At 39.2% G+C, this 72,089-nt stretch overlaps 3 pseudogenes; all 3 read right to left on the bottom strand.

Annotated features, from left to right (window-relative positions):
• Nucleotides 1-18,074: 18,074 nt before the first annotated feature.
• On the bottom strand, nt 18,075-36,699 carry LOC149179391 (uncharacterized; annotated as a pseudogene).
• A 1,339-nt stretch (nt 36,700-38,038) lies between these two features.
• Nucleotides 38,039-41,057, bottom strand: LOC149179390 (NF-X1-type zinc finger protein NFXL1 pseudogene; annotated as a pseudogene).
• A 189-nt stretch (nt 41,058-41,246) lies between these two features.
• On the bottom strand, nt 41,247-58,866 carry LOC149179389 (putative galactinol--sucrose galactosyltransferase 1; annotated as a pseudogene).
• Nucleotides 58,867-72,089: the final 13,223 nt, after the last annotated feature.

Genomic DNA, 72,089 nt, shown 5'->3' with positions numbered 1-72,089 from the left:
AAGTAGCGTAGCTACCATCATGCTGTTGCAGACCCTGTGACACTTCCCCGCTTTGCACAGTCCTGAAGTTGCGCAGCTCCCCAACTCGGGAAATGTAGTTTATAGTCATGCGCCTCTTTTCAGCTGCTTGGAGCGCTAATACTGTGCTTCTATCGCATAGTCAGATGGCCGAGCCACTTGTGTATGGCTTCAATCGACTGCCATTCACCTTTCCTGGGAAGGGATCTCCATTCAACTTAACCTACTGGATCGTGCCACCATCGATACTCTCCTTAATAACATAGGGCCCTAACTAGTGCATCCTGAATTTTCTGAGGAATTTATCAAACTTACTATCATACAACAGCACCAAGTCATTCACCTTAAAGGTGTGCAACTTAATATGTCGGTCGTGCCACACTTTTTCACGTTGCTTTTGGACCTTTTGATGAAATCCAGCCAAAAATCTCTCTTCTTCAAGCTCATCCAATTGCGTGAGCCTCTCTTCTAGGGTTCCGTGATATATCATACATGTGAGCACCGCTATGCACAGACTAGGCATAATGTACTCCATGGGCATCATCACTTCAACACCATAGACAAGCCTAAAAGGGGTTTGTCCCATCAACTTCTTGCATGTCGTTCAATAAGCCCATAGTACTGCAGGTATGCGTAGGTCCCAATCACTTCGCTAAGCATTGCAAACTTGGTCAGCGCATTTTCAAGCACTTTGTTGAACGCCTCCACTGTCCCATTAGCTTGTGGGTGATAAGGTGTGCTCTTCTGGTGATATACCTGGAATTCTTTTGTTAGCGCGCTGATTGTTTCATTTAGAAAGTGCGTACCCCGATCACTCATAAAAATCTTTGGACATCCAAATCATGTCAATACATGCTCAAATAGGAACTTTGCAGCCATCACGCCCGTGCAATCCTTCACAGGCTGCGCCTCTGCCCATCGTGTCAAATACTCCATCACGGTGATGATATACCTTGCCCCTGTCTTCCCTTATGGCTAGATGGGTCCTACAAAATATATTTCCCACTTCTCGAAAGGCTGCAATGTCATTTGCGGATTCAAAGGCATTTCATCCCTCTGCGATGGCCTGCCTATTCGCTGACATACATCACACACCTTACAATATGCTTTTGAATCCTGATGAAGGGTTGGCCACTGCAACCCTGCGCGTAGAATCTTTTGCGCGGTTTCTCTCCTTGCATAATGCCCTCCCGTGGTGCCCCCATTAGCATCTGCGAGGATGATGCTTGTCTCAAACTCTAGTACATATCTTCGCAATATCTCATAAGTCCCCATCTTGTATAGATGCCAAATAATGACAGAGAAATCTGTCGCGTACGCCACTAATTCCTTCTTTTGCTAGACAATGTAACCCTCTAGTGCAGTTCCCATTGATAGGAAGTGTATGATGTCCTCAAAATGTCCACCTGTGATGTGCATAGCAAAGAGCTTCACATTAGGTAATCCTTCCTCCAAATTAGTGGGTTCCTCCCCTGTCTCGATGCGTGACAAGTGGTCAGGTCCCGCGTTCAATCGTCCAGGCTTCACAACAACTTCAAAATCATACTCTTGGAATAATAAGATCCATCTGCAGATTCCCCCCCCCCAACACAAGCTTATTGACCAGGTATTTCAGTGTGGAGTGATCCGTATACATTCTAAAATGGCCTCCTAGCAAGTAGTGTTGTTACTTCTAGAGCGCATACACCATAGCTAGCCCTTCATGTTCAGTGGTAGAATAGTTCTTCTTTGCTTTGAATAATTTGCGGCTTGCAAATGCAATAGGATGGTCCAAGCCTTTGCCTCCATCCTGTGTTAGCACTATCCCCAGCGCTACACATGACGCGCCAACATGTACATGGAACTCTTTCTTCTAGTCCAGGAAGATTAGAATCGGCGTGGTAACCATCTTTTTTTTCAATACAACCAAGATTTTCTCGCAGTCATCATTCCAGCAGAACATGACATCCTTCTTTAACAATTTTTCCATTGGCGTGGTGATCTGGGCATAGCCTTTGATAAACTTTCTGTAATATCCCGTATGTCCCAAAGTAGCGCACAACCATTTCACACTCCTCGGTGCTTCCAAGTTCAGTATCACTATGATCTTCGCGGGGTCTACCATCAATCCTTGTCTGCAAACCACATACCCCAATATGTTCCCAAAAGGAACGCAAAAAAAACACTTCTTGAGATTGAGCATGTTCTGGTATCTTTGATAGGTATCCAACATCAGGCACAAGCTTGCTACGTGGCGCTTAACCAGCCCAAATATATTCCAGTCATCAAAGTATACCTCCAGGGACTTATGAATAAATTCATTAAATTCCGCAACAACCACGCGTGAAAAGATTACAGGTGCATTATTCAATCCAAATGGCATTACGATGTATTGAAAACAACCCCACTCAGTCGCAAAGGTTGTTTTGCTCCTATCCTCCGGAGCGATTTTGATTTGGTGGTACCTAGAGAACCTAGCAGTGAAGGAATATGCTTCCTAGCCACCTACATTGTCCAACACTTCATTCATGAATGCAGTTGCGAAAGGATCATGCACACAAGCATCATTCAGTTTTATGAGATCCACACATATCCTTATCTCATCCTTCTACGTCTTCTCTTGCACCACCATTGGGATTACCCAATCGGATTCTTCCACAGGCTTAATGATGCCTGCTGCTAGCATCTTGTCTAGCTCTAAGTGGACCTTTTCCTTGTATTTTGGATTGAGGCAGTAAGGCCTCTACTTAACTGGCTTTGTGTCAGGCTTTAACATGATCTTCATCACTCCAAGATCTCCGATTATTCCTTTCAGATCTGTAAACTTGGTCAGGAATAATTCCTGATATTCGCAGAGTAATTCAGCGACCTTATCCACTGTCGCGTCGTCCTAGTAGTCTCCAATCTTCGCGAATTTGGGTTCTACCTCTGTACCAATGTTCACTTGTCTTTTTTTCACCATCATGGTTATATCAGGGTTCTCAACCTGTAGTCCTTGAACCTCGTGGTGGCCTTCTGTTTCTGTAATTTTAATCTTCCGCTGATCCTCATCCTCATCTTTAGCAGTTACATTATAACATTCTAGCGTGTGACTCAGCTGAGTAGCCCATTCAGGATGAATTAGGTCTAAAGGATCTTGTGGTATCCTAAAGATGGTTGCTTTCACCTCTTGTAGCGCCTCATCAATACTGTCAAACCCGTCCTCAAAGCTGAATGTCATCATGAATCCTTTGCGTAGGATATCCCAGTCACTTGTCCCATGGCAGAGCTTTGTTTTTATATACCAATTCATTGGGATAACATCCAGGCGATGACAAAACAGGTGCACCCACTCAGGTTGGGACTTTTATCCATAAGCCTATGTCCATTTGGCCAGATGCGCATGCGGATCATTCTTCCCATTATACTTGTCTTTCAGTCACATCTTAGGTGTCCCAAATTGTGTTCTCATCATCCTCCTACATTTGTGCCAATCATCAAAGCTTCCCTTGTGCATACCCCACCATCTTGCAGGCGTAGCATGTAGTGCCCAGTCCAGGGCCTGGAAGCACTGCTTTTTTGGTACCTCTCTTTCGAATGTATCCAAAAAGATATCTACCTCATTCATTCCATCATAAGGAGGCAGAGTTCTTACCTCTGACGACACACATCATAGCGACCGGGTCATCATGTTGCAATTCAACATAGTTACTTCATGCAATCGATTTTGCTAGCGTTCTATTTCTTCGTCGGAGTCTGAAGTGCAGGAACTCTCGAGATCCCATGTAATCCATCCATCCGCAGTGGGATTCACCCATTCTTGGTCTTGCGTTGTTATCTTATAGATACAGTATAGATCATCATCACTTTCATAATCACGGACTGGTTCTGTATAGCGTAATCCTTCAACAGGATCCAGGGGTATTTTTACGCGCAGTGATTTCTTCTCAAAGATCATCTTTCACTTCTTCAGATTGATTACCCAATTTATATCAGTCAATTATCAGGAGCACAGGGTAGGTATTTCTATCATCCATTATCTCTATTACTTCAAAATACGCCAGTGCGCTCGCTCCCTCAATGTCCATGGTCACCCCCTGCAGCCACCCCATGGGGATGATTTTTTGTTGATTCACCATCCTTAGCTGAATCAGAGACCATTGCAGCACAGGTCTCCCCATTCGCTCCCAAGTGTGCTTTGGTAGGACATTCGCATCTGACCCCAAATCCAGAATGACTTGATCCATTTCGTATTCTCCAATCTACATGGTGAGTCACATTTGACACATCGTCCTTGTCTTATTCTTACCTATCTTTCGGATTACGCGCGGTTCACCTGGCATGGTCCCAACACATGTATTAATGAGTTCTTGTAAGCCTTTCACAGGCTTACTATCATGTAGTAACTTCATATAGGTTTCCAGGAAAGTTGTGAGCATAGAAGGGTCCATCTCCGGCTCGGGCTTATCCTTGCTTCCTGAGGTGGAGGCCTCAATGAAGCTCTTCATAGCTTCCACGAAGGTTTCACGAGCATGCTCCAAATCAAACTCAACCTCATTTGTCAGGGCTTTGTGAACCGATGTACTGCCTTCGGGCTATTTTCCCTTGTCATCCCCTGTCGTGATCCCACTCCTGAGCACTATATTTACATTCAAATCTTCCTCACGCGGCTTAGACCTCATCATCTGAAGTTTCTAAGTCAGTGGAGGTGGTAGTGCCCCTTTGTCTCATATCCTAGCTATCAATGTAGGATAGTGTTTTGTTTCATGATTAAACAGTGTGCAATACTTGCATGACAGATGCGTTGGATTAGTGAAATCGCGGGCATAGTGTCTTGGTTCCCCACAATTGTAGAAAATCAACTGTCCGCGACCCCTACTAGGTCCTCCTCTGCCTTGGCCTCGTCCGTGCCCCTGAAATCCTATCCATGCCATTCTTGTATTTTGGTCGAGGGGCCGTGTTTTGGACTGAACCCCATAGGCAGGAGTTCTATCCATCATCAATTCATAGCTCCTGCAAGTACGCTCATCATGTCTTGCCAACCTACAAAATTTGCAGAATAGTTATTGCGGTGCTTGTACATACTTCTGTAGCAAGTGACAGTTATCCGTGGCATGTTTTCCAGCTACTTGACAGATAGCACACCATAATGCATGCCCTGCGCTAGGTTCTGCTTGAGGTTCTGGCCTTAAAGGCATCGGCCCTCCCCCTGTAAGGTAATTTGAAAAGACCAGGCAATGGTCTTTGTCATGACCTTGACTCTTGCATTTCAAGCACCATACTTCCTCGCGTACCTTTGGTCGAACTGCCCTATCCTACTTCAGACTTTACATCTCAAGGCACAAATTCTGCAGCTCTGCGTGGATTTGCTAAACTCCTAGATTAGGATCTTGCATCAGAGTCTCATGTAGTCTCATGGCAATCTCCAAGGCCTCTTCTTGAGTATTATCTTCTGCTTCGACAACACGCTCCTTAAGTGGGGTAGTAGCGAAGCCACAAACCACTCACAATGCTATCTATCTGTCAAATTCATATTGGCTTCATGTATTTGAAACTTCAATCTTTGATCCAATTCCCAAGGTGTCTCGCTTGGTTGCATCACGATCTCTTTGAATCCCACAATTGACTATGCCTCAAATTTAGGCCTGCTAAATTCGCTATTTAGTGCTGCCTAGATGTCTGCTACTCCAACATTTTGGTTATCGTTAGAGTACTTAATATACCAGGTTAGCACACAATCTTGCAGAGCACTAACCAGTGTCGCCTTCTTTATGTGGTCATCTGTAACACCTTGAGCTTCCCATACAACCCTCACAACGAACCAGAATTGGTCTAGGTCCTCATTTCCCAAGCCTTTGAACAAAGGAAACTTCACTATATTTGCCATACTGAACCGCGGTGGAGGTGGTACAGGTGAAGTTGGAGGTGATGGCGGTGAAGTCAGAGGTGGTGTGGGTAGAGGTGGTATTCATGGGAATCCTTGTCTTATTAACTAAATAGTGCTTCACGGAGAAACCTTTGCTATTGCTTCTTCATCCCTTCGTGGAGGTGAAATCAAGGGGCTATACTCTGGACCCTTATTTCCTTCGTTTCTATAAATTTTTTTGCTTCGCGTAGTCCCGAACATCAAGGTAGCTGCATAACCCATTTTTCACACAACAACATTTTAATCCAAGTATTCAAAGATTTTATGTACTTACCTCACGGTCCTTTGAAAAAGTGTCACTTTGCCTCGCTATAGCTAACTGAGGTGTCGACCGCGAATTTAGTAACAAATCCTCCTATGATGTGATCGAGCCAATGATCGATAGCGCGCGCGATCTTATCCTCCGATGCTTCCAACCTTCGCACTAGCTCTGGGGTCCACACAATAGGACCATCAAGTTTCCACCTTCCTTGGCTATCTGCTAGCTTCGCGATCCACTCATATAGCTCAAATGGAAAGGAGGCGAAAAACATTTCGTGGATCCCCGTATACAGGTACCTGTCTAGCCATTGTTCTTTGGTTAGTCGTGGATTTCTGTTTTCTTGTGCCATGAACTCATGGATCCTTCTGTCCAACTAGCCTTCGATTTATTTCTTAGTTCAATTCCAGTCATATGACATCACACATCTATTAAGTAGATTCTGGTCTCGACAATGAAACCATTTGTTGGCTTAAGGGGGCCTAACCCAGGTTCAACGTTAGTTAGCCAAACAAATTCCTACGCTACTGGCCCTTTTGGCATTAGCCCGCGGAGCGCAGACTGAAGTCTCACTTGAAGCAGTATGGGGGGATGCTAGAACCAAGTTTCCACACCCTTGAGATGGTTGTGATGTAGGTTTATTCTGGCTATACCTACCTTCGCGCAGATGGCTTCGCACTCTAGTCCACCCTTCAGTACCTTTGCGAAAGGGTACAATTGACTTTCGCGCAACCCTGACCTATGGATCAGGGACTTCCACGCTGCTAGGGCAACAAACCTCAATATTTCCCAAACTAGGCTAAGTGTCTTACTTATCTTATTTAATTGATCTTATTTAGCTTCGTGTAAACATATGTTTTTACTTGCATTCACTTAACCAACACATTCACATATATTTGTGCATAATATAAGAATTATAAGTGAAATTCATACCCAACATAACCAGATGCATAAATAGGAAATAAAGATGTAGAAATTGTAGAATACTTCTCTTTATTGATAATTCCGAATGATTACAGACTCGATCTGCCTTCCACACTCAACTGCAGGGGTTCGCGCACTCTGTTGTGGACTTCTACCCTAGACCTCTAAGCACTCAGCTGCAGAGCCTCTTCCTATGCTATGACCCAAGACTTAGACTTCTTGCTCTAATCTATGAATTTCTTCCTCCTTATTGCTATCGAACTACTTAGAGCTTAGCTCTATTTATATAATCTGATGGTCTGTGGACCATGGGTAGATCTTTTATAGCCGAAATTACATTTCCAAAATAAGGGCGGACAACCCTATGACTCTTTGACATCTACGCGCTCCGCGACCACAAAATGTAGAGTCTTTGCACTTGGATTACAAAATTTGGCCAAAATATGGGCTTTTAGCCCTAAAACTATCCTTGGGGGATCGTACACCCAAAAGTGCCACAAAATAATCATCATGATGCTTAAAAGAAAAATATTCCCTTGCACATTTGATTCTATAAAATATTCCCTTGGACCATTTCTAATGTTTGGACCATATGTTAAGGATTGAGAATTAAAAAAACTTTTCATATATTAAAAATATGATCATCATGATGTGAGGAAAATATACTTGCCGCATAATCATTTAATTTTATGCCACCTCATCACACCGTTTGGAGTTTTGGTCCATTTCTTGGGGTGCTAACTTTGACTGGGTCTATCTCATAAACCATGAGGGCCCACGAAATGATCCACATACCACCAGAATCAACAAGCTAGGGAGAATCCATTTGAAAATATTTTTATTACAAACTTAATGATCTGCAGCTTCAAAAGTCCAATCAAAGGTGAGGTGTCTCTATTGTTCAAGGAACTCAAACCCTAGAACTAGGGTTCCAACCAATAGCTAGGGTTTCATCTTCCACCTGTAATATCAACAACATTTAGGACCCATGAACATAAACCTACATCCTTATTATCTTCATAAGGATTCCAAACCCTAGGGTTAGGGTTTCATATTGAAAATTAGGGTTCTTGCTTCAACTAGGGTTTCTACAACACCATCATATGAATTTGTTGTTACAACTAATTTGACATCAATGACGTCATACACACCTACTTCTACTCCTGCTTTGACATCAATGAAAACATACTCAACAGTGGTTGTGTGTGTTTGGATGTTATGCAGAGAACAAATGCATGTGAAAAATTTGTGCGGAATGAGGAGAGTTCCAAGGGATATTTTATTCGTAATTCATTTTGATATTAGAATATTTTTTTTTTCTCGATTAAGACTAAATCTATTAAGAAAAAATATTGTACAAGAGGGTACATCCCAGAGATGCAAGAAACCGGCAACCGGAAATGATAGACCTATCAACCTCGGTTCCGGAGAAGGAGTTAAGCATGCAAGGAGCTACAACATGACACTAGAAGCTGAAAGAAACAAAGTAAACTACCCTGAGAGGGTAGAGTCTTCAACACGAAGCTTTTTCCCTTTTCGTTTTTTGACTACAACCCAACCATTTTGTGGTGGTTGAGCGATTACAACTTGAAGATTGGGATCCTCCACCAGGGATCTCTCCTTGGGGAAGCCCTCCTTTTCTGAATCCGAGGAGGAGGACACATGGATACGTTTCTGAGCAATGGCTGAGTCAGAGGAAGGCGCTAGACCACCGGTGGAGGGGGCCATGGAATGAGGGGCCTGTTTCAATTCTTCATCGCTGTCTTCATCTTCAGAGCTGGAGGAACCTGGATCCACCATTGGAGGAGGAGAGCAGGGGGTCCAACGCTTGGACTTGGGCTTGGAGGCCTTGGCCTTGTTCTTTTTTGCCTGGCGAGATGGGCATGTATTCTGCAAGTGCCCAGATTGGTGGCAATGGCGGCACCGAAAAGCAGTATTCTCGTAGTCCAGAGTCTGGGTCCAGACAAAGTCGTTTATCTTAAGGTTGATTTGTTCTGGAAGGCCTTTGCTCAGGTCTAACTCCACACATATTCTTGCATATGAGTAGAGACCTTTAGCTTCCCGCCATAAATCTCCACAGAGAAAGCTGCCTAAGGTGTCTCCTATAACTCTGAAGACACGAGTGCTCCACAGGTGGGCAGGAAAATTTGGAAGCCTGATCCATACCGGAGTCTTGGTAATGACTGCAGTGGCTGGATCGAAGTCTGGGAACCAAGGAGTCAAAAATAGCCCTGCATTTCTCATGAACCAAGGGCCCTCCTCTAAGGCCTTTTCATAGTGCTTGCTGTTATCAAATAGAACAATGAAATAGCCTTTCGAACAGAAAAAGATCTTACAGTGATGAGTCCAGTTTGCATGTATCCATGCGTAGAGATCCTGAGAACGCGGCCACAATCCGTTGAATCTGCAGATGATGGCTCTTTCAGCAAAATCTTGATGTTGAGAGGCTAGATCTTCATGGATGAATTCAACAAAGGGAACTTCTTCGATCTTGTCCACCAAGAAGACCTTAGATTTAGGGGCTTCTGGAGGTTTGAGGATATCAGAGTGGACTGCATCTTTGTATGAGAAAGGCTTGGTAGAGGAAGATTGCCCCGTTGCACCCCCCCTTAAACGGAGGGTCGCCGCCACCAAGCTATTCCTAGAAATGTTGTAAGCAGAGAGAGGAAGAGGGTCTTCAAGTTGTTTACCTTGAGAGAGAAGACGTAGAAGGCTTGACGGAATCCCCAATCTGCATTCTAGTTTCAGTTTGAGTTCCTGCACCAGATCTGAAGGGCTGACCCATTGCATGATGGTTCTGCCTGAAGGCTGAGAGATTAGAATCTGAAAGGAGTCAGATACAGACCTTGATCCCATGCCAAGATGATTACAAATCTCTGGATCTGGCCATAGCATGGCCTGTTCTGCCTGCTGGATGACCGGATCTGGCCTGTCGTTGTTAGATCTGAGGCTACGAATGCCTTTCGGAGAGCAGTTGTTCACCCTAGATCCATATGGGGACCATGCGAGTGCTGAGGTCAACTGCTCTGGTTCGTGGCAAGAGCATACATTTATCTGAGCGGCCGAGACCCTAATGGCAGGTGCATGTTTTCCGTTAAGGCAAGGGGACTTCGAGCTGTAATTTCTGCGGCCTTCCTGAACACTGGGCAGCTTTGCATGAAGGGCGACTGAGATAACCTGCGTGGCCGTGGGATGAGATCGAAGCCCCCGTTTGCGTCCAAAATGAGCATCTGCGGCCTGATAGGTTAGCTCTTTGACCGATCTGCTGCAACAGAAGAGAACATGGACGGTTTTGGCGCTGGACGCCCTCTGATCGAACCCTGACCCCGTCGTCGCTGCTTCTTTCTCTAGCAAGCAATCATCAAGTGACGAGCCATGGGTTTCTGTGCAAAGTTCTGTCCGTCTGATCTGAAATGGTTCTTCCTCCTCAACGACAGGGAGCCAATGCAAAACAGAGGCCAAGGGCACTGAGTCGGCGGCGGCTGATGGGTTCAGCTTCAAGAGCTGCGGTCCCTGTGTAGAACTCACATCCGCGTCTGCGACAGGGTCGAACATGGGCCAGGCGGCGGCCGAAACAGGGGAGGCAGCAGAGGAGCTGTTAGGGTTCATCGTCGGCCCCTTTTAGTTGTCAAAAGGTAGTGGGCTTGGCCCGGTTTAGACTAACTACTCGCACGACGAGCAACGACCTTGCTCGGGATCGAACACAAGACCGATCCGTCATGACGAGGCCGACTTTACCACTACGCCGCCTCCACGACCTTATTTTGATATTAGAATATTGTGCACAAAAGAAATTCTTATTTTATTATTAATAGATTCTGCAGAGTGCGAAGGTTCATGCAATATAAAAATTCTTTAGTGCAAAGTGCACAAATCTGCACAATGAAAGCTTGAAATCTTCCTCGACACAATGGACTTCCTCCACACTTCCGCATGTGTGCCTAATTTCAACAAGATAACCATAAACAAAGTTTGTGCCCAATGATCCGAACATTGATGTGGTTACAATTTCTTTGCATTCTAGAACAATTCAACCTTTACTCAATTGACTAGTGATATTTGGGAATACGAAAATTTGTGTTATTTATAACTAAAATAATGCGAACAACAAATATGTATTATTCAATACTAAAACATTAGCATCAAAATAATTATTTATAATTAAAACATTACCAATAATGTCGTATAGGTGCACCACTTGTCTCAGTCTTATTGCAAAAATGAGGGTCCTTTGCATAGATGGGGGTGCTCTGACATTGACACTAAGCGTTTAGTGTGGAATGCAAAGATCCGCACCATGAAAGCTTGAAAGCTTCCCCCACACAATGGACTTTCTCCACAACTCCACACATATGCCTAATTTTAAAAAAAAATCCTTAAACAAAGTTGGTCAAAGATGCGAAAGTTGATGTACTTGATAAGCAAGCGACAATAATCCAAAGTTCTCTTCCAACAAAAGCAAATACAAAGACACACATTATGTGTGGCTAAAATATTTGCAATAATATCTATAAGTCCAATGCTTGCTTCATTGTTTATTGTGAACAACAAATATGCATTATTTAATACTAAAATATTAGCAATAAAATCCTTTAGTGGGAAGTGCGGAGATCAACACAAAGAAATCTTTCTTAACACAATAGAATTCCTTCGCATTTACGCACATGTGCCTAATTTGAAACATATTCAGAAATACAAAGATATGAATCATTTACAATTAAAATATTATGAATAATATAATCATAAAGTATGCATTATTTAATACTAAAATATTACTTACAATTATATAGTATACCCATCAATTATAGAGAAACACATCATGTGGGAGAGAGATTGTTGATGGCATAAGTGCGGATATCTGCACAATGAAAGCTTCCTCTGTATAATGGACTTCCTATGCACTTCTGCACATGTGCCTAATTTGAAACATAAGCGAAAATAAAAAGATATGAATTATTTACAATTAAAATAAAATCAATAATATAAGCATAAACAATCTTATTGCAAACGACAAATATGGATTTAATTTTAATATTAACTATTAGTAAAAATCCATACAATAAACCTTGTTTTCACTTCCACACATGGGCTAATTTTAGGAACATAACCATAAACAAAGATTTTGATCAATGAAACGTAGTTTTGTACAAAATTTTCTTCACACTTCGCACAACTTTTATTCATTTGACTACTAATATCTATAAAATACCAACATCCACGAAGGGATCTTCGAGAAAAAAGAAATACAAAGATACACATTATTTACAACTAAAATATTACCAATAATATTAGCAATAGAAGCCTTTAGTGCGATGTGCAGAGGGAACTTTAATTAGTTTCAAATTAATATTATTATGTTTCATTGCGCGGAGCTTTTAGTGTGCACATGACAGGGTATATACGGGAGAACATTGGTGTATAGATAGCTTTACTCGATAAGAACAAAATTATTTAAAATATTTCCTTGTGTGGAGGAAAAAGTATGTGCGGGAGAGAAAATGTGTAGAGCTCTGATTCTATAGAGCTATGAATCTTTGCATAAGAGCTTTTGGGGGGGGGGGGGGGGGGGGGGATTTTTACCAATAATATCATATACATCAACTACTTACTAAAATATTAACAATATTTTATGTCAATCTTCCTTCTGCACAATGTCAGAAGCATTTGTAAATGAAACAAGTTAACATTATATGCCACAAAATAAAAAAGAAAAAGAAGGAATATTAGTACTGATAGTGCATTATGTTATGCATACGCAATGGCTGTGCAAAGAACAAATGCATGTGCGGAATGCGGTATGTACGGAATTTGTGTGAAATGAGGGAACTGCGCAGGGATCATTTAATTGTAATGTGTGCTAAATAGATGACTAAAAGGCATTATTGAGTATGGAAGTAGCTATCTACGAAAGTTCCCAGAGATTTCATTATGCGGAAAGAATTGGGACTCCTTTGCATAGATGGGAGTGCTAAATAAATTGTGTTGTGTGGTAGAGTCAATTCATTGCGAATAGAAAATATGGATTATGTTTTAATACTAAAATATTAACAATGAAAGCCTTCAATGCAGAGTGTGGAGATCCATACACTGAAGGCTTGAAATCCTCCTTTGCACAATGAATCAATTAAATAGAAATAGTATGCATTATTTACAATTAAAATATTATCAATAATATAAGCATAGACAATGTTATTGTGAACAACAAATATGGATTATGTTTTGATACTAAAATATTAGCAATGAAATCCTTTAGTGCAGAGTGCAGAAATCTGCACAGTGAAAGCTTCCTTCACACAATGAACCTTCTCCACACTTTTGCGCATCCCATAAACAAAGCTTCTGCTCAATGAAATGCAATTTTGTACATAATAAATTAAATAATATAAGCATAAAAAATGTTATTGTGAACAAAAGATATGGATTATGTTTTAATACTAAAGTATTAGCAATGAAAGCCTTTAGTTGAGAGTGCAAGGAACCTCACAATGAAAACTTGAAATATTCTTCCACACAATGAACTTTCCTCACACTTTTGCACATCTCATAAACAAAGATTTTGCTCAATGAAATGTGGATTTGGCTATGGATATCTATAAAACATTAAGATATATAAAGGGATCTTCAAGCAAGAGGGAATAAATAAATATGCACTATTTATAACTAAAATATTACCAATAATATTAGCAATAAAAACATTTAGTGCAAAGTGAAAATATCTGCACAAAGAGCACTTCCATACAAGAGCTTAAACAAAGAGAAAGTCAAAATATTTGAAAATATGAACATAAACATTGTTTACAATTAGAATATTACCAATAATCCTGTATACGCCAACCATTTACTAAAATATTAACAATAAAATCCTTTAACGCAAACATCTTTATCAATTAATAACAACTTCTAATGTCAATGATTGACTAAAAGGCATTGTTGAATATAGAAGTAGCTGTAACATACCCTACCCCTCATTTTTTGTTAGAGGAATGGGGTAAAGCATATATATATATATATATATATATATATATATATATATATATATATATACTCTGTTGAATCTTACTCTACTTGGGCTTCCCAACTCATCATAAGAGCCTCACAACTAGAGCTTCTACTCTGCATGCATATATAGGTATCAGGCTGGTGCGGAGAGTGAAGGTTGTTACATTAGGCCAGGGTTGGTAATATATATATATATATATATATATTACCAACCCTGGCGTAATATAACAACCTTCGCTCTCCGCACCAGCCTGATACCTTTAATAATAACACCCTTATGCCCCCTGGGTGGGTGCTACTAGTCACACCACCCTGCTTACCTTCTACTGACATTTCCCAAAGTGCGGACATTAGTAACCACCAAGGTCTCTATACCAGGCTTTCGTGGATAGTGGAGCCCTCTACCATCTCATCATTGGCCTAAAGCCCACCTGCCAACTATCACCGTTACTTGATCATGTCATCTCGATCATGTTATCTTGACACCTTAGTCTACTACACCTTTTGATATGTATAGGGTCAATCCGCTGGGATGACTTGGCAAGTGGGACCTCCTCTCCACCAATCAAGTTCACACTAAGTGACGTGGATGGCTCACCAAGGAAAATTTTAAGAACCTCCATAAATTTATATGTATAATAAAGAGGTGAATCCCCATAATACATAGGAAAAATGGAAGGCAATTTTATTAATGATATAATATGTATATATACTTTTTTTGGCAAATATTTCACCAGATTATATGATCTTGTAAAATAATGGCAAATCAATAGTACAAAATGGCGAATCACGAAGAAATCCAAGGGTTGCCATAGTTGCTTGGCACCAAGAGGGTATTCAAGAAGAAACTATAAAATAACTTGACTACATTGTTGGAGAATCATAAGAGCTTAACTAGTTACCATCAAACATGCCACTCTAGTGACTAAATCATACAGATCTAGAACCAACAGTTTCCACCTAACAATTTCTTTCAAAAGTGATAGTGCAATGATAGTTGAGATACTCTCTAAATTTATAAAGAGTGGACGTTGGAGAAGCATCTTTAATGGATCATTTGAGATGGTTGTATTTGCATGTCTCAAAAGCATAACAAGTAAATCAATAGAAGACTGCATTAAGGCACTGTCACTCTTTCCTGATGTTAGGACCATTTAAAATCTAAGGAGGTAATATTGCTACTGTGAATATCAATAGATGGAAGGGGAAGTCTCAATAGTCAAACCAAACATTTCACAAAATGTGATATAACTCCTTCATACTTAGATTTGAGACAATTCCCTAATAGTTGTATAAAAGGGTCTAACATCACTATTAAATATTAATCACTCTTAGCTACTTTTATTTTTTTCATATGGTTCTCAAGAAGTCTCAGTGCAAACACTAAAATTAGATACCTATTGGGTGTATCTAGCTTATAATCAGTAGGTCCCTTCATTGAATTTTTATATGAGTCCAATGATCTTGAAGATGTTAGGCTAGGTTTAATAAACAAAGTAGTCTTCCTACCCATATTTTCTTCCTCCATACCATCCTCAATCAATCCATATACAAAAAAATATAAATTTGTCTAACTTAATGATGCATTAGCCTGGAGATTGGTTGCTAAATAGTGTAAGATGGACTCAATCTTAACTTTTTTCTTTTGGTGTAAGTGTTCTATGAAGGTTGCATCTAATTGACGTAGGGTTACCCCTGCTTTACCCACAGTATGCATGTCAAATGCATAAATCCTGTCTGTCCTAGGAATTTTAACTCTCTAAGGAGTCAAATATTCAATCTTTAAGGTTTAAGTCCCCTTTCTTAAACTCTGCGGAATTATTTATAGACTACCAAAGTCTAACCTTTAATCCATCCCTTTCCCTTTCTATCGAAATTCATTATCCTTTATAAACCTTCGTTAACCTTATTATCGGGACTCATTCACCCTTCTAAACCTTCATTTCCCTTAGCCGCATATGTAACTCTTCCCACTCTTTAACATTGGTTATATATGATTAACTCATAAAACCTTCTTATCGTGCCTTATTTCTATTATAATGATTTATAATAGAAATACACTAATAAACATACATAACATACCTTTTCCACACTTTTGAAAGCCTTTGCACAGTTCTTGAGATTGCCTTTATTGTTATTGCAATATCGGGTTCTTCGCGGTCACACTACACACTCTAACTTCTGCCTCCAATATGCGATCATATTCTGGATTTCAAACACTATATAACTGCACCTATACCCTTATCGGTTCCACCTTCATCACATGTCGCATTCATTCTCCGATCCAACTCCATATAACATTTGTGATGTGAATTAATCGCCACTGTTGATCTTCCACCATCAGATCAATGGCTGATGTCTTCTTTGAACAAACACAACTTGCTCGATAGTCCTCCATCGTTGATCTGAAATTAGTGGATCCGACAATCCACAACGATTTCAAGTGAAACACAAGCACGAAGAATACTCGCCCGATTAGCGTTTTCTCTCTCCACTCTCATGCTATGTGTCAACCGATAAATGGAATCGAGTGACTCCCCTCTAATAGCACCTACCACTTTTCTGTCTACCGGAAAACCTGCTTTCACTTATAAATCCACCTTCATTCTTACTAACACTCGAGCTTGTTGGTAGCCGATGACAGTAGATCTTCCACCATCGATGGCTACGACGGCTCCTCCATATTCCTCTTCCACCAGTACTTAAGTTAATCTCCACCATTCATTTCTTGACTCAATCCTACATGACTTAGTCTTGGCTGCTCAATTCCTTCGACATCGTCCGTTGATCTCCAAGATCCAACTGTTCACGTACATCGACGACTCGTGTCTTCGTTCATCCCTCTACTTTGACTTTACTTCATTTCTTCAATGTTTTTACTGTGGGTTTTGGGATTTCTTCAAAGTTTTGTTCTTCTGGTCTTCTGCTGCTCAACTCACTCCTGAGCTTAACCTTTCTGAGTTCTCACATCGTTGTCTCTCCAGGGCTGTACTTTGATCCTTCAATTGGATTCAACAATCCATTATGATTCCTCTAAATCATTCTCCTCCTCTGTGTAGTTCTACAGAACTCTGCCTGCAACCCCTGTTACAGAATACACAACTTACACGTAATTCAATCATTCAGTATTAATTTCACACATTTATACAGTTCTGGAATAGACTTCTGTATATATAAATATGAACAATTGATTACATATCAAGACTCTCTGTCTCTTAGGCCTGATCTTCAATATCAGTGGCCTTTGCTTTACAGTCTACCCATAGGCTTATAGTCACACCCTAGCTAGCACTATCTAACCAGTTAACTATCTACCATCTAACCTATCCAACCTCTGTCTATGCCTTTTTGGCTTGCATTTATACAAAAGGATTCTAAAACCAATTTCTGGTTTAGATCCATAAGATCCTCAACAAAATCCTAAAATCTCTTCCTCATCCCCAAGGATTCTCTCAAATCCACAAAATCATGAACTAACTCCTAATATGAGTTTTACAATCATTTCTCAAATCCCTCAGTTCTCTCAACTATCCTAAATCTCTCATATTCTCCTATATTCGAGAATATTTACAAATATGCCTCATTATATTCAATTAAATCCTATTCTAGCTTCTCTCATTAAAATTACTCAAAACTCTTAATAATTACATTAATTCAATACTTAGGAAACCATCTTCCCTGAAACACAAGACCCCTTATGTCTACTAGAATACAATGATAATGTTGAGCTGAATGCTCCTGCATCAGACTCCCCATGTAAGAAAAAATTATGACCACCTGGTCATAAGTCTGGATAATTGATTCCTTCTGGATCCTAGACTTTATTTTGTAATCTATCTTTGCTTGTCAATTGTTCTATTGTTGTTGCCGTTTGCTGCCGTTCTCTAGGTCTCCATACCTTATGCTGTAATGCTCCACTTGCCATGCTCTCATGGTCTACTGCTATCTTCGTTTGTTGTCACTCCTCTCCTTTCTTGCTGTTATCTTCTTCTAAGACACTTTCATCATTAACCTTCTTATCAGTTCAATCTCCCTGTCCAGTATATCGTCTGTCTGCTGATTGTCTTCAACTCTTGATTGCTGAACTCTCATTCTTGCTTGTTCTTCACTTATTCTGATTACCTCCCTTTCATCCTTACCCTCTTGTTCAATATTGTCTTGCATTTTTTCAGCTGCTGCCATATTATCATTCAAGACAATTTTCTGCTTCTGTTTCCCGTACCTGTCAACTTCTCCTTGACTATCATTTATGACAATTTCTTTGTCATCCTTCATCAACAATGTATCTTGAACATTTATCCTCTACTCTTCCAACTTCCTCCTTTGTAAGTCTAATTCTCTATATAACTCAATGATTTTACTTGGAGTAAACTTTGGAAATTTTACAAAATCTCCCATTTCTTCATTTGCTATTGACCCATCATCACATGGTCCTTCTTCCTCTACTAAATATTTCTTAACATCCTTCAGTAGATGTTCTTCCTCTTCTTCTTTCATTTGGTTGTCCACCTGTGCCAAATATGTTCTAGTTTATGCAACAAAATCTTCATTCATAAGACAATCATCAAAATAAAAAATATAAGGCCTTTGTACCTTTTCTTCTTCTTCTGGCAACCTTTCAGTATGTCGCTTTGATCTCTCCTTTAACTCATCTATCAGCACATCAGTATGCTGATTCAAACTCAAAGAACTCTTGAGACTGTCAGCAAGTCTCTCTCCAACACCATCTATTTTGATGATGCCTCTTTGCACTTGTTCACTGTAGTGAACTATTTCTTTTCCAGTCTCCTTGTCATATTCTGCTTCAAAACTTTCATTTTTTGGAAGGTATATTTTCATGTTTTTGATAGATTTAAAAGACTACCTATTTTCTTCCAAACCTGCAACTGTACACAAATTATCAGTTTTAAAATCACAAGACCTTACGGTCTCATTTTATGCTTCAATCATCAAGTCTTCTGGCTGCTCTAAATCATTCATATGATTCAACTCCTCTGGCTCTTCATCACTTTCAAAAAGTAATGGTCCACGTTCTGGTTCACATATCAAAACTTCAACATCTTCTTCAGCATCTTCCTTTTGTTGTAGCTCAACTCTTTCAAGTTTCTCTGTCTCCAATTTGGCATCTAAAATCTGTTCAAGTTCCCTCAGCTCCTTTATTAACTGCATATTCACCTGCTGATTCCTCTTCTCTTGTAGCCTCTGCCACTTCACTTTCTTTCTCATGATGTAACCATATTTCTGGTCCACTTCATTTCCCTGCAACATCTCCATTAACACTTCAAGATGAACTGATATCTCAACCATTTCTCTATCATATTCTTGATCACTCATTCTCATGCCATTTGTCTTGGCACCCTTATCCTTTTTTCCTCTACCGTGATCTCTTTCAGAACCTCTATTATGACTGTCACTAGTCATCATCCTCTCTATCTCTATGAGTTCCTTTCACTCACTCACTATGAGTTGCACTAAAGCCTCTACAACAACAAGTCTGCCTTACTGCCACTCACCTCACTAAGCTCTCCTCTGCACTTGGTCTTTTGGCAAGCAATTGGTTCTCTATCTCTAGAACCTCCTTTGAGAACTTCTCTTTGCTCCTTTTAGGCTTCAACTCATCTGTATCTTCTAAGAACATAATTGTCCTCTTTATCCAATCCCTGTTGGAATTCCTCAAGGTTCTGCCACATTCTGCTTTCACTTAGAAACTCTTACCAGCTTCTTTTATCTCTTAGCAATTCTACCCACATCCTCTGTGGAATTGCCTTTGGGAGTTGCAATAATACTTTTGCATCAATACAAAGACCGCAACTCTCCAATCTTCAAATCAAATTAAAATAGACCATATCATCTTACCTTCAAGATCTCTGTCTGATCTTGCCCCCACATTCACCTGCACTTTGAATGGACTGTTCTTTTCACTAGCTTTCAGCTATCTTCAAACTCTGCTACTTCAAAAACTTACAAACATCCCTCTTACAGTTTAACTACTGTAATCCTGCTCTAAAATTTCACTCATTCAATATCTGCTAATCATTAGACAAATTTGCATACCTTCACCTACCTTCAGGATCCCACCATTTCTACAAATTTGTTTCAGCAGATCTTCATGCTTCCACTGCGCAAACATTCAGCTACTGTCAATCAGATTTAGAATCTGGTTCTTTCTTTCAATCTTCTGGCTTTATCTTGGCAAAGCTTAACTGTCAGCAACAATTTCTCCTTCGCTGAGTTTTCTTCCACTTAGAATTCCTTACTAGTTTCTTTCATTATTGCTTCTTAAGGCTTGATCTTCTTTTGCTGAGATACTTCATTAGCTGCAACTATCAATCTTCAATCTATTTCTTTATCCAACAAAACTCAAATCAGAGTTAAATAAAACAATACCTGCATGATTTCACAAGCAGTCTCCATCCACTATTCAGATTCGAATGAATCTCCATTCTCCAAAACATCACTGTGGATTCTTTATGTTTCTGCAATCTCTTCTTAATTCTTACTCACCTGCCTCTAAGAACTTAATTGTTCTTCTCCAATTTCAATTTCAAACATTTCACCATTCCAACTATACAGATTCATTGGCTATAAATCACTTACTCTACTTTTCTCAAAATCTGAACATTCTATCAAAATGCAGAAATTACAAGATTAGTATTCCTCTTACCAATCTCCTAGCTTTACTCTGGTTGCTTAACTATCAGATTAGAATCTGATCTCCCTTGCCTGCATACACATCTTTCCAAATATCTCTGTTCTAAATTCTTTCAAAGAAACTTTCACACATAATTTCTTTGTTCAGCTCTGATACCAAATGACGCAGGGTTACCCCTGCTTTACCCACAGTATGCATGTCAAATGCATAAATCCTATCTGTCCCAGGAATTTTAACTCTCTAAGGAGTCAAATCTTCAATCTTTAAGGTTTAAGGCCCCTTTCTTAAACTCTGCGGAATTATTTATAGACTAACAAAGTCTAACCTTTAATCCATCCCTTTCCTTTTCTATCAGAATTCATTCTCCTTTATAAACCTTCGTTAACCTTATTATCGGGACTCATTCACCCTTCTAAACCTTCATTTCCCTTAGCCGCATATGTAACTCTTCCCACTCTTTAACATTGGTTATATATGATTAACTCATAAAACCTTCTTATCGTGCCTTATTTCTATTATAATGCTTTATAATAGAAATACACTAATAAACATATGTAACATACCTTTTCCACACTTTTCAAAGCCTCTGCACAGTTCTCGAGATTACCTTTATTGCTATCACAATATCGGGTTCTCCATGGTCACACTACACACTCTACCTTCCGCCTCCGATATGCGATCATATTCCGGATTTCAAACACTATATAACCGCGCCTATACCCTTATCGGTTCCACCTTCATCGCATGTCGCATTCATTCTCCGATCCAACTCCATATAACATTTGCGATGCGAATTAATCTCCACCGTTGATCTTCCACCATCAGATCAACGGCTGATGTCTTCTCCGAACAAACACAACTTGCTCGATAGTCCTCCGTCGTTGATCTGCAATTAGTGGATCCAACAGTCCATAGTGATTTCGGGTGAGACACAAGCATGAAGAATACCCGCCCGATAAGCGGTTTTCTCTCTCCACTCTCGTGCTATGTGTCAATCGATAAATGGAATCGGGTGACTCCCCTCTAATACCACTTACCACTTTTCTGTCTGCCCGAAAACCCGCTTTCACTTATAAATCTGCCTTCCTTCTTGCTAACGCCCGAGCTTGTTGGCGGCCAATGACCATAGATCTTCTACCATTGATGGCTGCGATGGCTCCTCCAGATTCCTCTTCCGCCAGTACTTAAGTTAATCTCCACCGTTCATTTCTTGACTCAATCCTACGTGACTTAATCTTGGCCGCTCAATTCCTTCGACCTCGTCTGTTGATCTCCAAGATCCAACGGTTCATGTACATCGACGACTCGTGTCTTCGTTCGTCCCTTTACTTTGACTTTACTTCATTTCTTCAGTGTTTTTCCTGTGGGTTTTGGGTTTTCTTCAAAGTTTCGTCCTTCCGCTCTTCCACTGCTCAACTCACTCCTGAGCTTAACCTTTGCGAGTTCTCACATCGTTGTCTCTCCAGAGCTGTACTCTGATCCTTCAATTGGATTCAATGATCCATTATGATTCCTCTGAATCATTCTCCTCCTCTGTGTAGTTCTACAGAACTCTGCCTGCAACCCCTGTTATAGAATACACAACTTACACGTAATTCAATCATTCAGTATTAATTTCACACATTTATACAGTTCTGGAATAGACTTCTGTATATATAAATATGAACAATTGATTACATATCGAGACTCTCTATCTCTTAGGCCTGATCTTCAATATCAGTGGCCTCTGCTTTACAGTCTGCCCGTAGGCTTACAGTCACACCCTAGCTAGCACTATCTAACCAGTTAACTATCTACCATCTAACCTATCCAACCTCTGTCTATGCCTTTTTGGCTTGCATTTATACAAAAGGATTCTAAAACCAATTTCTGGTTTAGATCCATAAGATCCTCAACAAAATCCTAAAATCTCTTCCTCATCCCCAAGGGTTCTCTCAAATCCACAAAATCATGAACTAAATTGTAATCTAAGTTGTACAATCATTTCTCAAATCCCTCAGTTCTCTCAACTATCCTAAATCTCTCATATTCTCCTATATTCGAGAATATTTACAAATATGCCTCACTATATTCAATTAAATCCTATTCTAGCTTCTCTCATTAAAATTACTCAAAACTCTTAATAATTACATTAATTCAATACTTAGGAAACCAGCTTCCCTGAAACACAAGACCCCCTATGTCTACTAGAATATAATGATAATGTTGAGTTGAATGCTCCTTCATCACTAACATTTACCAACAATGTACTAGCATGCATAGAGAAATTAATACTCTGAGGAATTAACTGCAAACTTTCAAAAGATTTGGTACTCCTTGTCTCCTTCACTTTGAAGGAAATTTTTTCAACTTCCTTTTCTTTGGCGACTTCTCCCATGATATCATTTTCTGCAACTTCTAGAAGTTGTTGCACACAATAATCAATATTTCCAATGTCTAGGGAAGATGAAACTTTCGATAAGACAAGGGGACAAAAAAATTAATATGTATATATACATATTAATTATATATAATGTATACCTTAGTAAAATTCAAAGTCATTTTCACTAGGTTTGTCATTGCCAATATCAATCCTATTAGTGCCTAAATCTACCTCAGGCTGAGAAAGGTAGGATCTAGGACAACATCAAACCACACTTAACCTGGTAGCTAGCCCTACCAGGTCGGGAGAGGGCTCTCTCCTTGTCACTCTCAGCAAAATATGATCAATGAGGGCTTGAGATGACTGATATGAATACTGATCTTAGTCTAGGTATGTATGCAAAAGAGTTTGATTGAGTTTAAAGATGTTTTGTTGGCTCAAATGGAAAGGCAGATCTGGGTTTGGGGAATGAAGTTGAGTTTTGTAGAGATCTCTATGGGGCAAGGTAGGCAACTGATTTGGCACTTTAAAATGAATGAAATGGAAAGACTTAGACAGGTGATGAGTTGAAGAGGGCAAGAAAACCTCAGGGATCCTCTTCAAACAGTTGAAAACATTAATAACTAAACAAACCCTAGGTAGAGCACTGCAATTTCAATGGATTCTATCGTTATTCTTGTTTGCTTTAGTTAAGAAGAAGCAAGAGAGATAATGGCATACAAAAAACACATATAAACTTACAATTTACTGAAGGAAACACAATACCAAAGCAAGATGCCACATGAATCCCATAAAGTGCTGCAAACCCTGGTCTATTCCTTGGCCAAAACTGCTGAGATGAGTATACAATGAAGCTCCAAGCTTTCTCAAAAGTCCAACCATGCTAATGACTGAAAAAACATAAGATATAGGAAAAAAAAACTCATCCTAGACTCTAGGGGTAGAGCTCATGACTTTAGGAGCTGTTCCAACAAATTCTAAACTGAGAACTGAAAAGTAGGCAGTGGAACAACATGCCTCTAAAAACTAGGGAACTAATTCATTTAGCTGCAAACTACCTTTTCATGGATGAATCTACCTCTATGAGTAAAAATTCAACATAATTGCATCAAGATCCATCAAATTACATTAAGTTACATCATTATTTTGACATTAAGAAGGATAAAAGTCAAACTGTCAAGAAACTAGGCAAAAAACAGAGTATTTTGGTCAAACTGAGCAAAATTTCTCCAATGTGTCGTGCTGATTTCCCTATACATAGTTCCTTTTTGAAGCTACTTTTGGAGGCCTTCCCGGTGTCCAAATTTGCTCCAAGTGGGTTTGTTGGAAATATCTACCTATCTAATTTCTAGCACAAGTGTAATTTTTTAATTTGGCCCATTTGCCCCACCAAAACTGAGTTCTCCCAAGACTGCTTCCCGTGTGTCAAAAAAGGGGCAGAAAGGTCATTTTTAGGGTGTTTTTGACCTTTTTGGGGGCTCAAAACCTATCAAAATTTCTTGTCCATTGGTGATTAGGCATATTTTTTCATGAAAAATCCAAAAATTCTGAATTTTAATCAAAAGGAGTCCCCCATCAAAAGCGAGCACCAGGTGGCGTAGCGCATTGGGCAGAAAAACATGTGTTAAAAATTTCTATGCGTAGTGCCTTTTTGTAGAACCATTTTGAGGGCCTTCCTAGTGTCCAAATTGGGTGCTAAATATCTTGTTGGAATTATTATTGAGTCTAATTTCCAAACCAACTTGAATTTTTCAATTTGGAGTTCATTTGCTCTGTCAAAAGTCAAATCTCCCAAGACTGGTCAAAATGTGAAAAATGAGGCTGCCTCAAGGCAGAGTGCTGAGGCATTCAACGTTTGAAAGTCTTCCTCAACTCCAAATTGAGGTCATGATAGATCATTGTAAATATCTTTGTGTCTAGTTATCATTTGACTCATTAAGAAAGTCATTTGGCCAACCAAGCTAGGGGAAAGCTTGACTTTCCCAAGGTCACTTCAGAGGTGCATCAATTCTCCTGAGGCAACTGTATTTTTGATATTTCTCTAAAAAAATGACACTTGTGTAAAAAGTGAAGGAATTTTTTCTTCCTTGACCTATTTGGACAAAAACCTCTCTCATTTTTTCCAAATTCAACTTTCCTAGCTCAGAAACATCATTTGAGTAAAACCTACCCTGATGTGTGGAACAGGGGATTTGTTGAAATGAAGGGAAATGAAGGAGATAAGGGGCTTCTAAATTCTTGAGGAAATTTTGGGAAGTATGGAGGGATGTTAGGAAATATAGGAAAGTGGAATTTCAAAGATTGAGTGAGGGGAAGGGGTCCAAAAGGGAAAAACACAGGCCTGGCCTAGAAAATTGCCAAATTGTAGCAAGAAACTAGGGTTTGTGGGAAAATGAGGAATTTAAGGGATATCAGTGATGGGAAGTGTTTAATAAGGTACATTAAGGATAGGGTAAGGTGTATGAACATCAGGATACAAGTTTTGCTGATGATTTGACCATCCAAGAGAAATTACCTTCAAAACCCTAGGAGAGGGAAACGAACCTTACCTAGACACAACTGAAGCATGAACAAGGTGTAAAATGACCCATAGGAACCTAACATGATGATGAAAACCGTATGACTAATGGTACACTCAGCTGGATGGTGACATGAAGCTCTTGGGAAGAATCACTGATAGTTTCATCATCCCTCTCATAGGAAGGATCAGACTCCATGTTTGCCAATGTTTGAGTTTTCTTAGATGAGTATGAAGAGATTTATGGTGTCTTTAGATTTTTGCTGCCAAGGATAAGAATGTATGAGGGACTGTGGAGGGAATGTGTATGAGGGGTTTTGGGAATGTTGCTGACAAGTTTTTTTTTGGGGAATAGGGGGTTTAGGGAATAGTATTTAGGCTCTTGGGACAACAATTAGGGTTTGGGGGCTTTTAACTAGGGTTTGGGATAGTGGGAGTTAGGGGTGAATGATTTTAGGAATATAGGAATTAGGGAATGAGTAGATGAAACTGAAAAATAAATGGAGGAGTCAAAGAGTAAGGGAGTGATGAAATAGACTTGGTAGCAAAAACATAAATACAAACCCTAGGCAATTGTTTTAGAGCAAAATTGCAAAGAGGTAGGGTTTGAGATTTTACACACTAAACCACCATAAATTCTAAGAAAAACTCTTTCACTAGCAAGGGAAGAACTCTATACTTACTTGCACACCATAGGATTGAGCAATTTTGGAAATTTGAGGGAGTTTTATGGTGAAATCGGGCTTGTAGCTCTATGCGTCGCGACCTTTATATGTGCCGTGCCAGTGTATTTTTTACACTGTGGACAGTGGCCCAATGCGCTGTGCCTCTCACCCAATGTACCGCGCCCACGAACTTGCACAGTTTTGCTGCAATTTTTCTCCCTTTGTTTAACATGGCCTTCTCTTACTCAATCTTTCTTCTTTGAATGCAAATGAGATTTTTGAATCATGAAAAATGATTTATATACAAGAGCTTTTGATTTTTCATTCATAAAACCCACTTTTGTAATGTTTGCATTATGACTTACTTTTTCAACTCTGTTTTTTGGGTAGTTTACTTTATTTGTGCCTTTGATGAATTGAATGACTTGATTTTTTGTTTGCCTTGCAGGGGATGGAGCAGCTGAAGTTTGGCAAGGTGACTAGGGTTGCCACTGAAGTTTTTTACATATGAGAGAACTAAAATTACACCAATTTATACAATAAAAACCTAAATACTCTGTTTTTCCTCAAAACAGGGTTTTGAGGAAAAATACATTTCTGAACAAGTGATTATGAAATTTATTGGTACTGGAACTTTATTCAACCTCCTCATGCGCCTGCTGATCGTTATTGAACATTTTGAAGACTTTTTGACAAAACCCTAGACCTAATGGGACTGAAAACTCTAAAAATGACTTTTGCAGATTTAAAGACAAAAAATGATTGCAGATGATCTAGATGAGCAAAAATAGGCCAATAGGTAAGGGACATGAGGGAAAATGTACAATGAGCCACTACCGTCAGATGATCCATGATCCTAATGGAATGCATCTGACTGAGCGAGACACCTAATATGCAATGCAACAAGAGAATTTGATTACTGACGGAGGGATGAAGATACCGACACTAACATTGGCTCTAATGGGGATGGTAGCTCCTGGGAGGTGCCAAGAATTGCAGATCTTTGGGAGAGCAGACAAGTGCCTTCATCCATTGGGCAATGGAGTCAATAACTTCAAAACACCCAAAAACCAATTACTATGAAACTTTGACTCAAGACTCATAGTTGAACTGACTTAATTTAAAACTGAAACAAGACTCTCAAAAGCTGAAACTGGACACTCAGCTGAAACTATATTTAAACTGACTGAAACAAAAAATGACTCAAGACTGACTTAACTAAAACAAGTACTTACAAAGCTTTTAAATGGCAGCAGACCATCAAGATTTGAGGGCTTCAAATCATGATGACAACCACCTATCTACTGATGAAATATGTACAATCATGTGAAGTGGGACTTCCAATGTAACCAATCCAGTAGATGGCTACATATTGAAATTCTGCTCTCACTTTCCCCGAGCAGGCAGAATGATGTACATGTAGGAAACTCACAATAAGAATTGAAACCAAGGCTTATGCTAACGAACCAGGCAACATTCATTTTCTCTAGTGCTTGCAAAAGAATGTCGAAAGGATCTTGAAAATCTTGAAGCACTAGCTTGTCTTGAGATCCAACAACAAAAATACAAGTACTCCCTTCATTCTGATCTGAAAGAACAACTGGTTGCCGAGTGATAGGAAGGCATAGAGAGGTATAAGCTTCTACCATCTGAGTGTTAGCTGTAAATTCCTTGACCATGAGAAATTCTGGCATATTGTCTCTCTCAGCTCATATTCCTCAACTTCATGGTCTAGGTCATTCTTAAACATAAAACATTCTTCAAGATTATCAAACATGATAGCCTTATCATCTTCATGAAAGAAAATATTATCTGTTTGCTAATCTATAAAGCTAATTACAAGACTGTCATCATTTTCAAAAGAGGAAGAAGTTTCACCAACACTTTCTTGACCATGTGCGCACTGCAAATCTGCATTAGCTTGGGCTGTAACATGACCTTTCAGGAGTTGATCTATCTCATCTTCAGACAAAGGAGAAAATTCTTTTTGTTTTCTTTTGCTCGAACACTGATTGTCTTCATGAAATAACATTTTAAAACATGAAAAACCTAAATGACAGTCCTTAATTCCCTGATCTTCTGAAATTTGAAAACATTGTTGATCATCTTCATATGACATGGAAATCAAATTATCATTTACCACTGAGTTATCGAAAGAAGATTTTTCACTTGAACAAAAATCTCATCTTGTTTTTCATAAAATGACTAGATTACCTCCTCATGAAGGCTTGGGTCAGTACCGTTGTCTTCTTCATTCCAGATGATCTCAACAACAGAGCTCTCCTTCATGGGATTCAGAACAAGGTTGTCTTCATCATCAAGATATGAATCTATATCTGAAATAACTGACTTGACTTTATCACATTCTGAAATTGAAACTTGAATTCCCTTCATACTGTCTTCTTCTATGGACAGATCTGAAATAAAACTTTCTGTTTCATCATTTTCCACTGTGCTAAGATCTTGATCCTGCTACAAAGTTTCGTGAGCATCTTGATAATTATCCTCTTTATGTTGCTGAAATGGATTTTCATACAGGGCTTCCATGATCTCATCATCCATGAAGTCATCATCTTCATAAACTTTCTCAAGATTTTCAATAAAACTATAAACATGTTTGCAGCAGTTCTGAACTAAATTTAATGATGGATAAGATCCTTTATATCTTTCAAAGAACATGGTATGAAAATCCTTTAAACAGTAAATACAAGCAGGTGGCAAACTTTCATACCAAGATCAGGCTTCACCTTCCAGAGTGGCCATGAATATCTTCATCAAGCAGTCTTCAGGAAAATCAACCTTCAACTTGCGAATATGTATGTGAAATCTAACCAGATGTAAAGTAGCATCCTTCCTATCATCATCTTTAAACGTAGGCAAATTCCTTTGCCAATCTACCTTAGGAATTTTATTTGGAAAACTTGGAATGTGATCTCGGCTCATGGGAGCACACCTTCGATCTAGCGAAACCATTTTTATAACAATGAATTCACCAGGCTACTGGTTCTTGAAGAGTAGAGTTGCCATAAAAAGTCTGAACCTTGGGATTTTTGACACTGGAGTTTCCAGGTGAATGATTTCAGCCTTCTGATGTCTGATCGTTGGCCACCATCAACAATCAGATCTAAACTTGATTACATTTTACTAAGTAAACTAGATGTTCAGTTCATAAACTAGACCAGAGATTGACTGAAGCAACATTCATCTACTTTTGCTAATGCAAAGCAAGAGCATTTCAAGGGCTACCTGGCTAACTTCAGGCTCTGTCTGTAGTCTACAAAGAAAAAAAATGATAATAAACTTTCTTCCCCAGTATGGTCGCCACTCTGTTAGTACTTAAATCTACCTAAGGCTAAGAAAGGTAGGATCTAGGACAACATCAAACCATGCTTAACCTGGTAGCTAGCCCTACTAGGTCGGGAGAGGGCTCTCTCCTTGTCACTCTCAGTAAAATATGATCAATGAAGGCTTGAGATAACTTATATGAATATTGATCTTAGGCTAGGTATGTGTGCAAAAGAGTTTGATTGAATTTAAAGATGTTTTTTTGGCTCAAATGGAAAGGCAGATCTGGGTCTGGGGAATGAGGTTGAGTTTTGCAGAGATCTCTATGGGGAAAGGTAGGCAACTGATTGGCACTTCAAAATGAATGAAATGGAGAGATTTAGATAGGTGAGGAGTTGAAGAGGGAAAGAAAACCTCAAGGATCCTCTTCAAGCAGCTAAAAACACCAATAACTAAACAAACCCTAGGTAGAGCACTGCAATTTCAATGGATTCTACCTTTATTCTTGTTTTCTTTAGTTACGAAGAAGCAAGAGAGATAATGGCATACATAAAACACATATAAACTTACAATTTACTGAAGGAAACACAATACCAAAGCAAGATGCCACATGAATCCCATAAAGTGCTGCAAATCCTGGTCTATTCCTTAGCCAAAACTGTTGAGATGAGTATACAATGAAGCTCCAAGCTTTTTCAAAAGTCCAACCATGCTAATGACTGAAAAAACATAAGATATAGGAAAAAAAAAATCATCCTAGCCTCTAGGGGTCGAGCTCATGAGTTTAGGATCTGTTCCAACAAATTCTAAACTGAGAACTAAAAAGTAGGCAGTGGAACAACATGCCTCTAAAAGCTAGGGAACTGATTCATTCAGTTGCAAACTACCTTTTCATGGATGAATCTACCTCTATGAGTAAAAATTCAACATAATTACATCAAGATACATCAAAATACATTAATTTACATCATGAGTTTGACATTAAGAAGGATAAAAGTCAAACTGTCAAGAAATTAGGCGAAAAATAGAGTATTTTGGTCAAACTGAGCAAAATTTTTTCAATGCGCCACGTTGATTTCCCTATGCGTAGTGCCTTTTTGTAGCTGCTTTTGGAGGCCTTTCCGATGCCCAAATTTTCTCCAAGTGGGATTTTTGGAAAGGTCTACCTATCTACTTCCAGAAAAAGTGGAATTTTTTAATTTGGCCTCCATTTGCCCCACCAAAACTGATTTCTCCCAAGACTGCTTCCTGTGTGTCAAAAAAGGGGCAGAAAGGTCATTTTTAGGGTGTTTTTTTGACCTTTTTGGCGGCTCAAAACCTATCAAAATTTCTTGGCCATTGGTGAGAATGCATATTTTTTCATGAAAAATCCAAAAATTCTGAGTTTTCATCAAAAGGAGTCCCCCATCAAAAGCGAGCGCTAGGTGGTGCAGCGCATTGGGTAAAAAACATGTGTTAAAAATTTCTATGCGTAGCGCATTTTTGAAGAACCATTTCAAGGGCCTTCTTGGTGTCCAAATTGGGTGAAAAATAGCTCGTTGGAAATATTATTGAGTCTAATTTAGAACCCAACTTGAATTTTTCAATTTGGAGTTAATTTGCCCTGTCAAAAGTCAAATATCCCAAGACTAGTCAAAATGTGAAAAATGAGGTTGCCTCAAGGCAGAGTGCTGTTGCAGTCAACTTTTGAAAGTCTTCCTCAACTCAAAATTGAGTTCATAATAGCTCATTGGAAATCTTGTTGTGTCTAGGTATCATTTGACTCATCAAGAAAATCATGTGGCCAACCAGTCTAAGAGAAAACTTGATTTTCCCAAGGTCACTTCAGAGGTGCATAAATTCTCCCGAGGCAACTGTATTTTTGACATTTCTCTAAAACCATGAAACCTGTGTAAAAAGTGAAGGAGGTTTTTCTTCCTTGTCCTATTGTGGAAAAATAAATCTCTGATTTTTTCCAAATTCATCTTTCCTTGCTAAGAAACATCATCTGATTAAAACCTACCCCGATGTGTGGAACAGGGGATTTGTTGAAATGAAGGGAAATGAAGGAGATAAGGAGCTTCTAAATTCTTGAGGAAATTTTGGGAAGTAGGGAGGGATGTTAGGAAATAGGGGAAAGTGCAATTTCAGATATTGAGTGAGGGGAAGGGGTTCAAAAGGGAAAAACACAGGTCTAGCCTAGAAAATTGCCAAATTGTAGCAAGAAACTAGGGTTTGTGGGAAAATGAGGAATTTAAGGGATATCAGTGATGGGAAGTGTTTAATAAGGTACATTAAGGATAGAGGAAGGTGTATGAACATCAGGATACAATTTTTGTTGATGATTTGACCATCCAAGAGAAATTAACTTCAAAACCCTAGGAGAGGGAAACAAACCTTACCTAGGCACAGCTCAAGCATGAACAAGGTGTAAAATGACCCATAGGAACCTGACATGATGATGACAACCCTCTAAATGATGGTACACTCAGCTAAATGGTGACATGAAGCTCTTGGGAATAATCACTGACAGTTTCATCATCCCTCTCATAGGAAGGATTAGACTCCATGTTTGCCAATGTTTGAGTTTTCTTAGATGAATATGAAGAGATTTATGGTGTCTTTAGATTTTTGTTGCCAAGGATAAGAATGTATGAGGGACTGTGGAGGGAATGTGTATGAGGGGTTTTGGGAATGTTTCTAACAAGTTTTTTTTTGGGGAATAGGGGGTTTAGGGAATAGTATTTAGGCTCTTGGGACATCAATTAGGGTTTGGGGACTTTTAAATAGGGTTTGGGATAGTGGGAGTTAGGGGTGAATGATTTTAGGAATATAGGAATTAGGAAATGAGTAGATGAAACTGAAAAACAAATGGAGAAGTCAAAGAGTAAGGGAGTGATGAAATAGACTTGGTAGCAAAAACATAAATACAAACCCTAGGCAATTGTTTTAGAGTAAAATTGCAAAGAGGTAGGGTTTGAGATTTTACACACTAAACCACCACAAATTCTAAGAAAAACTCTTTCACTAGCAAGGGAAGAACTCTAGACTTACTTGCACACCATAGGATTGAGCAATTTTGGAAATTTGAGGGAGTTTTATGGTGAAATCAGGCTTGCAACTCTATGCATTGCACCACAAACCCAACGCATCGCGCCCTTTATATGCACCATGCCAGTGTATTTTTTACACTGTGGAGGGTGGCCCAATGCACTGTGCCTTCTCTATGCGCCATGCCCACGAACTTGCACAATTTTGCTGCAATTTTTCTCCCTTTGTTCAACACAGCCTTCTCTTGCTCAATCTTTCTTCTTTGAATGCAAATGAGCTTTTTGAATCATGAAAACTGATTTATATACAAGAGCTTTTGATTTTTCATTCATAAAACCCACTTTTGTAATGTTTGCATTGTGACTTACTTTTTCAACTCTGTTTTTTGGGCAGTTTACTTTATTTGTGCCTTTGATGAACTGAACGACTTGAATTTTTATTTGCCTTGCAAGGGATGGAGCAGCTGAAGTTTGGCAAGGTGACCAGGGTTTCCACTGAAGTTTTTTACATATGAGAGAACTGAAATTACACCAATTTATACAATAAAAACCTAAATACTCTGTTTTTCCTCAAAACAGGGTTTTGAGGAAAAATACATTTCTGAACAAGTGATTATGAAATTTATTGGTACTAGAAGTTTATTCAACCTCCTCATGTGCCTGCTGATCGTTATTGAACATTTTGAAGACTTTTTGACGAAACCCTAGACCTAATGGGACTGAAAACTCTAAAAATGACTTTTGCAGATTTAAAGACAAAAAATGATTGCAGATGATCTAGAGGAGTGGAAATAGGCCAATAGGTAAAGGACATGAGGGAAAATGTACAATGAGCCACTATCGTTAGATGATCCATGATCCTAATGGAATGCAGCTAACTGAGCGAGACACCTAATATGCAATGCAACAAGAGAATTTGATCACTGATGGAGGGATGAAGATACCGACACTAACAAATCCAAGGAAAAAAAATTGTCATTAATTTAGTATAGCAAAAGTATGCCCAAAAGGCTTTGGATTGACGGTGAATAGATGCATTGTTAAGACACTCAGTCACCAATTCAAATCCCCAAATTATGTACATTCCAACCAATTAAATGTTTAAAATATCATAGTTTAAGTATTCAATTTTTTCTACTTTTGTTATGTTAGAGATTCCTTTTTATAGGTTTCAAAGAGTTTTATATTGAATAACAAACTTAATTTTTAATTAAAAAATTGAAATACCTTTCCCTTTATAAGATTGATAAGCTTCCACTAAAATCAAATCAACTATGACATCAAACTATATTTATATTTAAATAACTAAGTAATCTGTTGAACAAAGTTCCAATACTTGTCATTTTCAATGAATCAATATCTTAACTATGTTTTTTAATCAGCGCTTTCACTAACATCAAATCAGCTATCACAACAAAACTATTATCCATCAACTATAACAAACAAACCATACTTTGTATCAATAAAGTAAGTTGCTAAGCAGAGTTTAATAATATTTTTCCATTTCAAAGAAACTATGGTGTGCCTTCAAAAAGAGTCAATGTCTTAGTTATATTTTTATATAGTGAAGATTATTTGTATTGGGAGAAACTAGGTAACGTATAGTTTTAGCTAGGGTAAGGAGATCTCCATTAAAAAAAAAAAAAAAAAGTTTTAGAAGGAAATCTTTGTTACTTAAAAAATTTAAACTGCAAATTTCAACATATAAAATATTAATATTTTAAAATGCTTTAAGGATTTATATTAAAAATTAGATAGAAAACTATGTTCCAGGAATAAAGGTTGCTTCAAAGTTATATTCAAGAGAGAAGAGATTGACAGTTACTGAGACTATAGATTTAGTCAAGTGTGTGAAAGGACTGAAAAAAGAAAATGTTGCATGTATTTAGATTTTGATGCCTGCGTCCTAAGCAAATTGAACAATGAATTCTAGGTCATACCAAGTAGGTTATTATCTTGTAGTTTTCATAATTCTATCATCTTAATTGTTATATTTTCATATAATTATTCACTAAGTGTTGCACTCAGAGACACTTCATCAATGTCAGGGTTCTCTTTATAAAATCTCTTTGAGTTTCATGTGATTGTTGTCTGAATATATAATCTTCAAATATTTGTAGTACCAATTAAGCATGGAAAACCCAGATATATAGGTATAATGGTCAAAGTACAGGATGTATTAAAATATATAGGTAGCTAAGTAGCTTCCAAAACATTATCTGACCACATATCTCAAATAGATGGGTGTGCTTGATACCAACCTAGATATACTATGTGCTTGATACCAGCTTAGATATCCCATACCATACAAGAGGTCAATATATATAGATAGATTAGTTATGGGATAAGATCGAAATCTACAAAAATAACATGACAAACAACTGCTTTGAGTGTGAGATGCATTGATATCTAGCTCTCTTCCCTGCCGAGAAACTGATCCCTCCCCTTTCCTGTTCAAATCCAATCCTTCTGCCACCTTCCGACAATTGCCCAACATGGAATGTGGATGGTATAGTCCTGGTTCATGACCAGCCTGGATTAAAGAAAGGCCATTAGACTATACAATCATGGCATCCTCTCATCCACTAATGCTCTAGCTGCAGCAGGCCTTTCAACAGTAGTGGGCTTTATGAGCTATTCCACTTCTTCTTGTTCTTCTTCTGTTTTATAGGCAGAGGCATAAATGCCCAATTCTCGCAGCTTGGTAGGGGAATTCTCTCCATTGCTCTCATGGAAAAATTTTCTCCACCTTTTCTTCTCAATTGGACTCTCAGATTCGTTCAGACTCTGCTCCATGTTGTGGCCTGCAAACTAATTTTGAGAGAAACGATCTCTAAGGTGGGGCTTGACCTCTAGGTCCCCATGATCTTGTCTATGAATGTACATCAATGGAGTCACTTTCACTGGAGAGTAATTTGGCTTCACGCTGTTTGTAGGAAGCCTGGAGAATTTTTTTTCAAGATTGGCTCTTGTGGCTTCAAGGCATGTTGATGTCGATGCTTCTGATGCTAATGTCATCTGTGATTTCTCTAATATGGACTGCAAATATTTACCCCACACCTCTATTCTTAACTGTAAGCGCCTTTGAACCTACATTGACATTTACAAGAGATAGATTCCATTCAGTCATCAGGTAACTGAAATAGGGGAGAGATATTATGTTCGTCGATTTGCATAATTTCAGAAAAAATTGTCATACCTCTAGCTAGTCATGGAGTCTTCTCTGAACTTCTATCTGAGCTCTCAGAGCATTAGCAATCTGCATTGCTCTATAAACATAATGATAATCAGAAAATCAGTTCAAAACCAAAGGGCTTATTTGAGTTTCTAGCCCATTTTTCTTCTGCAGATTTCTTATTACTTACTCCTTATGATTTGGTGCGATGCTGCTATCCTGAGCCATCCTGCTTAGGCAGTGTCCACCATCAGAACTTCCTCCTGAAAAAATTGTAATAATAAGCATAACTCTCTTAGAATGGGAAGGGTGGGGGTGGAGTTGAGGGTGGGAGAAGGGTGGAGGTGGGGTTAAGGGTGGAAGGTGTCATCTTAGGTAGGGTCATGGTGCCACTATAGGGAATGGTTTGTAGAACTGGGCTTCTCCATTCCCTGGTGGGGTGGAAGCATTCTCTACTAGGCCCTGATCCATGAAGGTTTTTAGATGCTTCACCAAGGACCAAGGAGGACCCAGGGAAAGGAAGTGAGGTTACTAACCACTAAAGTGAGACAGATAGCTTCAGACAAGTCCTTACAAAGGTCCCAGGGAGCTTGTAGAAATGCAAGGTAATATAATTTTCTATGTAGAGGTACTTCAAAAGGTTATTTTTTGAGCTGAAAATATCAACCATTCCTATTATTATTGGAGGGTGAAAGGTGAGGGTAGGAGGTAAAATTATTTAATTTGAGGATGGGGATGGGATGAAGCTCTCTTATTTGAGCAAATGGATAGGTGAAGTTGTGTAACTTGCAACAATGATATATGGAAGCATCCTGTGACTACCAAAAAAAATTTCAATGTTTTTTAAATTCCAATTTAGAAATCTACTAACCACCATTGCTTCTGTCAACGCTGACTTCTCTGTGGCGCTACTTCCCAAGCCTGTATTTTTGCAACAATCAATCAACACATGAGACAGTGTCAGGTTGCTGAAATAGGTTGGCCATTTTTAGTGTTTGAAATGTTATTATACCAGTGAAGCAAGATTCCCAAATAATTCTCAGGACCTGTGAAGAAATATTGCCCATATAATTCTCACGAATTAATCTTTCCATTGCAACACCCAAGAGTGAAACAATCACTTGAAAAAATTTACAACAGGAACCTCAATTTAGAATTCAAAGCTCCTCATTTAGAATTCCAAGCTTCTCAAGGTTCAAGAGCTTCTGGAGGCAACTTGATATTAGACTTAGTTTCCCAATGTTCCTTGTGCAGTCCTGTAACAACATTATTTTCCTAGAATCTTTACCATTAATACATGGACATCAACAATATCACAAATTATAGTAGGAAACAGTTGGAGATTAGAGTTCCTTCCCAAGGCTAGATGAAAAATCATGTCAAAATTCAAGCACATCCATGGCTTTGAAGCCTGTTTGAAAGTTCCTAGTATATAACCAAAAACATAATTGTAATGTTAAACTTTAGGACTAATACTGGAAATGGTTACCCTATTAACTTGAATTTTAATAAATTCAATACTAAAATGGTAAAACTATTAGTGTATCTTATTGACAGTAAATTTTATCACAAAATAAAGGTTTATTTTACTTGAGAAAGCATAATATATTGCAGTTAAGCATGAAAAAATATTTGTATCCATAATTTAAATCAAGGGAATCAACTCTGAAAAACCAATACATTTATCATAATAGGAATCCATGTGTACAAGTGTACTTTCCACAATTATTGTGAAATCGATGTAAACCAAGAAAAGAAGACTCAATGGACCAAACTGTGTTCTGCTTCCGAAATTGTTGACCCATCTCAAAAGAATGGTGAGTAAGAATGTATCCCATTACTACATCTTAATTTAAAATTCTAAAACTTGCTAGCTAGGCTTGAAACATTTGAACTATAGATCTTGTACCAGAACCAAAGGGAGACAAAAAATTTTGCGTCTCCTCGCAAGCTATATAACCAAAGAAAAACGGTAAACCAAATAGCCTAATCAAAAGCTTTCTCCCAATCATCCACTTCACTGGAAGAGTACTTATTTTGATTCTCTTGAGAGGATGAAACTTCAGTGGAACCCATAGATGTTAGAGGCTTGGAAGATGGTTGGGCTACATTAGTTGACCAAGTCTCTCCTACATTATATTTCTCAAGAGCTCCATATGGATTTATTCTTGTTAAAATAGGATTTCTCTGGAATTTCCATACTGGCCTCAATACTTCAACACTTGACCAATCCTCCCCCATGAATCCTCCATCCACACACTTTATTGCTCATTTTTTATTTTTTTTCCATGCATTAGCCTTTTCTGATGTCCCATCTTTTGTTGCCCAGGCATTGTGGTTGGTTAATCCACCATTATGAGGGACTACAATAGCACCTCGATATACAGAAGCATGATCCACACGTCTAAGAGCAGTTGCAACCCTCACATGATCTGTAAATATGGCTAATGCATTCTTGTCATTTAGCCATACAAGTTCACACTCACCTCCAAATCTCAAAATCAGGGAACTCACTTCTGTTCTCTTGGTAAATCAAACAACGCAAGGATGAGCCTGGGATCCATATCTACAACTGAATTGAAATGTGGAGCTTGCACCGACCCTATGGTAGGAAGTGACCCTTTGGGCATTATGCTACGTATGGGGATCTTGACTTATGTGTAGTCTGTATGACCAGAAAACATTTTGGTTCCCATCCAGCTGAATATATGGAGAGGTTCCATATTTCTGCAAGATGTCTCAACATATCCCTTTTTTCCTTTAGCATAGGACCAAAAACATGCACACGAATGCTGCTTGAGCGGGCTTTTGTTTTCCCCAAAACCAAGTATCTAAACCTTTCCTCAACAGCTAAAACCCATTGTGGTTCTCTCTTGATCAACTCAGCCAGAAGTTCTGAAATTTGTTCATTCACCCCTAGCAGATCAACTATTGTGCAAATGCCAAAAGCATCTTCCAAAATCTTCTTCTCCAAATTTAGACATTCTTCATCACATGCAAGCTTTCTCTGGCCCAGAGGCACTCTATTTGATTTTCACTGCACTGGCTGAAGAGGAGCAGGAAATTGTGAAGAATAAAGGCTTTAAAGACAGGATCAGCTCTCGTATTATTGCCTCCAGCATCACATGGGACCTTTTCAGTCAATCGACCACATGAACAAGTAATAGTCACTAGCAATTCACATCTAGTATGAGGGCATGGAAGAGGTGTGTGACATGAAGCAATACAAGTATGTCTACAATCTCTCCGAGGAGCTCCAAAAGGTTCCCACATGAGATTCTACTTACTGATGATGAATTTTCCTTGGAAACTGAGTCACATGGAGGTAGATGGCATGTACAAGTACACACATGCATTCCACATTGTCGTGGTTTCCCACGTAGCTTGTTGCATCTAATGTCCTGAGAAACACATGGCACATTTTTTAGAGCTACATGATCCCCTACACATTCTTTTGCAACAAGAATAGTACAAGGAGGGAAATCCCTGATATGGAAATCATGAGTTGTAGGATGACCACATGTCTAAGGAATGGAGCAGGGATATGAGCATGAAGGAATGGGTGTTCCACAAGGGACTGGAGGAGAAATTGAGGTCTTCCCACATGCATAAGAAATATCAGTAAAAATAGTTTCAAGGCAGGGTGGATAGTGGCCACTATGGAAAAGTTCTTGGCAAAAATGCTACCCACATTGCAACTTTTTCCCATAGGGAATTTGACATAAATGTGGATCCCAATCACCTAAATGATTAATTGAACCCCCTTGATTTCCAAGAGGGAAGCCTCTTTCATTGCATCTATGTCTACCACAATTTTTCTTTTGTTCACAATGCTCTTCACATGTGAATTCATCATTCTCCTCGACGGATACCATGGTCTTCCAACAAGGGACCGTCTTAGATGATGATCCACATCAACATTTTTTATTAATAGAAACCAAACAAGGAGGACATTTATACACAAATGTTTTCCACATGGAAGAAGCTTCTCACATACCTCTGAGCAGGTTGGTACGCTATCCATACAACTCTTCCTCTGATTTTGCAGCTGAGTTTTACCACAGGGGCAAGATTTGACCTTCCTAGGTGATAGTTCACACTCTCCACATTCTCCAGGATGACATATCTTGTTGCACTTATGATTCTGAGAGGAAAGGATTTTCATGCACGGGTTCTTACATGCAAATACACCAATTTTCCAGTCTATTTCCCCTTGGATCTCCATATCGCCACAAAGTATCATCTCCTCCTTTCCCCACAAAAGCATGAAGCTTTTATTAGAACCTTGCAAGGATCACATGGGCCTTCATGGCAGACATTGTCACAATAATGGTGTCCACATTTGAGAGGCTTTTTGCAGCATTGTCCACATGATTCAATTGATTTATGATCAAAACATCTCCTTGTAATTGTTGTTTTACCACACGGGAAACGTTAGGGGGAGCCATTACTGAGCAAGGTGGGAAAGTCCCTGGATGACATTGTAGAGTACATTTATGTGAGAAACTGGGAGTTTTCTTTTCCTTTTCAAGTGGCTTCCCACATGGTCCTCCACATGAATGTGGAGTGAGATAATATTCTACTTCTGGCTCTTGCACCTTCCAAAAAAAACAATAGTAATGAAGATGATCTGGGAGTGAAAGCTGCACAAACTGATAACCAGGGCATCTCCAGTTGGAACCCTGACTCTACCTAGTAGACAAATCTACAGAGGATGGAGCTCTTGCCCATTTCCTTACACAATGCAGGTGAAAAATGGCATAACAACTACCACAAGACCAAATTGTCACTGATCGTCCAACTATTTCATATCATATCATGCAGTCAACCTTTAATATATCCTTTATTAAGCTTCTCTTCAATTTTCTACACTAGCTTTGGTACACTGGATCTATCCAAATTTGTCTTCTCCCTACTATCCTACTTTGTCGATAGACTCGTAGCTCAAAGGAGGATGAAGAAGATTCTTCCTCCAATCTTGGTTGTTTTTCACCATCTTCCTATTCCTGAAACCCTTCATTTCTCATCTCTGCTGACCTGTAGATTGTGTGAGTTGATTTTTGTCAATGGAGGGGTTCATAGGGTCCTCATTTGTATAATTTTGTCCATGGATGGATACCCCATTTTGCCTGTCATTATCACAATCGCCGATACTCTCAACATTCTCTTTCCCAAGAATGCCCTGGTTTGCATTATGTACAAAGGTTTGATTGCAGAGTCCATCGAAGACAACAAGTGTAGCAAATAATAGCTTCTTTGTGGCTATACCCAATGAATTTGCGACCATGGAAATCACTCGTAGAGTGTGGAGTTTCGAAAATGGAGTTGGTGGAAATCATAGGTGTAATGATAGATATCACGAGAATAAAGATAGAGTTATTAGATAGGTGTCACAAGTCAGTAAAAATGGTAGACAAAATTGTGAGGTTAACTGATTTAAAAGAAAGGCCTATCGGCCTAAATATATAATAATCAGCTACTGCTCATAGACTTGAAGCTCGGAAAATAAACTTGGAAGTACATACATTAGATATATTATAAGGGGCATTGCATGGAACATATCCCAATCAGGCTGCATAAAATTTTGCAAGAAAATGTTGTTGTAGGCTACAAAAGCAATATGAATGGTATGTGATGTAGGATCCCTTGGCCAGAAATCATCAGAGGCTCTTATAACAATAGTCTGTTTGGAACTGTATAAACAATTAAATACAAATTTGTTACTGTTATGGTCAAGGGAGAGAAAAGATTGGTCAGATTGTTTGTTTACTACAAGAAAGCATACACAATTCTATGGCACTGACCTATAAAGACCATCAAGATTATGACTCATACAAGAAATTATCCCATTATCAGGGAAATTTCGAGCAATAGAAGCCTCCATTTCTTGCTGATACTGGCTGTCCAATTTAACACGACCACCATGGCCTACACCTAATGTCTTGATAATATTCTGGACGTCCACTTTGACACCATTAATGCCAACACTTGCTAGATACAAGTGGACATTGTCATAAAATTGAAACACAATTTTGGGATGGACTAAGCCCAATCCATTTAATTTTATGCATTCTAATGCCTCATCTGGTTGGTGAAGAAGAATCCCATGAGGCTAAATAGGGAACGACAATTTTGAATTATAATGCTCCATTCCAGAAACATCAGGCTTCACTCCTCCCCAGTAACCAGTGATAGCATGCCAAAAATAAATTTACCTGGAATAATACAAATTTAAGATAAATTAAGAACAAAGTAGTCTACATATACAAATTATAGTTTAAATATATCGACTAGTCACTAAACAAAGAATGTAGCTTATGAATTCATGAGGCAAGTGCTAGAATGAAGGGTTTGGAGCATATACATAAATAAGGAGTATAATTGAGTAATTCCTAATGGAAAGCTAAGGTAGCTTACCTTAAATTGTGGGTCTTCTTTGCTTCTATAACAATGTATCTAAGGCCCAAAGTAGGATCCTCTTGTCTTTGACCAGTCTTTCCATCTTTTAGAAACTTATAATTCTCTTTTACATGTGTCAGCTGATTTGCAAAATTGAATTATGAGCCCATAGAATGTTTAGAGTTCCACTAGAAAATTGAGCATCAAAATGAAATTATCTTCAGATTATAAGAACTTTGAGAATAAAAAGGAAATTATCTTCATATTGCAAGAAGATTCAGGATCAAAAGGAAATTATCTTCAGATTTCAAAGAGAGATGAATTATTGTCTTCAAATGTCATATTTGAAGAAAAAAGAAGGTCAAGCCTACTTTGTTGTATTTCCAACTGGAGGAGGCTTTGCATTAGAGTCCATTTCAACAGATTTCCAGCCATCATCAAGAAGTAGAAACTTTGGAGGGGTGCCCCCTTTCTCTAGATTGTTAAAGAAATACAAAAAAATCACAAACATTTGGAATTGGACCCTTAGGATAAGGTCACAGTGTAACTACATCTCGACAAGAGTTGATATACGATTACAGAACATAAAAGGGGGGCGGGAAAAATAATATAACTTTCTAAACCTTGTTTTACACCCTCAGCTGTGACATCTGTGGAAAATGTGTCCCATGTACACCACCCAAACCAATTGAGTATATCAGGTAACTGCAAGAGAAATATTCAAATCATAAGACTACAGAGAACCAACGAGAACTTATAATGACTTAGTAAAACAATACATGGATATGTGTCATTCTCAATTAAAAGTCAAGGCGAGCTAAACGTTTTAGCACACAGAACAAATTCAGACACCATTGGAAAGAACCAAGCTTCAATTCCATGAGAAATTACCGTCTTTCTTTCACGATGGGAAAAGGTTTAAGAGTGCCTCTCAACAGCCCTGCGCTATCAATAATTGATGTTAATCATATAACATTGATTCTTAAATATGAGAAGTTCCAAAAGAGAGAAAGTTAAATAAGAAAGTTTTAGAATGCCTCTCAACAACCCTGCGTTATCAATAATTGATGCTAATCATAAAAAATTGATACTAAAATCTGAAAAGTTCCAAAAGAGATGAAATTAAATAAGAAAGTTGAAACATGGAAACATTCTCACTCTATTGCACTAGTAATCACTTCATATGGATCCGTTCCAACACCAACAAAAATTGAATAAACTCCTTGAGTTGTCTCAACAGCAGGATCTCCTGGAATGCCAAATACGAAATAAATTCAAGAGAAAATTAGAATGTGTATTTTACTCCAGGGAATTGAAAATTGGGTCATATTAAGAATTTTATTTTATACCATTCATAATCCTTGCAATTCTTACCGCTTTCCAGACATATTTCAAGCTCATTGTTTTCATTTCCTTGCAAAACTGCTTTGAAATATCCTTCCAACAGTGGCAAGAAAACAATATAGATTTTTGGCTCTCCAATGCCATCGCCCACACCAGTGCTCAAAGGTGAACCTTCACTACCCTCAACTAGAAAAAATTGAGTCTCAAATCAAACATCTCTCCCATAGGAGCCCATCCTTTGTGTCATACACCAGAGCTTGAAGTGGAACAAAGACATAAAACGAAGGCCTTTGCAAAAATACATATAAAATCATCCATCATAACCCATAGAAAAGAATTGTGATCAGGATAACCAAAAAAGTCCCCAAAAAGTGCACTTCTTGCACTATCAGAATGCATTGTAAATGTCTTGCACATTGAAGTTGACATTTTCTAAATACAAGACACTGAAGAAAACATCCAAATTGAAGACAAAATATATCCTAATACAGTAGTCTCCTACATGATATTTTATTGCATTATTAAGCATGTAATCTTCAGTATGTCCTTCAAAAAAACATATCAAAAGTTCAAAACCAAAAAACAAGAGATCCAAATATCATTCTGGTGTTTATTATCATACATGAACATGTAGTTTCTTCAGATATTAATGAAACTCATTCTTGACCAAATCATGTTGCAACTAAAAAAACATAAAACGATAGATTCCAATACCTAGCATTCTACTACTTTGGGTTTTACATAAGTAGATCATGTAAACTATCAGACTATTGAAAAAAATAACAGTCAAAATGACCTTCAAATTAGGCTTCTGAATACAAGATCAAGTTCCCAAAAAAAAAAAGTGTAAAACACAAAAGAAAATTGAGGTAGGCTTCTAAATACAAGATCAAATTCTCCCAAAACAAAGGTGTAAAACACAAAAGAAAATGCAGCTATGCTTCTGAATACAAGATCATGTTCCCCCAAAAAGTTGTAAAACACAAAAGCAAATGCAGCTATGGTTCTGAATACAAGATCATGTTCCCCCAAAAAGGTGTAAAACACAAAAGAAAATGCAGCATTCTGTTGCTTAAGATGTACAGAACCAAAATACATTTTGTTGTAACAGAAAGACTAGTAAAATGTATCAGATCATTACCCCAGAGAAAGCCACATCAAAAAAGTTAACATAACAAACAACCTTCAAATTAAGCTTGATTTCAAACCCCTAATCTTCAGAAACAACAATTTTCCATGAACAATTTCATTGCAAGGAACAATTTCATTTCTGAGATAAGTGAGGGCATGCCAGGGAGATGAGGTCAGTCCAAATAGGCATCTAGCTGCCTGTGACCAGGTGGAATGTGTGTTCTAAAGATGCAGAAAATGATGTAGGTTGCAATAAGGAATATCATCAGAATCTGGGAAATCTCAGATAGTACGTGGGAAAGAACAAAAGCCAGAAATGTGTCGGGCATATTAGAAGTCACTATAGGTGGAGAAAGTTACCCCATACCCCGATATGCCACAGTAACCCAAAACTATGGTAAGGGAACAAATAAAAAATGGGAAGTATCTAAGGACTACATTGCGAGCAGCGCAAAAAAAAAAAAAAAAAAAAAAAAACTACCAAACAGATATATAATACTCCTCAAACCCAACCAAATATCCATGTAGCATTACCAAAATAGTGCAAACCGGATCTACTTACCTTTGAGAAAAAACGCTACTCCACCACCATCAAAATCCCACACAGTCACACCAATATCCAAGAAGATCTTCCATTAGAATGCCCTCTCCACCGCAACAGCTTCCAGAATGCCCAGGAAGGCCTTAAAACTAGTGGCTCAAACTTGGAGTTCTGTATAGTCTCAATAGTTACAAGCTCTGTAACACCAAACTCCAGCACCCCATCTGTGAAGGGAAGGCACACCACTGTGTGGCATTAACACAAAGTTCACGAGAAGTCAATGTCTACTGAGACTGGTTTCATGCCTCCCCTGTTACACCGTTTATCTCTGGATTTAGCTCCTTCATCCAGCCCACCATGTGGTCGAAGGATCGATTCTCCTGGACGAGCACCACTATTGTTTTTATAGGTTCGGGTATTTCCATCTTCAATCCTATAGTTGCAATGTACAATAACGCATGTAAACTTAGGGCTTTACCCTTAGGATACTCTTTTAAGGGTCGTGTTATGCACAAATCAGTGGATGGGAATGTAAGGAAGCCTACCCCACCTGCAGTGCCATTGCCATTTATGCTTTGTCATTCTATGATAATATCAAAAGGATGATCAATACCACTATGTAATGAAGCCCATAGTGCAAGCAACATCCATCATAAGTCTGAAGGCACTGTGGCAGTTGCATTCCATTTTTCGACCTGCACGAATGGAAATTGTATAACTTATATAGGAGAATCCCCCAAATTCAACTATGCCCTCAATTTTCAATTTGCAAACCAGGAAATTGGGGGTGATTACAACAATATCCAACCTTCAACCCATGAAATTGTCAAATTCAACTCTGCCCTCAATTTTCGATTTGAAAACTAGGAAATCAGGGGCGATCACAACTAGATCCAACCTTCAACCCAAGAAATCGGGTGTTTGCAAGCAAATGCAACCTCCCAAATCAGGCGAATCAGGCTTTGCATTGTTTATTGCCTTTTATTTTTTGGGCTAAAATGTAATAAATATTTATTTTTTAAATAAATTTTCGGCTAACTATAGAAAATGGGTATAATATAAAAATTTCGCCCCTCCAAAATATAAAACCCCTTAAATTTCGCCTTTGGGCTAAGATTCGCTCCTAAAATTTTCTATGCCCTTTTCTATTTTTCATCATCTTGAGTCTTAATCAAGTGATTCCCTCACCCCTTTTCATATGATCTCAAGTGATAGTGAGCCCTTTCCTCCTTCGGAATATAGTGTTGAGGAAGAGCCCATCATTGATTATACTTTACCTCCTTGGACACATCCTCAAGGTTTTGATCACTCCATGAGCTCCCCTCTCTAACATAACCATCACCTTGAGAAACCTATTTGTTTCACTCCTTTCCCTCACCCTTCGTTCCCCTCTCATCACAACCTTGTGGCATCTACAAATCATAATATTGTAAATAATGATTGTGATAAGGAGTTCTTCAGAGTAATATTCCATTCCACCATTGTGTACTTAGATGGAAATCCACACACTTCTATATTGACCTATTATCCTTCTCCTAGGGTTTCCTTTTACCTCAAATGGAGATCACATTTTCCCACCTCCCACGAAGTATAAATGACCATGAAGCTACTTCCATTAAGCCCTAATGCCCAATGAAGTTGTATTTTAGGCCTCCTTGACAAGTGGAAATCAATCCAAAATCTAAACCTTCCATGACTCCATCTCTCCCAAAGGAAAAATAATTGGTCCTCCTTTGGTGATTACTTTAAAGCTTATTTATTTCACCTTCCCCTCTTTTTCTAGGCCTATCCTACATAGGTCACCTAGGGCATAAATTATCTCACAATCTATCCATCCAAATACTTCTATTTTTGGTCCACAGCTGCATTAGTGTGTCATCAAGAAGCCCTCCAAATTTCATGATATTTCGACAATGAGATATTGAAATATCGCAAGCCCTAGCTCGAAGACCAATTATTTCCCTTGGTTTCCATTAGGCTAGAAACCTCATTGGGATCCTTGCATTTCCTTTCATTGAAAATTAATTCCTTGATCAGTTTCCCCTCCATAATTAGGTCAATTATATCATAGTATGCTAAATATTATCCTCTTGACCTAACCTCGGGTCCACTTGGTCCCGTGTGGGCCCATGCACTATCAAGGTGAATTCTTCAAAGATCATCTGAAACCCAAGTTTCCACGAGAATTCTATGGCTTAGGGATATCTTTTATAAGACACATACTCAAAACCTAACCCTTGAAATTCTCCTCAAGCCCTTCCTAGAGATCTTTCCATATTGTCTTCCAAGACAAGCAAGCCATAATCTTGAGCCTCTCTTATAGTGAATAGGCTTCTAGGATCACCCTTCATCCTATATTTGATCTATTCAACTTTGTGATCCTTATCATACCAAGTCTCCTCCCATTGGTGAAAGTCGGTAAAGAGTAGGGAGATTTAGTTGAGGTGATAGTGTACTATTGCTCCATTGTTTCCCTTGACCTAACAATTGTCCCTTTAGGATTCCCTTCGAGGACCCCTACTAGTTTGAGTAGAAACACCTCCAACAGTTTAATGGGGGACTAATTTCTTAACTTCTTGCACCGAGGTCTCATCTAGAGAAGAGAGAGACACAAACATGTTTCCAGATCTGTGGTTCTAACCAAAAATGGCTCCATGAGGTCTTAGATTCCTTGTCCTTTAGGGGAACTTTCCAAAACTCTCTTGCTATTTATGAGTTGATTGATCTACTAGTAAATCCTTTGAAATTAGAGGACAATATAAATTAAAACTTATAATGACTTAGTAAAACAATACATGGATATGTGTCATTTTTAATTAAAAGTCAAGGCGAGCTAAACATTTTAGCACACGGAACAAATTCAAAGACCATTGGAAAGAACCAAGCTTCAATTCCATGAGAAATTACCGTCTTTCTTTCACAATGGGAAAAGGTTTAAGAGTGCCTGTTATAGACATTTTTGGGCACTGCAACCCCAAGCATGAAATGTCCATAAACCAAGGGCTCCTAAGTCCCTAAAAGTGTTGTTCTAACCCCTAAAGGAACAAGGTCAACTGATTACAGCTTCTTCCAGAAGTTCTCCATGAAAAACTGCTCAGAATTGGTCAAAACAGGATCATTTCAGCTGCTCCATAGGCAAAGTACGTTGCATCTCACCTAAACACACTATGTGGGTGCGTTGCATTTCAAAAATCCCTTCTATGGGGTGCGATGGGCGAGAAATGACAAATGGTAATGTCATTCCGTGAGTTGGAGAGGTAATGGAAGCTTCCAGAAACTTCTCCTGTGACACTTGCCTCTCTGAATTCGACCAAGGATGAGTAAGAGATCATCAATCTCCAAGTGGAAGCAAGAACTATCAGAGGGAAGACACTAATCAAATCACAAGCTGACTCATCTCCCTTACAGATATCTATATATGGATCCCTCATCCCAGAGATCCAGAGGCTGGAATTTTGCATATTGTAAGGAATTGTTGTTGGTTTCTTGAGACAAACATAAGATTGTTGGGTGATCTAAGCTTTGTATGAGGTGAAGAGGGGCTTCCTTGCCGAGAGGATGATGCTGGGTCAAAACAACTGGTTGTAACTCCCCTTGGCTCTTTCTTGTTTATCAATAAAAGCTATTCAAGTTTTCCTCCATACTCTTGTGTAATTTATGTTTGCTGCATTTGTATGGTCAATTTACATCTGATCCTAGATTGTTTATGATTATAGATCCATGTTCTCGTATAGTGCTATGCTACTGTGATCTTACAGGTACTTTGTGAAGCTAGGCGTGCAAGGGAACAAGTAGTGAAAGACTATCAAGAAAGAGAGGAATCAAACCAGGAGATTAGCACAAGACAGAGGTTGGTCTTCTTTGTTCTTCTCTATCTATACTTCATAAAGGAAAAACGAAAGTAGCTTTACTTTGTTTGTTTCTAAGGCAGCTATCACACCTTAGTGGGATAAGTAGTTCTGAGTAGACACTTTTCCCTGTAACAAAAGGGCGACTCCGCTGGGGAAGAATTAGTTTGTTTTTTTATCTTCCTTGTTGTCTATTTCATAAACTTACAGATGGAGTTTGAAGTCGTGCCAGGTAGCTTTCGAACTACATTTTCTATGCAAATGCAAAGTAGATAAATGTCGCTTCAGTCAATCTCCGGGATCTGTTTATGATTTAAACAACTGATTCACAAACTCTCTGATTGCCCCTTGTGGTAGCTCTTAGATCCTCCTTAGATCTACCCCTGATTGTTGCATTACTGATTACCATTTGCTCGGCCAAAACCCATGAACTGAACTGCAAACTGTGACCCAGAACCCAAGCAAAGTCTTGTCTCTGGCCCCGCGCAGGTACTGTTCTGAGAATCTGAAATTCAGTGCACTTCCTGAGTGTAGTAGTTGCGCTGCATTTCAAAGTCCCTATGTTACAGGTGCGCTGATCAGACTAGGCATTGTGTAGTTTTGGTTTCTGTGATTCATTCTTTCCAGTTCTATTCATGAATTTTGCTGCCTGTGATTAGTATATCTCTGTTTGAAACCCCTTTTCCTTGTTGTTATTCCGCCTCCTTTGTACAAAAGAACTGTAAATGTTTTTGTGTGTTTGTTGAGTCATTTTCAGTTCTCCTTTGCAAAAAGTAACATAATCGCACTGTCGTCCTTTGATTTGAAAGTGTCACAAGTCTCGTTTTCAATCATAGGAAAGAGTTTGATTGTTGTAGATAGTCGATTATCCTGTTACTATTGTTTTTCGTCTGAATTTGTAATTTTCCTAGTGTCGAAAACAAGTATTCATTTCCAAATCTAAGGTGTTGTGATTATCTCCATTTTCGATTTCGAAAAGAAACTTGTTGATAACTGTCACTTGAAAAGTAATTTAGATTTGTGCATCAACTTTTTTTTATCATTTACATACTAAGAAAGTCGAAAACATATACATGCATGTGCATTTTCATTTAGACAGTCTGATTGGTTTGATTTAGGAAAGTGCATTTAGAGTGTGCACTTTGCTCTTTGTGAAAGGATTCTGTCTTTCTTTCCTTAGTAGCTAGGATTTTCATTGCACAAAGAAGATAAAAAGATTGTTTATCATCTTAGATTGCATTTTAGGAATTATACTACATCTCGTGGTGAACCTGAAAGGCAAACTTCATAAACAAGATCAACTATAAAATAAATTCAATGAATCTAACAACGCTTTGGAACCTAACGCACAACATTTAGAAGTCTAGGCTAGAGACGTATTCCAGCGTCGTAAAGCCTGGTAACTATTTTTCTCACTGATGGTTGGGTGATTCCTCCACTTTGAGACGATAAGTGCCAGTACGGACTTGTGCTCCCACGCACTGTCGAGTATATTTTGGGAGACCCCAATAGGCTTAATCCTTTATCCATAGGAAGCTGTGTCTGCCGCCCTATCGATCGCAATGCACTGAACACAGCATTCAGGAAGATTGACTGTCGTACCGTAAAAAGTATTCTGCAGTTTTGCGATTGGTTTGTGTTGAAGCCCCGAAAATCGGGTCGACAACAAGGGGGATACCCACCCGGTCCGGACCTTGGTTGGCAGCTCCTTATCCGTTTGGTATAGCAGGTCCGACTGGGGATAATGGGACCAGTTTCCCAATCTAAGGGGTGTGTGTGTGTGTAGAGTTGGATGATGCTGATCTAGGGGTATTCTAAGCTAATTTAATTCAAACTTCTAAACTAAATCTATGCTATTGTAATCTAATAAGAAACAACACATCTAATCTACGCTAACCCGGGGTGTATTTCTTCTATTATGCGATCTAAAAAGATTCCGAACAATAACTGGTAATAAAGATCATTCAGCTATCATAAGAATAGAAATCAATTAAGATAAACCACTTTGCATAAAAAGTTAAGGAAAACAGTTGTGAACAGCATACCGCATAATAAGTTATTCATATATCAAGCACAAATAAATGACTCCACCGTACAGAAGTGCCAAATGGTAACCCACACATTCATGCATTAACATATAAACAACTGAAAACTGCATATCACTTTAAGAATATAAGCAGAAATTAGTCAAGAGATAAAAGTACCATTTATGACTGGTTTCACTCATAAGCTTCAAGCAATAATGATTTATCTCTACTTGTTCTAACATCTACTAAGACTACAAAAGTGCAACATTAGTAGAAGACATTAAATGCAAAAAGATAAATCTCGATCCATCCATTCATCAAAAACCCCCTCCGAGGGTGCAAAAGTGCATGTTCTGAGGACAAGTTTTTTGACAAATTTCCGGACCCTTCTCCAAATGCCTGAGAAGGGTTTAAATACTACTAACTAATTAATCTTAATTACATAAATTTAGGACACGGCTTCAAATGACCGCCCTTCTACTAAAGCAAATTTATTTCTAAAAATTGAATCTAATTTCTAACCGTTTCTGTATTTGCTCCTTAGTGCTGTAAGCAATGCAACGTTCACCTAGGAAGAGTCGGTTGGTTGTCTTCTCCTTTCGTTTGAGCGATGAAAATAGAAATGACAAGAGCTGGCACCGCTTTCTGACAAACTAGAAGATATTTTTGAAAATCTTCCTCTGGCTTGGTGTATTCGCTGTGTGTATACTTGGTATAACCCAAATTTCTTTCAAACTGATTGTGTTGTTGCTATTTCGGTTTCCGGCCGTGCGAATGACTGAATAAGTTAGGGACTTTGCTCTCTGAACAATTTTCCGTATTGAAAATTGCTTCCGTTCTTTGTTCCAGGCTTTTCTGGAGCGTCTTCCCTCTTTAGCGTTTTTCTTTTTGCTTTACCCAGTTTGAGCTTTAGGATCTTTTGTAAACATGCTGCTTTTGTGCGCCTTTGACTCTAAGTCTTGGATAGTCTATTTCCATCAGTATCTGTTGAGTGATACTCTGGAATCCGCGGTCCTGCTGCATGCGGCATCCGTTTGTGAAGGCATCTCTTCTCTGTTCTCCAAGTATTGACGCTTTCCCCTGTTCCTTAGATGTTTCCTGCACATTGATTTATATTAGTTGCTTCCTTACATTTTACGCAAAGGAAAAGAGTAATGACGAAAATATTGACATGAAAGCTTTAAGTTCTAATGAATGCATAATCATGACACTCGTAATGACTTGACTCTTCGAAAAACACAACACAATCCTTCTTGGATACTTTGGCGTACAATCATTAATTTCTCTTAAGGCGCGCGCCCAATTTTGGTCTACAGACAGCTTTCCTTGAACACTATGTCGAGGGAATTTTGCGATGAGTGATTTCTGCGATTCGCATCGCAGTATCGAGGATTGCGATGTTAAGATGTGTCATCGTAGGAATTGATGGTCGCATTCATCGCAGATTGCAAATTGCAGATCACAAGATCGCAGATTGCGAGATCGCAGATCGCGAATTGCAAATCGCGCTTAATCATCCAATCACTGTGTGCTGCTTATGCGATGTTGCGATATGCGACGTCGCATATCGGTCGTCGGCGATTCCTTAATTTTTCATTTTAAGAGCGCTTCTCAATATATGTGATGCGATGAATTTCGCGTCGCTTCTTCGCAGCTTATTTATGCGCATAGGAAAACGCTTCACTCTCTCTTCGCGATGCGATACAGCTTTAGGGAGTTAAAATACAAAAATTTTGATAAAATGTTTTTTGGATTTATTTGTTAAGGGTCACCATTTGCTTGGTGTTATTGTTAATACCAAACAAAGAGGGGGGTTGTTGGTGACCACAACAGTTTGGTAATCCCTCTACCTAGATTTCCAGAGCAGTCCCTTTCGTTCCTTTTCAGACTCTTTAACGGAAAAGGTCCATCTGAGCACTTGTCACTTCAGGCTCATTAAAAATCGAAGGCGACTAGAGTCATATTTTGTTTTTTCTCGACTCTTAAAAATTGAAAAAACAAGTTGTGTCAAAGTGTCTAAAATTTATTTTAAACGGAATAATCATCACCTTTTCCTACGTTGATCTCAGGTTGAAGAAAATGGAGTCCACCAACCAAGGAGTTCCCTTGGAGGAAATACTAGTCCCTTCTCCTCTTGGGGAGATGTTGGTGCACCCCATATGGCCACATTGTCGCTTCAAGGACTGACAATTGGCTTGCCCATATGGCTCTTCTCAACCTTTTTCGTTCAGAACACCGCAATTCCTGAACAGTCGAGTCAGCAACTAGACGAATCCAGAGTTACCCACCAACCTTCTACTTCCTCCAATTCTTCCTCTCCTCCTTCTTCTTTTCTTGATGGGGTTGGTAAAGCCAAAAATCAAGTACCTGAGAAGAAGAAGGAAAAGAAGAAGAAAGAGAAGAAGAAGAAGGAGTCAAAAGTGAAAGGGGGCAACCGAGCGTCGTCTAGCGAAAATCCACACACTGCACCGACCAGGCCTAAATTGTCATGTGTCATTTGCAAAGGAGACCACTATCATAGAGATTGTCCTTGCATCCATCAGATCTTAAGGAACTGGTCTCCTCGTTTGCACAACCCGGTGTCGTCAACCTCTGATGATCATGTTGAAAACACACCGTCAACTAGTGAAAGTGAAGCCCCAGGACAAAAAGGAAAATATAGATTTCCTTGTAAATTGTGCGAAGGCGACCATGTCGTCCACCATTGTCCCTTCTTAGACGAGGTGAAAAGAGTTTTGGACGATCATCCGGTTTCACCGTTACGACTTCCTCCTGGATATAAAAAACTCTTGTCGAGTCCGTCACTAGTTGAAAAACCGGCTGACCCGCCCAGATGGTCGGCTGAAGCATCTATCATTGAAGACAAACCATCTGAACCCATACCAGACGAAAGTCAAAAGGTCGAGGTGGTAGTTGACCCGGTCTTGCCTTCAGAGGTTCCATCTTCAGATGATACAGTCACAGAAGAGAACAAGGATGACACCGTCCAAATTCTTTTCGTAAGCACAGACTCCGATGAACATGGGGGAAGTTTACCCATTCCTTTACCGCAGGAAAGAAGTTCGTCAGAGTCATACCCAGCCGTCTATTCGGTCCCACCTCCAAGCAACCTAGTTGTCTCCTTCGATTGGAACCAACTAGGTAGACCTCGTTTACCGGCTAGTGTACCATTCCGTATCATTGTTCAAATATATAGGATGGTTATGGCCGGTACCATCATAGATGAAGGGGCTTCTGTGAGTATCCTTTCCTAGACTACTTGGAAAGCGCTTGGTTCACCATCACTTTTGCCTGAGATGAGAAATCTGACAGGCTTTGACAAAGGAACCAGTCGACCGTTAGGGATCCTTCCCAAGGTGCCCATAACATTGAGAGGTAAAACCGTTCAAATGAACGTAATGGTAGTTCAAGGACCCCTGGATTATATTCTACTCCTTGGACGAGACTATATTTATTGCATGGGAGCGATTGTCTCCTCACTCTTTAGAGTAATGTGTTTTCCACACGAAGGAAGAGTGGTCAAGCTCGTGGACCAGCTTTCATTTCCTGGATCACACAGAGAAAATAGTCATACACCATCCCTGAATGGTCTTTTCACACAAGGAATGTCTCATCAATCTCCAGTCCATCCGCCTGATGAGCGCGAGTGATTCGGGGGACATGACTGAAACCCAGGGGGCATGCACCCTGGTTTGCTTCGACAGGAAAACTTCGGGTATAGGGTAGGTTTCTGCGAGAAAATATTACTAGTCTGTACTCCCGTCCGTGATTGGAAGAGGGGGTTATTCTGGAATACGATTCTCTTGTCAAAGTTATGTGGTTTGGCAGGCATTGCCACTCACCTTTGTTTATTTCGATAAACATCGCCGAAGAAGTGTTTTGTTTACACCATGAATAGAACAATCTTTGGTAACCTGTAAGAGGTGGACCGCTCTCGGTAAAACAAATGTTTTAACGGAAAGAAGAAGGGGTACCCTTGAAATTCTATTTTATACCTGGGGGCATGCAAACCTTTTGGCGTGCAAGCAAAGAGAAACTATTTATTTTTTAAATTTGTAGGTCCTCTAACCCTTTAAACTCGTAGGATTGGTCGTTTCCTAACTTGCATAAAGGAAGGATGTGGGGCAAAACTCTAAAAATTGTCGTTTTTATATATGAGACATTCTTATTATACGACTGGATTAATTGAGCAGTTTTAAGACATAGTTCAAGCTCGTTAAAAAATAAACATAAGTCATGAGAAAATGTTTCCCCCCAGTGTTTAAGCTCAATAAAAAAAAATGAACCGATTTCTCGGTAAATAACCATCGTGAATGTAGTATTTCAGCCTTTAAAAGCCTTGGTCGTGTTCTCATCATCACCTCCACTCTGTATTGGCCGATCATTCACCTCCATTTGATTGTTTACCCCTTTTTGAGGAACAGTTGCGAAGAGTGATCTCACTAGCCATCCTTGTAACACTGCCGTGATTGGAAAATTCCAAACCTTACCTGGAATCAGCTGCTACCCATTTTATCACTCGTTCCTCAAAAGACGAGTCTCCTTTAAGCTCTTTTCAATTGACTCATAAAATATGAAAAGATTGCCGAGCCATTGGCCTCTCCAGCTCGTTAAAGGGACCGGAAGTGCTATCCGTCCTCTAAGTTTTAATCTTTTTGGACCTGAGGGATTATTACACAAAAAGATCGAGCGCTTGTTTTGTTCGGCTCGTTAAAAGTATCGAAAATTCATCCCTTCTGTATTGTTTTATACTTTTTCGGACTTAAGGGATTAGATGATGAAAAAGGAATTTTGGAGTTTCCTTTATGTTCCTTTTCAGACTCTCTAAAATTGAAAAGGACCGAGTTATCTTTGTCGTTAAACTCGGTAAAATTTTAATAGCGACAAATGTGTCTATAGACGAGAACGAGTTTCACTATCGCTAGGCTCGTTAAAACATAGCGATGGGTTTGCCCGAAGGGAAAATTATAGAACAAGCATATGTTATCCTCGTCAAGCTTGATAAAAATAAAGAGGTACTGGTCAGCAATGACTGGGGAAAAATTGGGAAGAAAACTTGAAGAAACTTTGTTGGTAGCAAGTTGCTCTTGAACATGACACTTTCACTCCGCATCCAAGTCGGGTTGGGTTGTTTCATTCACCGGTCACATCGCCATGGTCCCATCACACCATCCACATTTGGGGTTAATGCTACCAATCCATCATGTCAGTGTCGCCGATATGTTCAATAGAAGTCATTCAGAGAATTCACCTGTGTCTCACCCGCTACAATACATTTACACTCCATTCTTTCATGACCGCCACCCTGAACCTTATGTCACCAGATCATTTTCACCTCCGTTAAAATCATTTGCTCCGTTCCGTGTCATTGATGTGGGATTCATTAAGGCCCTCCTATGACGGATCAATTCTTGTCGACATCAGCTAATTATCCAAGAAGTTCATCTAGGAACACCCCATTCAGTACTTTGAAGCTTGCATGCCTCAATGGCAAGTTTCTCACTTCCGGCGACAGGTTTACATCAATGACCTTCGACCGAAAGATTTTGTGTGGTGTTCAACGCTAAGTCCTTTATTCACACCACGTGAATTGTACTACAGTACCTTGAGGGTCATTATCATTATCGGTGATTCCTCTCGCTCTTGTTAACAACTTACATCATTGGCTAGTAATCAAGCGATGTCTTTCCATGTTCGACTCCAGAACATCTCTCACATGGATAGACTTGTACTTCGAGTGAAGATCGAACGAGATTGAAGACCCCGGATCTAGTTTCATCCATCCAGGCTGCGATATATATTCAGGGAAATAAAGACATCAAATGTACATCATCACTGCACAGATAATCATCCAATCAAAGGGATGATGGCTATATCAGAATCATCAGTCTACACTCAGACGATTGTCTGTCCTATGTACATGAAAATGAATTTATAAAGCTGAGCATGGGAATGCCTGCCTCAGCTAGATCATGAAAATATTTTGAAGATAATGTATTGTATTGTATCTTATTACAGGTCTCCTCCCAGCTTGAAAGAACTTCTGATCCTCATAATAAAGCATTTCACCCGACATCAAAAGATTAACGACCTCATGCTTTAGGGGGCAACTGTTATAGACATTTTTGGGCACTGCAACCCCAAGCATGAAATTTCCATAAACCAAGGGCTCCTAAGTCCCTAAAAGTGTTGTTCTAACCCCTAAAGGAACAAGGTCAACTGATTATAGCTTCTCCCATAAGTTCTCCATGAAAAACTGCTCAGAATTGGTCAAAATAGGATCATTTCAGCTGCTCCATAGGCAAAGTACGTTGCATCTCACCTAAACACACTATTTGGGTGCATTTCATTTCAAAAAGCCCTTCTATGGGGTGCGATGGGCGAGAAATGACAAATGGTAGTGTCATTCCGTGAGTTGGAGAGGTAATGGAAGCTTCCAGAAACTTCTCCTGTGACACTTGCCTCTCTAAATTCGACCAAGGATGAGTAAGAGATCATCAATCTCCAAGTGGAAGCAAGAACTATCAGAGGGAAGAAACTAATCAAATCACAAGCTGACTCATCTCCTTTATAGATATCTATATATGGATCCCTCATCCCAGAGATCCAGAGGCTGGAATTTTTCATATTGTAAGGAATTGTTGTTGGTTTCTTGAGACAAACATCAGATTGTTGGGTGATCTAAGCTTTGTATGAGGTGAAGAGGGGCTTCCTTGCTGAGAGGATGATGCTGGGTCAGAACAACTGGTTGTAACTCCCCTTGGCTCTTTCTTGTTTATCAATAAAAGCTATTCAAGTTTTCCTCCATACTCTTGTGTAATTTATGTTTGTTGCATTTGTATGGTCAATTTACATCTGATCCTAGATTGTTTATGATTATAGATCCATGTTCTTGTATAGTGCTATGCTACTGTGATCTTACAGGTACTTTGTGAAGCTGGGCGTGCAAGGGAACAAGTAGCGAAAGACTATCAAGAAAGAGAGGAATCGAACCAGGAGATTAGCGCAAGACAGAGGTTGGTCTTCTTTGTTCTTCTCTATCTATACTTCATAAAGGAAAAACAAAAGTAGCTTTACTTTGTTTGTTTCTAAGGCAGCTATCACACCTTAGTGGGATAAGCAGTTCTGAGTAGACACTTTTCCCTGTAGCAATGCCTCTCAATAGCCCTGTGCTATCAATAATTGATGTTAATCATATAACATTGCTTCCTAAATATGAGAAGCTCCAAAAGAGAGAAAGTTAAATAAGAAACTTTTAGAATTCCTCTCAACAACCCTGCATTATCAATAATTGATGTTAATCATATAACATTGATACTGAAATCTGAAAGGTTCCAAAAGAGATTAAATTAAATAAGAAAGTTGAAACATGGAAACGTTCTCACTCTACTGCACTAGTAATCACTTCATATGGATCCGTTCTAGCACTAGCAAAACTTGAATAAACTCCTTGAGTTGTCTCAAAAGCAGGATCTCCTGGAATGCCAAATACGAAGTAAATTCAAGAGAAAATCAAAATGTGTATTTTACTCCAGGGAATTGAAAATTGAGTCATATTAAGAATTTTATTTTATACCATTCATAATCCTAGCAATTATTACCGCTTTCCAGACATATTTCAAGTTCATTGTTTTCATTTCCTTGAAAAACTGCTATGAAAGATCCTTCCAACAGCGACAAGAAAACAATATAGATTTTTGGCTCTCCAATGCCATCACCCACACCAGTGCTCAAAGGTGAACCTTCACTACCCTCAACTAGAAAAAATTGAGTCTCAAATGGGACATCTCTCCCATAGGAGCCCATCCTCTGTGTCATACACCAGAGCTTGAAGTGGAACAAAGACATAATACGAAGGCCTTTGCAAAATACATATAAAATCATCCATCATAACCCATAGAAAATAATTGTGATCAATATAACCAAAAAAGTCCCCAAAAAGTGCACTTCTTGAACTATCAGAATGCGTTGTAAATGTCTTGCACATTGAAGTTGACATTTTTTGAATACAAGACACTGAAGAAAACCTCCAAACTATAGACAAAATATATCCTAATACAGTAGTCTCCTACATGATATTTTATTGCATTATTAAGCAGTTCCAATCATAAGAAAGTGGATTATATCTTCAAAATGTCCATCCGCTACGTGCACAACAAAGAGTTGTGTGTCAGGTAATCCTTCCTCCAGACTAGTAGGTTCCTCTCTTGTCTCAATGCGCGACAGGTGATTCGGTCCTGCGTTCAATCATCTAGGTTTCATAACAACTTCAAAATCATATTCTTGGAACAATAAAAGCCATCTGCATATGCGCCCCCCCAACACAGGCTTATTGACCAAGTATTTCAGCACAGAATGATCTGTATACATTTTGAAGTGTCCCCCTAGCAAGTAGTGTCGATATTTATGGAGTGAATACACCATAGCTGATCCCTCGCATTCAGTGGTGGAATAGTTCTTTTCTGCTTTAGAAAATCTGCAACTCACGAACACGATAGGGTGATCCAAGCCCTCACCACCATCTTGTGTTAGTACCACTCCCAGTGCTATACACGATGCATCAACATGGACATGAAACTCCTTGTCCCAATTCGAGAAGACCAGTATCGGCACAATGATCATATTTTATTTCAATACATCCAGGATTTTCTTATAGTCATCGTCCTAGTAGAACGTGACATCTTTTTTCAATGAATTTTCCATCACCGCGGTGATCTGGGCATAACTTTTGAAGAACTTCCTGTAGTATCTCGTATGTCCCAGGGTAGCGCGCAGCTGTTTCACACTTTGCGGCGCTTCCAAATTCAGAATCACTGCAATCTTCATGGGATCTACCTTCAGTCCCTGTCTACAAACTACATGTCCCAACAGGTTCCTGAAAGGAACGAGGAATGTACACTTCTTGAGTTTAAGCGCGATTTGGTATCTTCGGCAGGTATCCAACATCAAGCGTAAGCTTGTTACACGGTGATTAACCAACCCAAATATAGTCAATCATCAAAATAAAATTCCAAGAATTTGTGAATATATTCCTTAAATGCTATAACAACCATGTGTGAAAAGATGGCCGGCGTGTTCTTCAACCCAAATGGCATGACAGTGTATTGAAAGCAGCCCCACTCAGTTGCAAAGGTTGTCTTGCTCCTATCTTCCGGAGCAATTTTGATCTAGTGGTACCCTGAGATCCCGTTAGTGAAAGAATATGCTTCCTACCCACCGACATTGTCCAACACCTCATCTGTGAACGGAGTTGGGAATGGATCATGCACGCAAGCGTCATTTAATTTTCTGAGATCCACACATATTCTTATCTCATCCTTTTGCTTCTTTTCCTGCACCACCATTGGACTTAACCAATCAGATTCTTCCACTGGCTCAATGATTCCTACTGCGAGCATTTTGTTTAGTTCTATGTGGACCTTCTCCTTGTATTTTGGATTTAAGTAGTAAGGCATCTGCTTAACTAGCTTCACGTCGGTTTTTAACATGATCCTCATCATTCCTAAATCTCCGATGATTCCCTTTAAATCCATAAACTTGGTCGGGAATAATTCCTAGTAATCGCGGAGTAACTCAGTGACCTTATCCACCATCACATCATCCCAGTAGTCGCCGAGCGTTGCAAACTTAGGTTCGGCCTCTATACCAATTTTCACCTGCTTCATTTTTACCGACACGTTGATGTCAAGGTTCTTAATCTGTGGTCCTTGCACCTCGTGATGGCCTTCTGTTTCTGGAATGTTAATTTTCCATGGATCTTCGTCTTCTTCTTCAATTCTTACATTATAACATTCTAGTGTGAAGCTCATCTGAGTAGCCCATTCAGGTTGAATCGATTCTACTGGCTCCTGTGGTATCCTAAAGATAGCTAACTTTACCTCTTGTAGTGCTTCATCAACGCTGTCCCACCATCTTTCTTCAAAACTGAAGGTCATCATGAACCCTTCGCGCAGGATATCCCATTCACTTGTCCCATGGTAGAGCTTTGTCTCTATATACCAATTCATGGGTATAACATCTAGGGTATGATAGAACAGGTGCACCCATTCAGGTTGTGGATTTTCTCCATAGACCTTTGTCCACTTGGCCAGGAATGCATGTGAATCATCCTATCCATCATACTTGTCTGCTAGTCACATATTAGGCTTCCCAAAACATGTGCACATCATTCTCTTGTATTCATGCCAGTCCTCAAATATCCCTCTATGTACACCCCACCACCTCGCGGGTGTAGTGCATAGTACCCAATTCAAGGCCTAGAAACATTGCTTTTCTGGCACCTCCCTTTCAAACTTATCTAGGAAAGTATCTACCTCACTTAACCCATCATAAGTAGGTAGATCCCTTACTTTTGTCGATATGCACCACAATGATCTTGTCATCATATTATAGTTCAGCATGGTTACCTCGTGTAACCGGTTCTTCCATCGTTCTATCTCCTCATTAGAATATGACATATAAGATATTTTGTGCTCCCATGAGATCCATCCATCCGTGGTGGGATTTACCCAGTCTTGCTCTCGCACGGTTATCTTGTAGATGCAGTCCAAATCATCGTTGCTTTCATAGTTGTGCACTAGCTTTGTGTAGCGCGATCCCTCCGCGGGGTCCACAGGTATAACTACGCGCAAAGACTTCATAAAAATCATCTTGTGCTTCTTCAGATTAATCACCCCGTTCATGTCAGTGGCTCAATCAATTCCTAAGAGCATAGGGTAGGGATTGTTGTCATCAACAATCTCTATCACTTCAAAGTCTGCTAGCGCGCTCGCTCCCTCAATATCCACAGTGATTCCCTGCAATCATCCCATGGGTATTATCTTCTTCTGGTTCACCATTCGTAGTTGAATAGGAGACCATTGCAGCATAGGCCTCCCCATGCACTCCCATGTCTGCTTCGGTAGAATGTTTGCATCCGATCTTAAATCTAGAATTACTTGGTCCATCTCATATTCTCTAATCTACACGGTTAGCCTCATTTCTCTCCCTGTCCTCATCTTGTGTTTTCCAATATTCCGGAATACGCGCGGTTCTCCTGGCGCGGTCCCATCACATAGTTCCTACAATCCTTTTACAACCTTACTATTGCGTAGTAGCTTCATGCATGTTTCCAGGGATGTCATAAGCATAGATGGGTCCATTTCTGGCTCCGGTCTATATATTCTTTCTGAAGTGGAGGCATAAGTGAAGCTCTTCTCAGCTTCCATGAAGGTTTCCTTAGCGCGCTCCAAATCAAACTCTGCTTCTTTCATCGGAGCCTTGCGAACCCAAGTATTATCTTTGGGATGTTTTCCTTTATCATCCCCCATCGTGATTCCACTTCGGAGCACAATGTTCACATTTGGATCTTCCTCGCACTGCTTAGACCTCATCATCTGCAGGTTCTAAGTCGGGGGAGGTAGTAGCGCTCCCTTGTTGCGTATCCTAGCTATCAGCGTAGGACAATATTCCATCTCATGATCAAACAAGGTACAATACAGACATGATGGATGCGTTGGATTCATACAATCACAGGCATAATGTCCTAGCCCTTCGCAATTGTAGCATATCAGCTATTCGCGACCTCTTCTAGGTCCTCCTCCACCTCGGCCTCATCTGTGCCCTTGAAATCCGATTCACGCCACTCCTGCATTCGGGTCGAGGGGTCGCATTTCGTCCTGAACTCTATAGGTGTTTCTTCTATCCATCATCAACTCATAGCTTCTACAAGTGCACTCATCATGTCCAACCGATCTATAAAAATTACAGAACAACTATTGCAAATTTTGCGCGTACTTCTGTAACAAATGGCAGTTGTTCGTAGCATGCTTTCCTCCTATTTGACAAATCGCGCACCAAAAGCAAGTGCCGCACTAGATCCTGCTTGCGCTTTTGGCCTTAATGGCATCAGTACTCCTCTCGTGAGGTAATTTTCGAACACAGGGTAGTGGTCCTTATCATGACCCTGACCCTTGCATTTTACGCACCACACCTCTTCGCGCACCTCTAGTTGGGTTGTCCTTTCCTATTTCAGACTCTGCATCTCAAGGCATAAGTTTTTCAAATACGTGCGGATTTGTTGAACTCCCAAGTTAGGATCCTGCATCGGGGTCTCATGCAGCCTCATCGTGATCTCCAAGGCCTCTGCCTGAGTCATTAACCTCTATTGCGACATTGTGTTCCTCAAATGCGGCATTAGCAATGCTACAAACCATTCACGGTGTTGTCCATCCGTCAAAGTCATATTAGCTTCGCGAATCGTATACTTTAGTCTTTGATCCAGTTCCCAAGGAGTCTTGCCTAGTAGCATTGTGATTTCTTTGAATCCAATGATCAATTGGGCTTCTGAATTCTGCTTGCTAAATTCTCTATTTAGCACAATTTGGATATCCTCAATTACCACATTCAGATTGTCATTAGAATTCTTAATATACCAAGTCAGCACATGATCTTGCAGAGCACTGACCAGCATCGCTTTCTATATATTATCATCTGTAACTCCTTGTGCTTCCCATACGACTCTTTTCACGAACCAAAACTAGTTTGGATCTTCATTTCCTACTCCCTTGAACACAAGAAACTTTATCACGCTTGCCATATGGACTCGTGGTGGTGGTGGAGGTGGTACAGGCAAAGATGGAGGTGAAGGTAGTGAAAGTGGTGGCGGTGTGGGTGGGGGTGTTATGCGCAGAATCCTTTGCCTTATCAAATGGATCACACTTTGCAGTGAGATATTCGTGAGCTATTCCTCGTCCTCTTGCGGAGGTGAAATCAGAGGGCTATTCTATGGTTCCTTACTTCCTTCGTTCCTATAGGTTTTTCCACTTTGCGTAGCTCTAGACATCAAGGTAATTGCATAACCCTCTTTTCACACAATAGCATTTTAATCCAAGTATTCAGAGACTTTACATACTTACCTCGCAGTCCTTTGAGAAACCGTCACTCTGCCTCACTATAGCTGACTGAAGTATCTACTACGAACTCAGTAATGAATCCTCCTATAATTCGATCGAGCCAGTGATCAATAACGTGCATGATACTATCTTTCGATGCTTCCAATCTGCACACCAACTCTGGGGTCCACACAATAGGATTGTCAAGTTTCCACCTTCCTTGGCTATTAGCTAGCTTCGCGATCCACTCATACAACTCAATAGGGAAAGATGGGAAGAAGATTTTGCGGATATCTGTGTATAGGTAGCAGTCTAACCACTCTTCTTTTGTCAGTCGTAGATTCCTGTTATCCTGCGCCATGAACTCGTGAATTCTTTTGTCCAACCAGCCTTTAATTTCCTTCTTAGTTGGATTCCAATGATACAACATCATGCATCTCTATGCAGATTCTGGTCCCAGCAATGGAACCATTTGTTGGCTTGAGGGGAATTGACCCATGTTTGGAGTTAATTAGCCAAACAAATCCCTGTACTATTGCCCCTTTCGACAACAGCCCGTGGAGCGCAGACTTAGGTCTCACCCGAAGCGGTATGGGGGGATGCTGGAACCAAGTTTCCGCACCCTTGCGATGTATAAGGGGTCAGTTTAGTCCAACTGTGAATACCTTCGCGTAGGTCACTTCGTGTGCTGTCCTGACCTGTGAGACCTTCGCGATCTATTATAATCATCTTCGCGCAACCCTAACCAGGGGATAAGGTGATTTCGCACTGCTAGGGCAGTGATCTGCACTACTTCCCCAAGTTATACTACAGATCTTACTTATCTTCTTATAGCAGTTAGTTATCTTTGCGTTAGATACTTATCTTATATTCACTTTATCACGCATTCATATAAGTTTGTGCATCATATAAACAATAGAAATGCAATTTATATCTGATACATTCAATGCACAACACAGGGAAAATATACACAAAATTGATGTAAAACTTCTCTTTATTACTTCTCCAACGGTTACAGACTCGACTCACCCTATGCACTCAGCTGCAGGGGTCCACACACTCAGATGCGGACTACTAGGCCTCTGCGCACTCAGCTGTAGAGCCTTCTCCTACTCTATGATACAACACAGAGTCTTTACATTGGATTTGGTCAAAATCTGCGCTTTAAGCCCCAAAACTTGCCTTGGGGGATCCTGCGCCCAACACCATGACAGGCATTCGATCAAACATATCATAAACATGTAATGTATAGGTCATAAATACACATATGAACATAGGGGTCTCATACTTATCTGAGATTTTCTTATAAAGGAATGATGTCCTCTCATAATAGTTGCATTATCATCTATTAGGTCATACATTCATTATTCATACATTTAGTAATCAAAACATGATGACATCCATGACTTAGATCTATCATAAAACCATGCTTATAAACAACATATAACCAACAAAATAACAATGATATAAAAGCCATTAAAACTACATTTTAACAAGTATATTTACACATGGAACACAAGAGGAAAATATCTGTTATTAACATATGAAAAATCCAACCAAGTCAGGAACTTCCATGTACCACCTAACCATAGATTGGGATGAACCAAATCTCTCTTTTAGCTAATAATCCTTGTGCCATATTCCAATCATGAATGTGGGACATGCAACAAAACCAATCAAGGCTTCCTCGGGCTTTATCGTGTATCTCGCTAAGGGATTCCTAGGCCCAAACAATAAAAATACAATATAGGCTTTACTGCAATCCCGCGTATACCAATCAAAGGACCACTAAGCCCTAAACAAGAATGGATTCCTCTGGATATCTCCACCTAAAACATGAGGAACTTGTTTGTCTCCACACTCTAGGCTTTACCATGTATCCCACCATTACTGGTCAAGGGATTCCTAGGCCCAACGAGGGTATTCACAACAAGGCTTTACTGTGTATCCCACCATTACTGGTCAAGGGATTCTTTGGCCTTTTGATTTTTCCTGAGACCACTCCACTTAGTTTCGAAACCATCCGAAAATCCATCTCAACCAAGTAAAATAACCAATATGGAAATGGCAAGGAAATGTTGAAAACAACTGTCACACCAGGAAAAACCCTTTCCAATGATAACAAGAGAACCAAATACAGACATGCATATACAATGCATGCCAAAGATAGCAAGGAAATCATACATGCAACTCGATACCAACAAGTAATTTTGTCGTAGCTTCTTGATCCCACTCTTCCATGCTTGATCTTTTCTTCCCTATACTTTCTTGTCGTTCCTTTTCATTCCTTCATCGAATTCTAGAGTGTTCCAAGAACACTCTAAGTGTATGATAGTATGAGAGTAGAGAGAATAGACAGAAATCTCCAAAACTGAACTGGCAAAAGGTTGTGAACTGATCCTAAGAAGCCTTTTTATCAATGAGGCCTCTATTTTCTTCAATTTCCATTATTTTTCCTTCATTTTCCTCCTCACATGCAACATGTGACCTTTCACCTTCCTTTTCTCCTATTTTCCATTATTTTCATAAATAGAATGCCAATTAATTCCACTTGCCTTTCCAAAGCCTTTGCCATTGCCTTTACCAATTTCCTCTTAGCCATATTAAACCAAATGAACACCCACTAGGATGTTTTTCCCAACATTCAGCTTGGAATAAGTATCCCATGACCTTGGTCTTATTTTTCCTTTATTAAATTTATTACTTGGTTTTTTAACCTGTGGCTGTTACAGACCCCTCACCCTTAGGGGAACACCGTCCTTAGTGTTCAATGACACCTACAACTAGCAAGGCTGCTAAAAAGTAAAACATGTTGCCCATGGAGCTTTATAACTTAGCTCGATGCAATATTTATAATTATCAACCTGTTGAAAAGTACACAAAAATAACAACATGACAATAATATTGCTTATTGGAGCTTTATAACATAGCTCAGTCCAATATTTACATCCATATACATATATACATATACCAAAATTGCTTTGCCTCAACCGAAAAATTAGGAAGGATACATAGCCCACATCTGATTAGCCATCTCTCATGTAGCTTCATCGGGCCCAATGTGCTTCCAATGCACTTTAACCTGCTCAATTGCACGGTTCTAGAGCATGAGTATCTTTCTTTGCAAAATATATTGAGGTTCTGGCTGGAATTATCCTTCTGGATCCACTTGCAATGCAAACCAATAAATAACATGATCAAGATTATTTACATATCTTTTAAGCAATGAAACATGGAAAACATCATGGACTTTCACTGTCGAAGGTAGTGAATGTCTGTAGGCCACTGGCCCAATCCTCTCAAGGATCTCGAAAATACCACAATGTTGAGGTGCCAACTTCGCACATGACCTAATCCCCAAGGATATTTCCTTGGGCTTGATGCACAATTACATTCCCCAACCTGAAACTCCTTAAACAACCTATGCTGATCTGCATAACTTTTCTACCTGTCTTATGTTGCCTTGTTAGGCCCCTATACTACTAGTGTAACACCCTATTGTTGTTAGTATAACCGACTTATTATATTGACGTACCCATGTAGTGCCCATATTGTTACTATTGTGCCACATAGAAGCCCACTATTGTTATTATTGTGCCCTTACATTATTATTGTTATGTCGGCTCTGATTATGTTATAACCCCTCAGACTCCTATATATAGAAAGGAGGTATTCTCATTTGTATCATCCAAGAATTGTTCATTTATGTAATGTAAAGGAGGTTGCCCCCTCGAAGAGGCTGAATTCTAAGGCGTTGATCTTTCTTTTCTATCTTTTCTTGAGCTGGTTTCATAACATTTGGTATAAGAGCTTTGGATTCTAGGGTTTCGCTACTCCAAACAGATCATCATGGAATTTTCGCTATAACTTTTTTTTTGTGACATTTCAGAAGTCGCAAAAAAAACCCATTTGAGAAGAAATCGCGCTAAACCTTGGGTCCGAATTTCAGAGCTTTTCGCGCGTTATTTGTGGAGCTATGATCTGAGGAATTTGGTCTTTTTGCAGACTCCTGAATTACATTCAAAACAGGTGACCTAGGGAAAATCGTCATAACTTTCTCTCTGGGGATCAGATTGAAGTTTCGTAAGAAGGTACAGAAAGAGGACGGACTGTAGTTTCTTGTGGGTGTTTTTTAGATCCAAAGGTCGAAACAGTGACTCGTGGCACGTCGTACAAGTTCGCTCTACTGAACTAGTCTATAATCAAGTCACTGTGGGAGATTTCGCATAACTCTTCCTTGGAGAATCCAATTTGGGTCAGACTTGTGGCATTGGAAAGAGGACACAGAGGGCTACTGCAGGTCACAAATTCAGAACTAGGTGATTGAAAAGTACAGAGTTACAGTCGTTTCAAGGTCGAGCTCCTAAAATCAAGAAAAAGCAAGATGAGGAAGTTTGATGGCAAGGATCCGGTAAATTGGATACTTCAAATGGAGCAATATTTTGATCTACATGGTGTACAACTATTACAAAAGGTATGTATTGCATCTTCATATTTAGAACCAGATCAATTTTTATGGTATGAAGGGCTTTGTTCTCGTAAAAAACTTGTTACGTGGTCAATTTTCACGGAGGAAATGATAGCACATTATGAGGATACAAAGAGCAACACCTTCTTTAGAGCAACACCACAACAATTGGAAAGAGTAAAAGGGCTTTGTGACATAATGGAAAGAAAAATTATGGAAACCAGGAAGCATACCCCTCACAACTATAAAGATGGAAGTGTTGTTTCTCCCAGCCTTCCACAACCTACAAGGGTTACACCACAACAATTGGAAGAAAAAGAGAAAAAGGGCTTTGTTACAATTGTGATAGCAAATGCACTAAAGGTCATAGGTGTGCTGAGAAGAAATTATTTTACATAGAATATGAAGAGGAGGAAGAAAAGGATCAAGAAACATCAAAAGAAGAGGATATACGCCAGGACACCACCCCAGAGAAAGAAGAAATGAATCAGACCATATCTTGTAAAGCATTGGAAAGAATTACCACTCCTCAAACTCTCAAGATAGAAGGACATATCAAGAAGAAAAAGGTGCAAGTAGTGAAAGATCACATCAAGAAAGAATAAATGAATCCAACCATATCTTGTAATTCAATGGACGAAATTACCACTCCTCAAACTATCAAGATAGAAGGACACATCAAGAAGAAAAATGTTCAAGAAGTGAAAGATCACATTGAGCATCAAGAAATGAATCCAACCATATCTTGTAAAGGACAGGAAGAAATTACCACTCCTCAAAAGATAGAAGGACATATCAAGAAGAAAAAGGTTCAAGCAGAGAAAGATCACATCGAGCATCAACAGCAAGTTCTCCAACTTTTAAAGGATAACGCCACTTCGGTGCAAAATCAAACGAAACAACAGGTAGATCAACATCGTAGTGAAAAATGTTTTGATGTAGGTGACTGGGTATTTTTACTGCTACATCTCAAGCAAGCTATTTATGAGAAGGAAATGTTGGCAATACTACATGCACTTAAAAAATGGCGACCTTACCGAATGAGAATACTCTTCAAGGATGAGGATGTGGAAGCATTGTTTTTTGCTATTTATATTATCCAACCAAATTGGATAAACGAAGCAAGGGATGAATGGAATAAGGACGAAGAAGTATGGCCACTTATTCAAAAGTTGCAAAAGATCCCAATTCAAGCAATATTGTTAGAAATTGAAGAGGAAGAAAAAATCATATTGGAACCTGGAGCAGTCACAGAAACAAGAACCCGACAGCTACGAAATCGATCAATTTCAGAGTATTTCATCAAGTGGAAGAACCTACCCGTTGAATATTCCACATGGGAGGACAAGAATTTTATACAGAAGCATCAAGAACTACTCAAGCGTTGAGGACAACGCTTTTTGAAGGAGAGGGGCATGTTAGGCCCCTATACTACTAGTGTAACACCCTATTGTTGTTAGTATAACCCACTTATTATATTGATGTACCCATGTAGTGCCCATATTGTTACTATTGTGCCACATAGAAGCCCACTATTGTTATTATTGTGCCCTTACATTATTATTGTTATGTCGGCTCTGATTATGTTATAACCCCTCAGACTCCTATATATAGAAAGGAGGTCTTTTCATTTGTATCATCCAAGAATTGTTCATTTATGTAATGTAAAGGAGGTTGCCCCCTCGAAGAGGCTGAATTCTAAGGCGTTGATCTTTCTTTTCTATCTTTTCTTGAGCTGGTTTCATAACATGCCTTTAGATTCTTCTTGATAACCTGCATTTCTTGTTCCATCTCTACCAACATGACCAGTCCTATCAACATCTTGTTCACTAGATCACTCCAACTAATACGAGTATTACAACTCCGCCATAGAGTAACTCAAACATGCTCATCCTCAGTGACTCTTGATACCAATTGTTGTAAGTAAAATCAACTAGTGGAAGATACTATTCCCACTTCCACTACTGATGCATGATGTACATTCTCAACATGTCCTCCAGAATCCCATTGACCTCTTCATCTGTCCACCTGTCTGTGGATGATAATTTATGCTCAAGGCCAAATCTATACCCAAACCTACAAACAACTCTTTCAAAAATTTGGAATTGAACTTAGCATCCCTGTCTAACACAATCTTCTTTGGAACACCATGCAACCTCACTATCTCCCTCATTAAGACCTATGCTACATCACTAACTAAATACGTACACTTCACTGGAATGAAGTGTGCTACCTTTATCAACTTGTTCACCATGACCATGATGGAATCATGCTATTTATATGTCCTCGGAAAAATTTGTAAGGAAGTATATGGAAATGACCTCCCATTTCCACTCTGAATCGAAATCGGCTGTAGTAATCCACCTGGATGCTCACACTTTGCTTTTACCTATTGACAATCCAATCATCTAGACAAAAAAACTACCATTTCCTTCTATATATTTTGCCAATAGTAGAACTTATTCACTATTTTCAATGTCTTCTAGTAACATGGGTTCCCTGAAAATGATTTAAGATGAAATTCCCTCAAGATAAGCTTCTTGAGTTCAATTTTCTCTTCCACATAGATCTCGTCCCTAAATCTGATCAAATCGTTTGCTGTAAGATGATAGTCCACATATTGTTCACCTGTACCCTACTATAACCTATGCCTAAGCTCCATGTACCTTTCATTCTGTTGTCCTACAGGCTGCCTATAAGATCTGATCTTGTAGATCTGTCCCATAAGAACTCATAAATGCTATATGATTCACCTGCACTCTTTTGTTAAGAGCATCTGCAACCCTATTTTCCTTTCCCTTAATGTACCTGATCTCAAAATCAAACTCACTAATCATGGCCAACCAACTAGCTTTCTCGGAATTTAGATTCAGTTGGTCAAACAAGTATCTCAATCCAATGTGATCACTCATTAGTACAAATCTCCTACCAATAAGATAATTCTTCAACATCTTCAAAGCATGGATCATGTGTGTCATAATTCTACTTGTGCTCATTCAATTTCCTTGATTCATAACATACCACCTGTCCCTCCTGCATCAAGACTCCACCAATTCCTCTCTTGCATGCATATGTACACACCAAAAACTCTTTATTCGGGTCTGAAATCTTGAGAACTAGACAATTTGTCAACAACTGCTTCAACAGCTCAAAAATTGCTACACATTCCTCTATCCATTCAAATTTATTCCCTTTTCGTTTCAACTCCTATAGTAACCTGCTAACCCCATAAATTACCTTACCTCATCCACATTCCTAAGAGCTGCCCATTCCATAATAACCCTTATCTTTTCCAGATACACTGTTATTCCTTCCTTCAAAAACACATGCCACAAGTAATGTACCTTTGTCTGAAATAAAATGCATTTGCTAAGATTCACATACAATTGTTTTTCTCTTAGCAATACCAACTCTGCTGGTAAGTGTTCATCATGCTCTTCCTCATTCTTAGAATATATCAATATATAATCAATAAAAAAAACAAAAACTTGTCCAAATAAGGATGGAGAAAAATATTCATTAAGCACATAAAAGTGGCTGGAGCATTAGACAAACCAAATGGAACTACAACAAACTCATAACATCCATACCTAGTGCGAAAGGCAGTCTTGTAAATATCCTCTTCTTTGATGTGCACCTGATGGTATCTTGATCTTAGGTCAATCTTCGAGAACATTGTTGCTCCCTTC

Source organism: Pinus tabuliformis, chromosome 4_1 (genome assembly GCF_031772625.1).
Source record: "Pinus tabuliformis cultivar Carrire ecotype Pingquan chromosome 4_1, CPIR1, whole genome shotgun sequence".
In the NCBI taxonomy this organism is placed as follows: Eukaryota; Viridiplantae; Streptophyta; class Pinopsida; order Pinales; family Pinaceae; genus Pinus; species Pinus tabuliformis.
This window is presented reverse-complemented; position numbering and strand designations above follow the sequence as displayed.